Source organism: Letharia lupina (genome assembly GCF_014066315.1).
Source record: "Letharia lupina isolate WasteWater1 chromosome Unknown contig_19, whole genome shotgun sequence".
In the NCBI taxonomy this organism is placed as follows: Eukaryota; Fungi; Ascomycota; class Lecanoromycetes; order Lecanorales; family Parmeliaceae; genus Letharia; species Letharia lupina.
In genome coordinates this window covers 743,348-800,656 of record NW_023502988.1, presented here as the reverse complement: position 1 = coordinate 800,656, position 57,309 = coordinate 743,348, and the positions used below count along the sequence as shown (strand labels likewise).

The following is a 57,309-nucleotide window of genomic DNA, read 5'->3' as shown; positions in this document are numbered from 1 at the left end:
CAGCGTCAGCGACCCTTCAGAGTCAACTCAACCACTGTCATTGTTCTATCCAATTCTCGCCTCTGCGAACATCCATAGAATCTAAAATACACGAGATTCGCAATCCCAATGAAAGTCCTGTCTCTTCCCCTAAAACCTATCACTTGATACTCTACTAGCAACGACTCTAAGCCGACCCTCCGTTCCGAATTTTGGTCGCCGCAGCCGGTAACAATATCGGACAACAATTCACTCTCGCTCGCTTTGAAACAAACATCTCGTGTGGGAAGATTCAATACTTCATTTCACTCGTTCAACCTAGTCTGAAAGATGTTACGCTGAGATTGCGCTGGTGGGGTACATATCATCTTACCAGGTCCAAAAGCTACGGGGATTCCTGGATGATCACTATCAAGTGGACCCGGTCTTGTCGCTATGGCGATTCAGCCATACCAGGAAGATAGTAATGTCTCTAATCCTATCAAGCGAATTCGATGGGCGACACAGCGTGTGACCGGTGCTAATGAGCAGAAAAAAAGACATAGCATAATAGACAGGCTACATCACAGAAAGATGGGTTCCAGCGAGAAGAAAGGGGAGTCTGCGGAAGGTTCGCACTTAGATGGCATACAAGAGGAGACTGATACTTCAACGGAGAATGGCGACCAAGAAGACTCCAGGCGGAGAATCTTCTTCAACATTCCCTTGCCGGACGACGCAAAGGATGAGGATGGGCGCCCTCTGGCAAAGTACGCCAGAAACAAGATTCGTACAGCGAAGTACACCCCTTTAAGCTTCATCCCAAAGAACTTGTGGTTCCAATTCCACAACATCGCCAATATATACTTCCTGTTCGTCATCGTTCTTGCGGTAAGGAACGTGCTTCACTCCGTCACGGCTTACCATGCTGATGTGTCACGTCAAACAGTTCTTCAGCATATTTGGTGCTTCCAACCCTGGTTTAGGCTCCGTGCCTTTGATAGTCATTTTATTTGTCACTGCTGTCAAAGACGCTATAGAGGATTGGCGCAGAACCGTACTCGACAACGAGCTCAACAACTCCCCAGTTCATCGCCTGGTTGAATGGAACAACGTCAACAGCTCCGCTGACAACGTCTCATTATGGCGTAAAATCAAGAAAGCCACGACTCGCGGGATCGTGCAAATCTTCAGGTTCTTCAAGGGTAAAAGCCGAAGAAAGTCTCGCGACGAGAAAACAAACGCCGAAAGAGCCTTGAATGAAGCTCGACCTTCCGGCGAATCGACGCGGACTCGAAATTCAATGATGTCTTCTCGGACGTCATTCCACTCCATGCAAAGCCGAGGGGATGTAGACGAGATCCAGATGACACCAGTACCATCCCCGCAGCCGGGACAGCGAGGTGTGACAGAGAGTAGTAGATTGTCTCCGGGAGAGCGTCCCGGTACATCTTTTTCATACGAAGACGATAATCTCGTGCTTGAAACGGCTGAGAGCAAGCTGGCTGCTCCGAATGGAGCCAAACGCGAGAGTCGTCCTGCTCCAGCAAAATTTTATGGTAACCTTATAGACCCGCTGAAAAGTGTTCCGGGGAAGGCCAAATTCAAGAAGGATCATTGGAAAAATGTCCAAGTGGGAGATTTTCTGCGCATATACAACGACGACCAGATACCGGCAGACCTGGTCGTCTTGTCTACCTCTGATCCTGACGGTGCTTGCTACGTGGAGACCAAAGGTCTGGATGGGGAAACCAACCTGAAGGTGCGACAAGCTTTGCATAGTGGGCGCAAGATCAAGCATGCAAAGGACTGCGAGCAAACGGAATTCGTGATAGAAAGCGACGCGCCTCAAGCCAATCTATATCAATATAGTGGGGCGGCAAGATGGGTACAAAGGGATACCAGAAGTCCTGCGGCGCCCGGGACCCAAATGGCGGAACCGATTTCTATCAACAATCTTCTCCTCCGCGGATGCACCCTCCGCAATACCGAGTGGGTTCTTGGGGTGGTCGTTTTCACCGGACGGGAAACAAAGATCATGCTCAATTCTGGCATGACTCCTAGTAAACGGTCCCGCATTGCAAGGGAACTCAACTGGGACGTCATCTACAACTTTGTCATCCTCTTTTTCATGTGCCTTCTCTCGGGTATTATCAACGGAGTGATATGGTCGCAGGGCAACAATTCCTTGGACTACTTCGAATTCGGTTCCATTGGGGGCAAACCTTCGCTGGACGGATTCATCACCTTCTGGGCGTCTGTGATTCTCTTTCAGAACTTGGTCCCCATATCGCTATACATTTCCCTGGAAATCATCAGGACTGCTCAAGCCTTCTTCATCTATAGTGATACGTTTATGTATTACGAGAAGCTCGATTATCCCTGTACGCCCAAGTCATGGAACATTTCGGACGATGTTGGACAAATCGAATACATATTTTCGGACAAAACGGGAACATTGACTCAGAATGTTATGGAATTCAAGAAGTGCTCTATCAACGGGCTTCCTTATGGAGAGGCCTATACCGAGGCTCAGGCTGGCATGCAGAGGCGCCAAGGTGTCGACATCGAGGCAGAGGGGGCGAAAGCGCATAAACAGATTGCTCAGGATCGTATCAAGATGCTGAAGGACCTTCGGAAGATGCATAACAATCCCTATCTTCACGATGATGAGCTAACATTCGTTGCCCCTGATTTCGTCACCGACCTGGAAGGCCAGTCCGGGCAGGAACAGAAACTGGCGACCGAGAAATTTATGCTTGCTCTGGCCCTTTGCCATACCGTAATTACCGAAAGAACACCGGGGGATCCGCCAAGGATCGAGTACAAAGCCCAGTCGCCTGATGAAGCGGCTTTGGTGGCCACAGCCCGGGACTGTGGTTTCACGGTGATCGGCAGGTCCACCGACGGTATCATCTTGAACATCCTGGGCGAGGAAAGAGAGTACACGGTGCTTAACACTCTCGAGTTCAATTCGTCTCGAAAACGTATGAGCGCCATCATACGTATGCCTGACGGCAGGATTGTGCTATTCTGCAAAGGCGCCGACAGCGTCATCTATTCACGACTGAAGCGAGGAGAGCAACAGCAACTGAGGAAAGTCACCGCTGAACATCTCGAGATGTTTGCTCGTGAGGGTCTACGAACGCTATGCGTTGCACAAAAGGAAATAGATGAGAAAGAATATCAAGTCTGGAACAAGGAGCACGACCTTGCCGCAGCGGCCATCATCGACAGAGAGGACAAACTTGAGATTGTTTCCGACGCCATTGAAAGGGACCTCGACCTCATTGGAGGAACGGCAATTGAGGATCGATTGCAAGATGGTGTCCCGGACACCATCGCTCTGCTCGCGGATGCCGGTATCAAACTTTGGGTGCTCACGGGTGACAAAGTAGAGACGGCCATCAACATTGGTTTCTCCTGCAATCTTCTCAGCAACGAGATGGACCTGATCGTGTTCAAGGTGCAGGAGGACTCACCTGGAGCCGCCGAGGCGGAGCTGGACAAGCATCTGGCCTCGTTCAACATCACCGGCTCGGACGAAGAACTGAAGGCCGCTCGCAAAAATCACGAGCCGCCCGGACCTACACACGCTATTGTCATCGACGGCGATGCCTTGAAATTGGTCCTCGGGGAGGGGCTGCGCCAGAAGTTCCTGCTGCTTTGCAAGATGTGCAAATCTGTTCTGTGCTGCCGAGTGAGCCCTGCCCAGAAAGCGGCGGTTGTTCAGATGGTCAAAGTTGGATTGGACGTGATGACTTTGTCCATTGGCGATGGTGCGAATGATGTGGCAATGATACAAGAAGCCGATGTAGGCGTTGGGATCGCCGGTGAGGAGGGTAGACAGGCAGTCATGTCCTCCGACTATGCCATCGGTCAGTTCCGCTTCTTACAGCGACTGATTCTCGTGCACGGCCGTTGGTCCTACCGACGTTTGGCAGAGACCATTGCCAACTTCTTCTACAAGGTACGCATGAAGTAGCCGAACGGCTGATTGGTCAACGCGCTGACTGGTCTTTTAGAACATTGTCTGGACGTTTGCCCTTTTCTGGTATCAGATATACAACAATTTCGACTGCTCTTACCTTTTCGACTACACCTACATCCTGCTCGTCAATTTAGCGTTTACATCTCTTGCGGTGATCTTTATGGGTATACTCGATCAGGACGTAAACGACAAGGTTTCGTTAGCTGTTCCGCAACTCTACCGGAGAGGCATTGAGCGGAAAGAATGGTCCCAAAAGAAATTCTGGTATGTGAGAGGTATCCGTTGCTCTCACGTGTTTGCTGACCTTGTGTAGGCTTTACATGTTCGATGGAATTTACCAATCACTGGTTTGCTTCTTCATGCCATACCTGCTGTTCAGGCCCGCCACCTTCACTACCAGCAATGGTCTGGATCTCAACGACAACAAAAGGATAGGCGTGTACACCGCCACGGCGACCATCGTAGTCGTCAACCTTTACATCTTGTTGAACACCTACCGGTGGGATTGGCTGATGTTGTTGCTCGTTTCCTTCAGTATCCTCCTGATCTGGTTCTGGACTGGGGTGTACACTGCATTTTCTTCCTCTGATCAATTTTACAAGGCGGCGCCCGAAGTCTATGGCGAGCTTTCATTCTGGGTGCTTACGCTACTCACGGTCAGCATATGTCTGATGCCCCGATTCACGATCAAGTCCTTCCAGAAGATATATTTCCCCATGGACGTCGATATCATCCGAGAACAGATTCGGCAAGGGAGGTTTAAGTACCTGGACAAGTATGAGGCGTACGTGCCGCCGGGAAAAGTGCCATCAGCAGCTTCGTCCGATGTTTCTCAGCCTGCGAAAGCGGCCCCAGGTACGCGAACGCCGTTAGAAGATGATGAACGACCTATTTACCCACCCTCGGTAGCTGCGACAGGCACCACACACAACCCCCACAGCCAAACCGGCAGTGATGGGACCGAATACACTGGGCACAAGTCGTCTTTGGAGCAACCTCGCGTGTCCTTCGAACGACCGAGGCCATCATTCGACAGAATGCGGAGTTCGATGGACCAGATACGACCAAGCTACGAAGCAAGTAACGACTTTACCTCGGCAGCTCTTCTCACGAGGGTGGAGTCGAGCCATTCGGATGTGCACACCTCGAAAGCACGACATGGGCAGTCCTCTTTGCGATAGCATCACGACGCTCCGATATACGGCCTACTTTGCATGCGTCTCCCTGTACATACATCCGCCAACGACTTAGATACTCCTATCTGCGGCCATGTTTCCTGAGCGAGTTACTTTGATTGATGTTGCATGGGCGGCGTTTTGACCGGGAAGGCGTGGAAGCTGCTATCCTTGCAGAAGGTTTGGTCACTTGTGACCGCTTGATTGGAGGGCGAGGGGCTAGATCTTACGAAGAATGTCGCGGGCACTGGTGTCTATTTGTACTTGCGTACTCAGCCATCTGATGCGGTGGTTCTCGGCGCTTGACTTCTTTTTCTAGGGCGTAGAGAGAGAAATGCTGCTTTCAGTAGAAGTCTCACCCTGACAATGATAGCTGTGAAATAGACAGATACGTATCCAACATACACAGTGACATTTCCTTCAGATCTGATTCCTCGTACACCGTGAACGTTCATTCCACACGAGTACGGCGGACGAGGGCTGATACTACGAGAAAACTAAAACCAATTTTTTTTCTTCCCGTGACTTTAAAGAGATACTTAAAGAGGTTTTTTTAAGAAATATTTTAGAGAGATATTTTGGGAAATATTCTAGGGGATTCTTAGGGGGTACTCGAGGGAGATTTAAGAGATTATTCGATAGTATACTTTTAGAAGTACTCGAGGGGGTACTTTAGAGAGTACTTAATCGTGTCTACCCTCATTTGCGCCCTACCCCCATTTGCGCCCATTTTAAATCCGATAAACCCGACATAGATAGCTATCACTACCATGGTCTACCACTACCATAGCTACCACTGTTACTTTAATCAAATAGCCTACTATCATAGTCTATTATAATGGCTGATGCTACGGTACTATAGTCGCCGTCTACAGATCTAATATAGTAGACGTTGAAATTATCGGATTTAAAATGGGCGCAAATGTAAATTCGACATAGATAGCTACTACTATCATGGCTACACTATTATAGCTACCACTATTACTTATTCAAATAGTCTACTATTATAGTCTATCATAATAGCTAATACTACGATACTATACTTAGTTTCATAAGAAAACGCGAAATACTAGGAAATGCGAAATTTTTAAATCCGATAAATCCGACTTAGATGGCTACTACTATTATAGAGTATATAACTATTACTACTTAGTTTCATAAGGAAACGCATAATACTAGAAAATGCGGAATCTTAAATTCGATAAGTTCGATTTAATACTTATATGTCTACTTCTTATTAAAATTCTATAGTAACTCTATATAATAAGAATTAATAACTCTAGTTCTTTCTTACGATTAAGGCTTCTATATCGAAGAATTTAAATTATTATTTTTTAAGCCTTATTCGTATATATCCGAAAGTGCTCGATATCTGATAATGCCCGATTTAAAATCCGATAAGTCCGACGCAATATCAAAATATGGGCATTGTTTTTGATTTTACTATATATCTATCTGAATAAGACGTTATACTATATCGAGGCTCTATAGTGTAGTAAAATATCATAAAGAATAGCCTATTTATCACCTCGGACTAGCTCTTTTTAAAGATACGAAGAGAGATAAAAGTTCAGTTAAGAAAAAGGCTACTACACCTTCCACATTAGGCTTACTAATATTACTAACGCTCATCTTATTATAGCAATAACAGCAAGATAGAGGAAGACCTACTCCATAACAGTGGCGGGCCCACCATAGGCTTCCCCGCAGGCTCCATTACAGGCTTTACCAGAGGCTCCACCACAGCAACAACAGCGGGGTAAAAGAGGTAGAAGAGGTAAGAATATAGTGAAGGTAGTTAAAGAAGATGTAATAGAAGAAGAGGTAGTGGAAGAAGATGTGATAGAAGAAGACGTGGTAGAAGAAGACGTGGTAGAAGAAGAGGTAGCGACGGTTTTTTCACGAACCGATAGACCGATAAGGCCTAAAAAACGATAAATTAGATTCTCAGATACATTAATATTGCTAGCAATGGAAGTTTAGTATTATCCTTCATGATTATATCGAGTTATTATAGAATTTTAATAAAAGATAGACATTTTGATATTGCGTCGGACTTATCGAATTTTAAATCGGGTATTATTAGATATCGAATACTTTCGAATATATACGAATATCGATCTACTAACTCGTAAAAATCGTATTTCTTTTATCTTATTATATTACTACGATAGAGACTATAGTTAAGATTACGATAAAGTTCTTAATAAGTCTAGCGTAGAAGATATAATAGTCTTTTCTTTAACTAAACTTCTATCTCTCTTTATATCTTTAAAAATATCTATAGCGAGAATACTTACTATATTAGATTTATAGTCGACTATAATATCGTAGTATTAGTTCTTATAATAGAGTCTAGTAATAAGTTATTTAAATAAGTAATAGTAATAGCTATAATAGTAATAGCCAGCTATATCGAATTTATCGAATTTAAAAATTCCGCATTTCCTAGTATTATGTCTTTCCTTATGAAACTAAGTATTACTCATTTAAATGGCCTACTACTATAGTCTATTATAATAATTAATATTACGATACCATAGTCGCCGCCTATAGGTCTAGTATAGTAGGTGTCCCTATCTTAAACTCAGATATGGCCTGTTTTTATCTAACGACATATGTATCTAAGTAGTATTCGATACCTCGAAGGCTTCACCGCAGCAACAATAGTAAGGTAGAAGAGGTGAAAGAGGTAAGATAGTAGAAGAAGAGGTAATAGAAGAAGAGGTAGTAGAAGAAGAGGTGGAAGAGGTAAGGTAGTAGAAGAAGAGGTAATAGAAGAAGAGGTAGTAGAAGAAGAGGTAGTAGAGGTACGATTTTCGCAAAGTGGTAGACCGATAGAGCCTAAAAAACGGTGAATTGGATTCTCCGATATAGAAGCCTTGGTAGCAAGGAAGAACCATATTTTTTCATCCTTATTGTGCGAAGTTGCCATAGAATTTTGGTGAGAAGTAGATATTTGAGTGTTGGGCCGGACTTATCGGATTTAAATATTTCGCATTTCCTAGTATTTCGCGTTTCATGAGGAAAGGGCTTACAGCTCGGCAGGGGTGAAAAAAAGTTCGGCAGAGGTGAGTAGATGCTAAGTATATGCACCTCGTCCGAGGTGAAAGGAATACACTTAGCATATGCCAGCACCTTATCGGAGGTGAAGAAAATTAAATTTAGTCTAGCTGTTAGCAACTTAGCTAAAAAAGCCTGGTCTCGGGGTGTCTGCGCTTGATAGCCAGACACCCCTAATTGGACCTAAATACGGGCTTCCGTAGGGCCTTCGCAGGGCCTTCGCAGGCCCCCGTAGGGCCCCCATAGGGGCTATTACTAACGCCAGCGATCCTTTTATACGTATATGCGTTGCTGATATTGAGTATATATATATTTTTAGCGAAGAAGGCATAATATTAAAGCATCTATTACTATTTTATTATCTATTAACAATATTAATTATTTAGAAATTAAGAAGTCTCTGGTATATACTTAGCATATGCGTTATCCCGTCTAAAGTGTCGATATTATTTTAGACCCGGCCCGAGTTTATTCGGGGTGAAACGAATACGTTCAGTATATGCTATGAGTTTATCCGGGGTGAAGTGAGCATATACCGAAGCTTCACCTCTATCGAACTTTTTTTCACCTCTGCCGAGCTGTAACTCGCTTATGCATGAAACTAAGTAGTCGCCGTCTATAGGCCTAATATAGTAGATGTTGAAATTATCGGATTTAAATGGGCGTAAATGGAGGTAGGGCGTGAATGGGGGTAGACACGATTAGAGGGTTACTCGGGTATCTTAAAGAGTTACTCGAGAAATTACTCGAAGAAACACTCGAAGTGCGAAAAAGAAATTTTCTTAAAAGAATTCGCGGTAAGTTCCGTAGAAAATCCCGTAGAATTTTTTTTCTTTTCTTTTTCCAAGAACTTTATAAATACTCGATCGCAGTATTATTTATTATTCGTCGTAAGTACTCGAGAGAATACCCGGAAGAGCACTCGGAAGAGTACCCGGGAGAGTATCCGGGAGAGTACCCGGGAGAGTAGCCCGGAGAGTAGCCCGGAGAGTAGCCCGGAGAGTAGCCCGGAGAGTAGCCTTTAAAGTAGCCTTAGAAAGAGTGTCTTAAAAAGTACCTCTCGAAGAGTTAAGAACATTCTAAAAAGAGTTTTTTAAAAAGAGTTACTAGAAATCGCGAAGAAGAAAAATAGAATAAGAAAAAAAAAGTAGTTTTGTCGTAGTGCTCAGCCGTCGTCTGCCGTAAGGAGTACCCTGTAGTACCCGCTCTCATGGGATTTGGGATCCTAAATTCCGGCGCTAGTTGATGCCAGCATAAATGTTGTGTTCCACTTTACGCGTTTAATTCCGTACATACGAGTAGCAAAGCACAGGCGATTCTCGGTATACCTTCTCAACAGTAAAACTCCAAGACTCCTCCTCATTCTCATTGTCTTGCCTTTTAATAAGCTTCACCTGAGCTTGCTACCCTGACCTGCGACTCTCTTGTTCTGTTGAACCTCACTAAAAGCCGCCATGATCATGGACACCATAACAATTCCTGCTATCTCAGTGGCAAGCCTCTCGCGACCCCGAGAATGCCCACCGTGAAGCCAAAGCTTCAAGATCCACCATACTTCCTCAGAAGGAGGGCAAGGGCTCTCCAACCAGCGCTGCTCTTCAACGGCGCTTAAACAACCATGGCGGTGTATTTGAGTAAGCTCCAGTACGTATCCCAGTACCCGAAGGTGTCCAAACGACTCACTGTCACCTCACTGACGACTTGAACTTTGACTAGAGAGCTGAAGAATCTGCCTCCTGAATTGCACTGGTTTTGCAGCATATACACACCCACTGCCCCTGATCTGAACCGCGTGAAAATCGAGCACCCGATTGGTGAGAGTGCTGACCTCCGAAGAGAGCAAGCATGTGAGTGCTTAATGCTCTTCTCCTTCGACGGTGATGATGCGCGGCGCATTCAAGAAGAGCTTGGGGCCCGGATCGATGAACAATTGGGAAGATGCGATGCATGTGTCATAGCATACTACAAATCTCGACAGCGACTGGTTGAAAACTTGAGGCAGTAAGTGGTACACAGAAGACCTGGAACCTCGGAGGGACCATTGCAATGCTAATGCTGGTAGTCTCCACACCGAAGAGGACGTGGGCGCTTTAATCGATATATTCAATACCCGAGACATCGACCGCATCAGGCGCGGGCTGGACGGTGCGACTCTAAAATTGGAAGCGACTGATCCCTCAAGTCGGCACAAGGACGTCCTAGAGCTCCCCTCCCAGCTTGCCCTTTTCGAAGCTCTGTGTTGTGAAGCCTTCTTCGCCGATAGGTCTCTTCTAGAAGAGCATTTTCAGCAGCCTTTTACTTTAGTGCAGACGAACAGGAGACTGAGAATTACGCAATATGTACCAGGCGCAACGACTTTCCTGTTCGACACGAACCATGAAAGGTGGACCTGGGCTACCCATACTTGGTCGAAGTATAAGACCATACCCTCAGAGGAGGATTTCGACTTTGCCCTACGAGACCCGCTTCTGTTGAACATGCGGCTGTGTCTTGGACCTGATGTGGACATGACGATGCTCCAACGACTATGGTACGGCGTTGGCCTGATTATTAAAAAGCTCGACAACAATCTAGTAACCCATTCCCTTCGTGCCTTGGATATTGACGTTTTCCGGCTCGCTTTAGAAAACCTCAATCATGACATGGAAGGATTACGCTATCTAATCCAAACAATCAGGAGCTTGCTGGAGCTCGCACCAAAGGATTTCTGGGACTCAATGGGCACAATCTCGCCAACCGCATTCATCGAGCAGGTCTTCAACAACCCACAATTTGACAGATTCATAATGGAGGCCGACGAAGACGAAGACTATGAGTCATCTGCGCTCAAGGACATGCTCGCTTGGATCAGACCTTTCATGACCTCTTTAGAGACTGTGCATCAGGCTGGAGCATGTCGTTCCCTTGGCTTTCAGCTGTTGGACAGATTGCAAGCAAACATGTTTCCGGTACACGCGAGGGCAGAGTGCAAACGAACAGGATTTGCGACCTTGGGCTGGACGCTGATCAATTGCAACAAGGAAGGTGCTACACTGAGTCCAACGGGTCGAATTGTAGCCGCCGAGACGTTGGAAGTAACTAGCGCGTACGTCAAAGAGATCATCGAGATACCTTCCATGCCTACTGACAACAAGCTCCATGAACACTGCGCAGATACCTGTCTGAAGATTGTCAAGGTTGCTCTCGCGTTGGAATGCAAATCTTTGAAGACGGATCAAGAGGCTTTGAAGCAAAACAAAGAAGTCTCGGATGGATATGCGTCGTACTCCCCAGCCATTTGGGACGCTGTAGTTCAACATCTCGACCGTGGCAATGTGGCCGTGGCTAAGGCAGCTCTGGTCGGCATCAACGATCTCACGGGGCTCGAAAAATTCAAGGTGAACGTGGATGAAAACCCCAAGGTGAAAGCAGACGAGATTTACGCCAAAGCCAAAAGCGGATTCAACGTCAAATTCGGCCGCCTCACACATTTGGTATGTCAAATCTTGGAGCGTATCAATGACTTTGGCCCAAGCGATCTGGATAAGCTCTTCCGCCACTCTGACACGGCTACTGCATTGGTTGCATCGCTCTTCTCGCCGGATGCCAACCTATACGAAGCAGGAGTCAACCTCATCAAAAGCATCAGCTCCGAATCAGCTCGGAAGGAGGCCATTGGCCACTTACTCAAGACCTTCCTCGAGACGACACTGAATGCATTCTCTTGGTCTATCCGTCGCATTGCACGTAATCGGACATTTGCTTCTTGTCCCCGCATGTTGAAGACCTCCTCCGATGTGCTTGACATCCTCTGCGACTCTCAACACGGCTTACTCCGAACCCGTTCGCTCACCGGCACACCCGAAACCAAAGCGCTGGAGAACTTCTGGGAATGCCAGTGGGAAGGTCTGAGAGTGATATACGAGACGACGGAGGATTGGAGTCGGGCGAGAGTTGCTGATTCCAATCTACTCAAGGAGTTCTGCAGAGATACCATGCAATTCTCGGAACGATTTTTCGACCAGTACAGCGTCTTCGCAACTGCGATTGATTCTGCAAATCCCGTCAAGCAGGAGGACGCTACCACCGGAGCCCAGGAAAACAAAGCCGGCAAGGGCCTTCTGGAGCATCCCGCTCGGATCATGGAAGCAATGAGTAAATGGCTAAGACTACGTGATCTTTTCCTCGTGGAAATCTCGGTAAAGCTTACCCACAAAGTCTTGGATCGACTGACGGACTTGTCCATGACCCTTGCTGAAGGACCCTGCAATTTCCTGGAGCAAGTGATCAACAATGGACCTCAAGGGAGGACACACTTGAAACCACAGGAGAAAGCCGAGCTCGCAAGAGCGTTGGAGTCAAACCTGGGTCGTACGGTTGCCTTGGCAGATACTGATGGTGAACAGTCTGGACCCGTGTCGGATCGTAGCCAAGAGCAGTCCCTAGCTGTCAAGAAGAGAATCAAGGCGGGGGTTATTGACTTGGATGCTTGGAGGTCCAAAGCCAAGTCATCTCAGCCCGTCGTCGAGGTATCTGACGATGAATTTGGCGATTCCGACATCCTGGACCAGGACCTCTTATCCGTCAGTCGCTCTGCGGAGTTGATGAAGGGCATGGAGGCCTCGATCGCTGCGAGCAGGAAACCAACAGAGACTCGGGATCGCAAACCGTCTACCGTCCCAACGCGGGAGAAGAAAGCCCTCAAGGGAGCCAAGTCAGTCGTCGCATCTGACGCTGACCGCGCTCTCTTCCGCGAAAAGCGTGAAAGAGACCGAGAAGCAAAGAAGCAGCGAGATGCCGAGACACTGGCCATGGTCAAGAAGAAGGCCGCGGTTGGCAATTCCGGACAAACTTTCGGGGAAGGCTCGGGCTTGGGCAGCCTCGGCGTCAAAGGCAAGGATCACGCCCCCAAGGCGTCCAGTATGATGTTATCCTCGGGCTCAGAATCCGAATCAGACAACGATCTGGATCGAGAGCTCTTCGGCCCCAAACCGTCGAGACTCCCTGATGTGGTCCGAGAATATCAAGCTGCCAGAGCCATACAAGCCAAATACAAGGGACCGATCAAGAAGACAAGGCAGGTCAGGTCTGCCAAAGATATGCGTGCACGATTGGCACCCGACCTCACGGCTCTCCATAAGACTATCCTCGGCTGGGACTTTTTCCACAACGGCGACTTTCCCCCAGGCTCCGAGAGGCAGGACTACCGCTTAGTGACAAACAGCTTTCGAACCCCCACCGATTATCAGAATACCTTTGAGCCCCTGCTAGTCCTCGAAGCGTGGCAGGGATTCTTGAAGTCGAAAGAAGAAGGCAATTTCAAGACCTTCGAAATCAAGGTAGCAAATCGCATGACCGTCGATGCCTTTCTCGAAGTCAGCACAACTATATCGATGGCTGAAGGTAAGGAGCTTGGGATCGGTGAAGCCGACGTAGTATTGATGTCAAAACATCAGTCACCTACAGCTGAAGCCCGGCAAGCGCATTGTCTTGCCCGCGTCTTCAAGATCAGTCGGAAGAAGTCCACGATGGAAATAACGTACAGAGCGAACGTGGGCAACGGCCTAGTGGCGTCGATGGTACCTAATTCCACGTTATACGGTGTCAAGGTTTCGTCCATCATACCGTTGGAGAGGGAATACGGTGCTTTGCTGGGTCTCAAGTATTTTGACCTTTGCGATGAGGTGATTAGAGCGAGACCATCGCCACTGCTCGAGTACTCAGAAAAACACTTGGGACCCCTCGTAGCGAATTACAGTATCAATATTGCACAGGCCAAAGCTGTCAAATCAGCTGTTGACAATGATGCTTTCACTCTCATCCAAGGGTATGTTGATGTATGACACTTTGCCGCGCTAGCAGCCGCTAATACTGTGGCATAGTCCACCAGGCTCAGGCAAGACTAAGACAATAGTGGCCATTGTCGGTGCACTGTTGACCGGTAGTTTCGCTGATAAAGGCGTGCCTATTGCTCGTCCGCAGAGCAACAGTGGAAACGTGCAGCGCAGCGGCAACGGGGCTGCCTCAAAAAAGCTACTTGTCTGCGCTCCAAGCAATGCGGCAGTCGACGAGCTCGTCATGAGGTTCAAGCAAGGCATTAAGACAGCCGAGGGAAACTCACAGACTCTCTCAGTGATTCGTCTTGGCCGCAGCGATGCCATCAATACCAACGTTCTGGACGTGACGTTGGAAGAGCTCGTTAACGCAAAACTCAATGTCGCTAGTGGCAAGAAAACGGGGACCGGAGACGAGATCCACAAGATCATGATGGAACACAAGTCCACAAGCGACCAACTCCATAGTCTTCGGACAGTGGTGGACGGACTCAAAGCCAGCGGAATGCCGGTGTCCGCAGAGCAGGATCGCGAATTTGAAGTGTTGAAGAGAAAGAAGCAACAGCTCAGTAATCAGATCGACGTGGCTCGAGACAGCGGTGATACGGCCGCCAGAGATGCAGAGATGAGCAGGCGGCGTGTACAACAAGAAGTCCTCGACGGTGCTCATGTGATCTGTGCTACACTGAGTGGCAGCGGTCACGAGATGTTCCAGGGCCTGAATATTGAATTCGAGACTGTCGTCATCGATGAAGCCGCCCAATCAATCGAGCTCAGCGCGCTGATCCCTCTCAAGTACGGATGCTCCAAGTGCATCTTGGTGGGCGACCCCAAACAATTGCCGCCGACAGTGCTTTCGAGAGAAGCTGCACGATTCCAATACGAGCAGAGTCTGTTCGTCCGCATGCAAGCCAATAGTCCCAACGACGTCCATCTTCTGGATACTCAATACCGGATGCATCCGGAGATCAGTCTTTTCCCTAGCAACGCTTTCTACGATGCCAAACTACTGGATGGACCAGACATGGCCAAGCTGAGGACAAGACCCTGGCACCAGAGCAAGATCCTCGGACCATACCGCTTCTTTGATGTGCAAGGTACCCAGCAAAGTGTTCCCCGTGGTCACTCGTTGATCAATATCGCGGAAATCGAAGTGGCACTCAAGCTATTTGAGCGTCTGATTACCGACTGCAAGGGCTACGAATTCAAAGGAAAGATTGGGATAATCACCCCTTACAAAAGCCAGCTGCGGGAACTTCGCTCTCGGTTTGCCCAAATCTATGGTGACTCCGTGCTGACCACTGTGGATTTCAATACTACGGATGCGTTTCAAGGACGCGAGAGCGAGGTAATCATTTTCTCCTGTGTTCGGGCATCATTTAGCGGCGGCATCGGATTTCTGTCGGATATTCGGCGAATGAACGTGGGCATTACACGAGCCAAATCATCGCTATGGGTCTTGGGCAATTCCCAATCTCTGATACGGGGGGAGTTTTGGGGCCGCTTGATCCAAGATGCAAAGCGTCGAGACCGTTACACTAGCGGTGACCTGGTAAGCCTCTTGAAGAAACCGTTGTTACAATTGGACTCGGCCATGCCTACCGGAAAGAAAGATTCACCGGTGACGAGTGCTAGTCCTTCAGATGTCGATCACGATATCGAGGTGATTGACGCACCAGCCTCCAGCGCTTCCACCGCTGCAAGACGCCGCAGCTCAGTCGTTGCAGATTCACCAGTCCACAGCAGACTGTTCAATGATGCCGCGGCGATGCCGTCGAAGCCTGCCGGAGGAGCGAACGGCCTGAATCCACTTGAAAATTGCCAGAAGTGTGGCAGTTTTGCACATTTTACCAGTCGTTGCGACAACCCAGACGCCGCGAACATGAGCCCAAACAAATGCTATCGCTGCGCCGGCTCCGACCATGTAAAAGCCTCCTGCACAAGGGACCGCTGTCTGATTTGCGGTGTATTTGACCATACCCAGAAGACTTGCAGCAGTACGGCGCCTTTGTCGAAGAAAGAAAAGGAACGACTTACCAAGACCGAGGCGGACCACAAATACCTTTTACAGCGTTTGCCAGAGATCCGGCGGAAGAGGCAAATGGGGTCCCATGGCATGCAAGTACCTGTTGTACGGAGTACGGCTGAGACACCAGCACCCGATAATATTGGTCCGAATCGCCTAGGGCGAACTCAGCACATTGGCGAGAAAAGGAAAAGAGAACGCTCTCCGCCTTTAGACGCTCCCAAGGGACCTGAGTCAGCAAGTGGGCCCTTCGGACTGAGTCAACAAGATGCACCCAAACGACCATCGAACGGCGACCAACCGCTATCTAGGCTACCCAACGGAAGCCATAGCAGGAATCGAAATGGCACTTCATCACATTCCACTTTGCCTCCCAGGCCATCCAACGCGCCATCGAAGAGCCCCAATCTTCCTCCAAGGCCAGCGAACAATGCGCCAAGCTCGGCCACGCCGAACAGTATTGCGGCTGCGGCAGGACCAAGGCAAGTCGACAGAATCAACGACCGGTCCGGGAACCTCAACGTGGCATCAGGAGTGGTGCGATCTGGACAGTCAACGCGTCCGGGGAACGGCTCGAGTCAAGTGATCAAAGCGGAAGAGGTTCCTACAATTAGGCCGCCTCTCCCTCAACAACATATAGTTCGACCACCAAAGAAGAAAAGAGACGCGGATCCTTTTATTAGGCCCAAGAAGAGGCTGTGATTGCCTGCCTTTCGATTCGAAGAGACGCTGTCTTATTGCTTACTGTTTCGTTTCAGCGCTGCATCTTGCAAGGCGTCATGTAGATAAATGCCTCGCAAGGCGTCAGTATGCTGGTCACATACTACAGTATGAGCGGGCGTTTTCGGGGCGCAGTTGGTGCAAGCCGGCTAGCGGCTCCTTTACATGATGCAAACCATGGGGGTATTGTCCTGGCGCTACGGCTCGCAACCAAGAATTGTTTCAAACAGAGACCCCTTCTTGAGCCGCGTGGATCGGTTTGTGGTCATCCGATACTGTACCTCTATTCCCCTTCTTCCCATCTTGTGCCTTGCTAATCCTTTGCTGCCTTCTTGCCCCAATGAAATGTACTGAACTACCTCGCCCCTTGCATGAATGCATATGCAACCTACCCACTTCTTCTCTGGCAGACACTCGTGATATTTTTGAAAACCCGGCACTAGGACTGAACACCTTACTCCTATCCCGGCCCCTTGCTAATTTAAGGCCGAGGGTTAAAAGCCGTCTCACACACAACTTTCGAGCATTTAACAACTCGTCACATCTCCGACGATTAGGTTATGATGGATTCCAATCTGCACATTGATCCAGCGACTTTTCGATTTCCAGACCCGCCGCAAAGCAGCATTGACGGAGACTCGTCGCAGCTGCATCCAAAGCGCCATTTCCCCAAGGGATCCACGCGACTCCAGCCACGAAATGCTGGCTTCATTTACAACTTGGAGGCGAGGAGGTTGAACATTTACAACTCGGAGGCGAGGAGGTTGAACAAACAGATATGCGAGGAGCTTGTCAAGGGTCCTCCAAGCGCGATTGGGGACGATAAACCACCACCGGAGCATCGCAAGCATTCACTCAAGACAGTTTTCAGTTCGCGCTCTAAACGCAAGTCTTCGAAAGAGGATAAGATGCCAATTGCGATACACAGGACTTCAGATGGTCGCAAGTATGGACAGATCCTTTCAAGACAAATATACGATAGCAGTGGCAACGCATCAACCTACCAGGTTAATGAAAGCAGACGTCCTATGGGCTCTCCTGCGAGTGAAGGCCAACGAAGGCATCCCCCAGCTCCTTTCGATCTCGTTGGGGATGTCAATTCGATCGTTCATCAAGTCAATGCGACTCAGGAACCGGTACATGAGCGTTCAACCCACAGGAGCCTTGAAACTGAAGAAGCTAAACATCGAATGTCACCTTACCAGACCGTTGGATTTCCCGATCCTACCTCCGAAAGTCTCGGAAACAGAGTTCTCAGGGACAGACTGACGAACGGAAACACCGCACCTGGACGAAACGGACCCATCGAACCCAAGCCATTGACCGAAGCAGCAACCGTGCAATCGTCACCAAGAAAGAGCACCACTGATGACTCTCTCGGTTTATTGAGGGACCTTTCTCAGATACTGTCCCAAGGCGAGGCGACTACTTTGACTGTAGGTGCTTCTCAAGTCCCAATACCAGAAGCTGAGTACCAGCCAAGAGTCCGCGACTTTGCCGCCAATGGTCCGGCACCATTTTCGCGTGTTCACGCGGTCATTCGGCGCAGATCACGCAGTCCAGCCAAGAAAACGGGCAAACAGACAGAAGCTCCAGTCACGCCAGACGGATCTTGGGATGCCGTCACTTGTGAAGGTCAATCAGCAAAACCACTGAATCGGAGTCCCAGTCGCATCATCCTTCCCCCAATGGTTTTCAGGGGACCTGCCAGACCTCCTCTAACGCCACCGTTGCCCATGACCCAAGAGCAGGTTCCAGGGACCAAGACATCACCGGTCATCAACTACCATTCCAAGGCGCCTTCCGTTGTGTCCGCCGAATCCACTGCAGAAGACATCCAATCAGATGCCTCATCCGGCGTTGTATCTAATGCCCAAAGCGCCGTCTTCGTCAAGGTACCACCTCAGCCCGGGCCTGCACCTCTCACGCCGTTGCCGTCTTTGCCTGAAGGGCTCGACAGCTTCGGCCCAGCGACACCGAGAGCCAGTCATTCAAGCCGGAGGTTAGCAAGCCCAGAGACCTCGTCCCCGAAGGTACCACCGCAAAAGTCACCTACCAGATCCCAATACAAACTGTACCCTTCCGTGGACAGCAGCCCACCCAAAAGACCCGGTTCGCCGGTTAGGATGAATGCAGCGACTGAAACAGAGCAAGAGATGTCTCAGCCGTCGCCGCCACTCCGCTCGAAGAGACGCGGCATCTCGTTTCCGCGGTTGGATCACTTGCCCACAAGCATGAGCGTTGGCACACCAGACGAGCTAGAACAGCTGAAGAAAGAAGGAGCAGAGAATACCCGAAAAAGGAAACATCGAGACTTGGCTCGCATGAGGTCTCACGAGGCAACGATTGAAGCGGTCGAACCGGTCACTCGGAACACAGTGAACGATCAGAGATGCCATGAAGGGGTCGCGGAGCTACCAAGTCCACGAGATTCCTACAACTATGCGCTCTTCGAACTTAAGCACAGAACACAGCACTCTCAAGTCAGCAATCTGAGCGCGACGACAACACTCCAATATCGCGACAGCAGCACGCTTTCTCAAAGGCTCTCTCCGATCATCATAGTCGCTGAGCAGGAACCCGTTTCCCCAGTCCAGCGAGCACCATCCCAAAAGTCACACTTCGGCAGAAATAGCATGGACGAGCATCCGCGGGGTTTCAAAACAAATGGCTTCTATCCTGTGCCGCCTCATCTAGCGTCTCCGACTCTGCAGGGACCGGAGGACGAGAGCAAAGTACGCCCAGTGTCGTCCCATTCGCTGCCGGTTCCGCGCCCTGTTGCTTCCCGGGTACCGACGCCCCACCTGTCTCCTCTCTTGCGAAGACGCTCTCATCGCTCATCAGATCACTCCTTGATGCATGAAATGAGCGGTCTCGAAGAGCGACTCTCCGCTATGGAACGGAAGAACGCCATGCTCGAGAGTGCATTTCTGGCTGTGATTAACACGTCTGCGGCTTGCGGTGGTAGTCGAGGACTGAATGGAATGGAAGGCACGAATGGGGATAGCTCCATTGGTTTGTCGGGTAAGGACTGTGATCGGTCAAGTGGGACGAGTGGGACGGGGAGCTTGTATGCAGGGCTGGAGAATCTTTTGGCACTACATAGTGGCAATGCGGGTGCCAGGTGGAGCACTTCCAGCGGACCATAGGGAGTAGTACAGCTTGGAAAAGTCGATTTCGGCTTGGGATCAGGCAGGTCAAAGTTGGCCGGAGAAGACGCATGTCCTGATAGAACTGGTAACTCGAAGAAATCAAAGCTGTCTTCGTTACCCTTCCCTCGTGTCATCTGCTTCGACCACTTTACTATTGGCCCCATCAAGGCGGTATCTCCTTTCCCTCCCAGTCCCAGCATTTGCCCCTCCCGTCCAACCCGGCATCGTTCACAACTTGTATCAACTTCTCGGCGGCAAACTCAGGCGTAAACAACTTCTCCTTTGGCGTGCTTCCCCAAAACTCCTCACTCAACCCTGTCTGCACAGTGCCCGGATGCAAACTCACACACATCGCGTTCTCCCCACATCTTTGCCTTAGATAGATATCTATGCTTTTAGCAATGGAATTGACAGCAGCTTTGCTTGCACGGTAGCTGTACCATCCACCAAGGCTATTATCACTTATGCTACCCACTCTCGCAGACATCAGGGCAAGGACAGCGGAAGCAGGGACGTGCGGGATGGGTTCGAGGGTCGTGGAACGGCGGGGTAGAAGAGGCGAAAAGTGCTTTGAGAGGAGAAGTGGACCAAGCGTATTGATTTGGAAAGTGGAGAGGGCTTGGGCATGGTCGATTTGGGAGGGGGACTTCTCGGGATGAAGGATGCCAGGGATGCAAAAAGCGAGGCGGAGGTAGCTGGATGAAAAACGGGATTTGCAGTGGGATGCCGCTCTAGAGATGGTGCTTTCATCTGACGAAAATGGTCAACGGGAATTTCGAGATCGGTAGGAACATTGGCGAAATTGTACCAGTCACATCGAGCTTCAGCACCTCAAGCCTCTGCTTGTCCACGTCGAGGCCATTCAGTATCTGCTCGTTGGTCATTTTCACATCTTTTCGTGCTGTTGCAATGACGGGCAGATCTGTGGTCTTGAGCAGGCGTCTGGCGAGCTGGAGACCAATGCCACGAGAGGCAGGAGATACCAGGAGCCAGGGTTTTGACATAGCAACTGGCGAGCGATTCAAAAAGGGACCTGGTGCTCAGGATTCAAGCGACTGACAGACCAACGGATTCGTTCCATGACCAGCACGAAGTGACTTCGAGTACTCCCTCGCACTCCTCCTTGAGAAGGTAGTGGCGTCCAGGATGGTGAGGACGGATCGCCAAGGCTGGACTTAAGTGTCTACCCCCATTTGCGCCCATTTTAAATCCGATAATTCCGACGTAACACCCAAATTTATATAGCAAACTAGCATAATAATAATGATCTATATCGAAGAACCTATATTATCGTTTTTTAGGCCTTATCGGTCTATTATGTCTTAAAAAATCGGTTACTATCTCTTCTACTACCTCTTCCTCTACTATCAGTCTATTTCTTCTTCTATTATCTCTTCTTCTACTATTTTCTTACCTTCTTCATCTCTTTCATCTCTTTCACCTCTTTCGCCTCGCTATTATTATTAAAATAAAGTCTACAATAAAGCCTTCGATAAAGTCTATTACTGTGATGAAGGTGATAAAGCGAGGTTTAGTGATATTATTAGACCTGGTGTGGGAGGTGTAGTAGCCTTTTTCTTGACTAGACTTCTATCTCTCTTCGTGTCTTTAAAAATAGCCCGAATAAAAATAGGCTACATCTGAGTCCAGGGCAGAGATATCTGCTATATCAGGCCTACAGACGGCGACTATAGTACCGTAGTATTAGCCATTATGATAGACTATGATAGTAGGCTATTTAAATAGGTAGTAGTGGTAGCCATGGTAGTGGTAGCTACCTATGTCGGATTTAAAATGGGCGTAAATGAGGGTAGACACGATTAGCCTTAGCTTGTATCGCCGAATAGATGTTGACAAGAGACGATTGATAGCAACAAGGTGATGATTATACCAATGATGTGCGTGGCTCGACGCAATGGATTTCCGAACCGTACAGATTGAGTTGCGTAAGGCCTATCGGTACAAGATACAGATGCCACGGAACGCTCCCATCGCTGTGCAGGACAAATCAACCAGACTGGCCGTGCCTGGACAACCCACGAAATGTCTCACTTCTCCTTTAAAGGTTTCTCCTCATTTACCGTTGGATACATCTCCACGGCTTCTGAGCCTTCTCTTACTCCTGCGCCGTCTTCTCCACTTTCATTCCTCGCCAGCTCCAGCCTCCTTTGTCGCTCCACCCTCGACTCTCCTGGTAAGGCCGGTAGAGGGCTGTTGACGTCTGTCCATGGTCCACGGCTCCTGCTCCCTTGCTCGCCCCACATACTGACCCTTTGTACCCTTCGAAGCCTCTTGAGGCCATACGCCCATACCACCGCTGCCAAGACCGTCGACGTGGCTGTCACTCCCAAAAAACCAAGATCCGATTCCTCGATGAAGTTCTTCAGATTCATACCGTAGAGACTGGCAGCGAAGGCCGCAGTGCCAATGCCCAGAGTGCCAATGCTAAACTTGAGATCGAGAAGCATAAGAGAGTTGCGATTGGCGTCAAGAATGGCTTTCACGCTGTTGACGTTAGTATGGAACTACGTTGTTGGCGAAACTTGGGACACTTACACCTCCTCAGTGTTTCGAATATTGCTGACCTGATTCCCAGCGATTTGGACTATCTCATCGCAGACTTTGTGGTACGATTCTAGCAGCATCTCAACCTCTGTGTGGTCGTCTTCTTCCCTGACTTTTCCTTGCGCCCTTTCAGTCAAGTACATGGTCACGAGGTCATCGTCCGCCTCAAGTAGATCATCTATTGCATCTCTCACGAGCCTAGCTTTTCGCTCAAATGTGCCCAGTCTTTTTGAATATATGAGTAAATGGCGTAGCTTGTCACGGTCTATGTCCTCCTCAAGCTCTTTTAAAACCTTCTGCACCGGCTCAGAGACGACCTCGAATTCTCCCTCGAGGCCACTCGTGACGCTGATAAGCACCGCTTCCAAAGCTCGGAACTCGTACGGTAAGCCTCCAGCTTGCCGTGACGCTTCGTGCTGACCCAGCTTCCCTTGAAGATCGTGGATAAATTGGGACTGAGTGTATGAGTCCGTAGTACCATATGCATCAAGTACGAGTACACGGTTGTGCTTGATGAGAACGCGTAGGTGGAGAAGATTGATCAAGATTGCGGAGGGACGGACGAGGATATGGGGCAATAGAGAGGAATCAATTTTTCTCAGGTCACGAGGGAGTAGACCATACTACACAATCTATCAGCATCGATCTCTCCTTTCGGACACTAGATTTGTTGGACATACCTTGGCAATTAGCTCGGACTTCTTGAACTCACCATCCATGAACGTGACATTCCCGTTCTCATCGAACTCTGTGCACCGTAGTTTCAACTCGTTCGGCCCTTTCAGTGTTTTCCTACGACCAAAATGCGTGCTGCCAGTATCATCCAGGAAACTGGGTAGCGCGGGTGAATCACTCGACTTCAAGGCTGAATTTTCTTTGCGCATTTTGTCCTTCCATGGCTTTTTCCACAGCGGTCGAGTATCGGTAGACCGATACTGAGAGGAGCTCGCCTTTCTTGGGGGAAAGCCAAAAGGCGCCGGCAAACTCCTGCTTGCAAGGGCAGGAAATCTTGAGGACCCTCGCTCGGAATATGGTCTAAGGAAATCTAGATTGAGGAGAGACGATTCGACGTAAGCTTGGCGGCGCGAACTCGTGACCAGATGTCTCCTTGTTGAAGGTAGAGCGTGCGCTACGTTCCCTGGAGCTCCTTTTGCGCCTCGACATACAGAAATTGGGCAGGCCGTTGCTCTTGTGCTAGGAGTGAAGAAGCAGGCATGCTCAGACTGGGACCGGAGAAAGCGGAGAACAGACAAAGAAGGTGTGGACGTAGTCGGCCTAGGAGCAGGCCTCATATCCTCAAGAAAGCATGGGGTAAAGTTCGTTTGTATGGTTGCTCATAAATAAGGCCTCGTGGAACGGGAAATATTGGAGTTGAAATTTAGCGTATGCACGAAGCTTTGCGTCTTGGCATTGAAAAACTCGCAACCCCAGAAAGCAGAATGGGGAGTGTTTTTGATATATAGAAAAGCAATGCATGAAAATTAGTCTTCCCATTATCGCAATTTTGACGCCGCCAGATAGATTGTATCTTCATCTACATATACGGAGGTCTGCACCAAAGTCCTGTACATGCCAAGACGCCAAAGCTTACTAGCCCTAACCCTACTTTCGGAAGGCGGCTCTATAGCAACGGACTGCCTAGGACTATCTTCCAGGAGTGCAAGACATATATTGAACTCTAGGGACCTCTTTTGGGCATGACAGGGGTAAAGGGACCCAGAATGGACTCAGGTCAGGCGTTATCCCGAAGCTCCTTGGATTCGACCTGTGTCAAATGGTCTACTTCTACCGATCTCATCTTTTTCACTCACGGCATTGAATTCTAGCTACCATCTCTGCTGAAGTCTTGAAATCAGTCAAAAGCTATACGCTAATTGATCGTTTGTTCAAACTGAAACGGGCACAGTCCATCACGCGTTGGCAAGTCGTCCCAATTGTCATCGTTACCAGTCGTCCTCCTGGTCCTCTTCATCATCTGTGCAGATTAAAGTCAAGTCAGAAATAGCAATGTTTGTTATGGAGGGAAATATAGAACTTACCGCTTGCGCTGACCTTTTTGTTTCTTTTACTCAATGCCGCAGCAAGCGCATCCCCCAATCCACCTCCTCCCGAAGGAGGTGGCGGCGCTGCTCCGCCTGAAGTGCCTCCGGATGCTGCACCTGGGACCGTAGCAGCGCTACGATCACGCTTTTCCTGGTCGCTGACTTTCTTCAATCGGCCTCCACCAACGCCGCCGCTCGCTCGAATAGAAGCCAGCACATCTTCCTTTCCTCCTGCCGGTTTCGTTAGGGCTGGAGCGCTGACGGAGTCTCGACCAGCCGGCAAAGATGGAGGAGGAGGACCTCCGCCAGATGGCATTGGCATTGGCGGTGGCGGTGGCGGCGGCGGTGGAGCACCAGACGAGGGCAGTGGCGGAGGAAGTGGTGCAGCGGATGAAGGCAATGGTGGGGGAGGAGGCGGAGGGGGGCCTCCCGAAGAAGTTGGAGCACTTGGTACCGGTCTTGGTATCGTGGGCAATGGAGGTGGCGGGGGATTGGCGGATGGATGGCGTTGTCCAGGCAAAGGAGGTGGGGGAGGCGGACCCGCGGATGGAGGTGGTGCAGCTGGACCTTTGGGAGGAAGCGGAGGCGCGGCGGCAACGCTAGGCGGTACGGCATGTCCGTGACCGGCCTCTCGAGAAGTGCGCGGAGAAGACTGTAGGGGAGCTCGACTTGGCGGTGGTGGAGGGGCCACCGAAGACTTTCTTTCTCCTTGAAAAGGTGGGGGGACGCCGAACTTTGGTCTTGCATCCGCTTCGTCCTCTATAGGCGTCTTTGGAGGTCTGGGAGGTGGAGGTGGACCAGGGTTTGCGACGTTCGAGACAGCTCGATTACGCTTCGGAAGGCTCGGAGCTGGCGCTTGCGCGAACTTGCCAGCGTCTGCGAGTGGCGGTGGTGCCCGGAATTGGTAAGCCGGGCGTGGTGATGGCGTCCTCTCAGGAGACCTTGACCGTGACCTTTCCTGATGGGAGGGAATGACAGTCTGACTTTCTTGGCGAGTCTTTCGAGATGGCGGTGGGGCAGGGGGTGGACCTCGTTTCGAAGAAACGGTACTGCCAGTATCCTGTGGGCTGATGGATTCCAATCGTCCAGGTGGAGCTCCTGGCAGCGGAGAGGGAGGTGCATTGACTCGCCGATCATCGCCGAAGCCATTGGCGACACCATCGTTGCCCCCAATCGGAATTCCGCTTGCCTTTCGCTGTTCTATATAGTCCTTAATAAAATCGGAATTCTGCTCGATCTGATCCTCGGTGATGCCCATCTCCAGTAGCTCGCCCAATAACCCTCTCCATGACGGATCAACCGTATCCAGCGATGACGCCCTATCACGGCTTGGACTGATCTGTGCATGGTTGAGTTGCGCAGGCTCCCGGAGAGGGACAATAGACTGCGGTTGTGGTTGCGGTACGTGTGGAGCGGAGGAGGACCTCTGACCGTGCAATAGGCTACCAATGGCTCCGAACCGATGGTGCGATTTTCCGTTGGTTACTACCCCGCCTGCTGGCTGCGGTCCCGAGCCTTGGAACGGCGTTGCTTTGGTGGCCTTGCTCGCATTCTTCTCCCGGTCGTCCATCTTCTTCTTGAATTGTTTGGCCTCTTTCTCGTCCACGAAGGATAGACCAGCCAGACAATTTTCAAGTTCAAACGAGTGAAAGAAGGTCCTATCCTGATTGTAGTAGAAGGGGTCGTAAATCTCTTGATCCCATACCACGCCGCGACTGGATCCCTAGCTGTTGTTCAATACCGTAGTCAAACCGAGCAGAGAGGCGGGCACCATACTGAAATATCTACCAATTTGATCCAGAAGGTGTTCCCAACCAGATCGTCTGCCAGCACAGCTGCACCTTGAAGTCCAGTGTAGACCCATTGTTGCTTATTTGGATAAGCTACGTAAAGCCTAGCCACCGCAGCAGCCTGTATCTTGTTGACCGCCTTGGGCACCACTCTCTTGATTATTTGCTTATCCGCGTCGGACAAAGCGGATGGCATCGTTGAAGAAGGTGTATCCGTGACAGGCGGTCATCAAGTCCAAAGCGCTGGCCAACAAGGGCTTTCTGGACGACGGAGAAGCTATGCGGAAAACGCTGACTGAGGATATGTCTTAAGCTTCCGGTTGTCGTTCTTTTCGGCTGTTGAAGAGACAGTCGGCTTGAAAAAATAATGAGTGACGATGGTGAATAAATATGTAGCATTGAAGTACGATATGGGTATAAAACTCACAGCCTGGTGGCCTCATGAGCGCGATGCCAAGACTCCGCCTTCCGCTCCGCACCACCAGCAGGGCCCAATCCAAATCCAACCAGTTGCTTGCCTTGCGCCTTTCTCCTTACCTGAAAATTACCGTCGACAAGCACAACAGGGTCCATGAAGTAACTACAGTGGCATGCCTAGATATCATTCCAACTCAAATAATTAGATCCGTCCTAGAGCGTGGCCGGGGAGGGGGAAAAAAGGAGCACTGAGCAGCGTATCCAGACGGTTTGACCTTGTTAATGCCTGGGAGCAGCAAAAGAGATAGAAGGATGGGTGGAGTCCCAAATCTGGCCAATATCGTTGTATCTGGGAACGAGGACCCCCATGTGCAAAGCTTTGAGACGTTTTGCCTCGGTGCCAACACCTTGAAGAAGAGGAACCTTGTGGTCATCTGTGATATCCTTGGCCGAGGATCCGCATGGAGCTCGAGAAGTCTCCCTGGAGATGTTGATAGCTGTGCTAGCTGTGAGCTGCTCAAACATCTTTCAAAGTATCAGGAATCTGCTGGACATCGATAAAGAAGTACAGAATCTGGTCAAGATCTCGCAACGCTGGGGGTTGATCGCAGCATTATTGACAGACTGTTCGCTGGAGACTTCTGACTTAGGGGCCGGATATCGAAATACTTGAAATGCTCCATTACGCATTCCGCTTGCCGTTGGAGGACTTTGTTTCGAAGGGTGGATGACCACAAGCGAATAAGTTGTTCATATCTCTTCAATATCTCATCCTAATTGTTCAACAGACAAACCAACCTAAAAGATAGCTGCATGTCAGAAACAACAGCACCGATGTTCTTCGCTCGCATCCAAAACTTCCTGTTGATCTATGTGCATCTTTTTTTTACTTCTCTACATCTGCCTTCTTCGCTATTTGTGTCGCTTTCTTCTGACGCCTAGAGGCCCGCTGCTACCGAGACATCTACGAAAAGGGGTCTTGCGTATGAATGACTGTTCTTATGCAGATTGGCATAGAAATCTCATGAATGGAGATGAAACAGGCCCTCCGTGGTGTTGATGGTGATGTCAATAATCTGCTGTGCTGTGTTCTGTCTGGATTGCCGCAGTTGTTGGCGTATGTCACGGGGGAAGAAGCCAGGAATGTCATGGCTGTTCAAATCAAACCCCTTGGAGTACGCTTGAATATATGTGACGTTTCTGTCGCCCGGACTCGCCGATGCTGTTGCATTGTCCCATTGTTCTTCAGTTTCCTGGACCGCCCTCCCAACTTGGCACTTTCTCTGATCGCTTGTTGCTACCTTTCTTTGCCATCGCTAAGAGTAATGCCCTACGTTGTGCTTCGACCTTCGGCATTGGGTCAGTCCGAGTAGCGCTCCCAAAGCGTAGCTGCGGACTCGGCTCTGATCGACCTTTGTCCACTACGGAGCTTTAGTCCTTCCCAGATGATATTCAGCAAGTCTGAGAAAGCCACCACAACTTTTCATCGCAAAGCTATATGGTCTTGCAAGTGTTAGTGGAGCTTCTTCTCAGGATCCTCTAAAAAGCGTGAGCTTTCTCAATTGACCTGCAACTAATATCTAATCCAACTTTTTGGTTCAAGCGAAGTCCTCGCTCCAGCCTCCGTCCGCAGATTATTTCCAACATCAAGATTCCTTGTGGCTGCTAGTCTTGGACACTTCTACTTTTGCCTAATGACCCGAGCTCATTTCGTGTCGCATCCTTGCAGGCAGAAGACTGCATTTGTAGGGTGTTCGGCGCCCCTTAGCGTCCTATTCTAGGCTCTTTTCAAAGATTATCTACCTAGTCCGACTAATAGTCCAACGCTTCGTCCATGTCCTCCAAAGCCTCCAAAGCCCCCTCTTGCTTCGGGCCTCCAATAGCTCCGATTCGTTATCACTATGTGACATAATAACGTATTTGTTGAATAGTAGTTTTAACATTTAAGTGGCGCTCCATGGTGAAAAAACTGTTCTCCGCTTGCTACTACTCGTGTGGCCGAGAAGTCTACCTGTTATCACTAGGAAACGCAGTTTACTAGGAAATGCAGTTTTTTTAAATCCGATAAATCCGGCGCAACACCAAAATGTCTACTTCTCACCAAAATTCTATGGTAACTGGGCACAATAATGATATATATCTTACGGTCTACACAGGCACACAGCTACTTCTACGAGTCAAATCCATCATAGCAAGTAGGCCTGGCCACTATGGAGTAGGCATCAGTGCCAAATGTAATATTTACTCGCTAGCAGCTAAGCGAGCTTTTTCGTCCCTAGCTGATCTATTACCCCCCATTCAAGACCGCTTGGTCTTAAACTCGAATGACAGATAGTAATACATATCAACCACGATGCCTATGAGTATGAAGCTCCTGTGATTACTGTGGAGTTATTGCTATTGGTTGGGGAGTGGGCTGCAGTCAAGGTAGATGGTTCCAAATCCTTCCATTGATCATTGCTCAGCCAGTAATGGGCCAATTCAAGTTATTTAAATTCTGAACTACACTATAGAATACACTCTACAGTTTGTACTCTTCAGAATATAGATTTCAATGCGTTAGGGTAGGCCATGCTATATTATCGTGGGAAGTAGGCATTTTGGTGTTGCGCCGGATTTACCGCATTTAAAAAAACTGCATTTCCTAGTAAACTGCGTTTCCTAGTGATAACAGGTATCATCTTGGCAGTCCGGCGCGGGAGTACCCACCAATCAGACTATCTCGTTCCTCCGCAGTTTGACACTGAATTATGCCTATGATCTATAGCGCTAACCTATCTAAGCTAGACTGCCAAGATGATAGACTTCTCGGCCACACGAGTAGAATTGCGTCCACCATGATGAAATATCCACATTGCTAATTGGAAAGCTTGCTTTCTCAATGCTCAAGACTTGAAAACGAGAATGGGTGCTACGCTAAGAGGCTAGTGACCAATCAGATCATCGGATTTCACCATTTTCAGTCTAAAACTCACCTTATTTCTTCATTTTCGATCTAAACGCGGGTGCACACGGGTACGTCCAAAAGAGGGAGCTGGAAAAGAACTTCAAAATCCTCAAATCTACCTTTTTTGATTCCTTTTCTTTTATCAAAAATATGATAATAAAGTAAGTTTATAAAATTATAGAGTCAATTATACGCTTTCAAATAATGTAGCGTAGACGAAATTTGATAAAGTATTTGTAAAGATATACTAAACTAGTGAATTATCGAGCTTGCGAGAAGAGCCTCTCCGGCAGGAGCCCTCGGAGAGCCCTCGGAGAGCCCCCGGAGGGTTAGGGGGGTTTCAGGGGGTCTCCCCCTGAGTATATCAAATGAAATAGGTATAACGTCTCTCGATTCTCAGGGTTAGACCCCTTAAATTCCCTGAAGCCCTTCGGAGCTCTTTAAGGGCTCTCCGAGAGCTTGTATCGGAGGGGCTGTCAAAGCAAGCTCGAAATCAATCAAATATCACTAAAAAATCAAATTTCGAGCTTGCTTTGACAGCCCCTCCGATACAAGCTCTCGGAGAGCCCTTAAAGAGCCCCCGAAGGGTCCGAGGGGTTTTACGGGGTCTCCCTGAGAATCAAATATAGTCAAAAACCAGTACTCGGCAAGCTTTTCACTACTGGGAAGCCCGCGCCCCAGCACATATTACAAGTAAAGATACGCCTAATCTGACGTTTTGTGCATACCGAGGTACGCTAGAAGTTCTCTACCGTAAGAGCGCGCTCAGCCATATCAACTCCGTCTACACTTCGTCTTGCAGACATATTTTTGATCTTCCACTCTCAACATTCTTGAACTCCCGCAGGACTCGGTGAGAGATTCAGATGCCCTCCGAAACTGCGAAGCCCCCCGTGAAATTGTCATTACCGCTTGAGTACCAGCAGGACTGCTTCTCAGAGCTTCGCAACGAGGATGAACTCGTCATACTTGCCCGCGGCCTGGGCTTGTTGCGGGTAGTCACCAATCTACTCCACTCCTACGATGCCATCGGAAGCAATCTGGTTGTTGTTGTGGGGGCGGATGAGAGAGAAAATGGTTGGATTGGTGAAGCGCTAGCGGAACATGCTGCTATCAGCAAGACCCCAGCGGCGAGGGGGCTGAGCCAGGTCAATACGGATATGATGAGTGTAGGGATGAGGTATTTTGCCCTCAGGCATCGCCCGAGAGGGGAAAGGGGCTGATGGGCGGTAGGGAAAGAATGTATTCGCATGGGGGAATATTCAGCATTACCTCTCGAATATTGGTGGTTGACCTACTGTCGAGTACGGCTCTTGGACAGAAGGAGTAGGGACGGGGCTGACTATCTAGAGTTGCTGAGTCCTGAGACCGTTACGGGGCTCGTGGTGCTTCACTCTGAGAGGTATGGGAGCCCATCGAAGTGCTGCTCCAGATCTGACAGTAGCCAAGGATCATTGCCACGTCCATCGAAGCCTTCATCATCCGTATCTACCGCCAAATGAACAAGGCCGGCTTTCTCAAAGCATTCTCCGACAATCCTGAACCGTTCACCACTGGCTTTGCGCCTCTGGCATCGATGATGCGCAACCTCTTCCTCAGAAAACCTTCTCTCTGGCCACGTTTCCATGTCACTGTAGCTAAGTCGCTTGAGGGTCGCAAGAAAGCGGAAGTTATCGAGCTTGAGGTGCCCATGACAGATGGGATGCGAGATATCCAACATGCTATACTCGAATGTGTTGAAGTCAGCATTGGCGAGCTCCGAAAGGCGGACACAGGGTTGGAATTGGATGACTGGACGCTAGACAGTGCGCTGCACAAGAATTTTGATGTTATCGTGCGGAGACAGTTGGACCCGATATGGCATCGAGTGAGCTACAGAACAAGACAGATCGTGAACGATCTCAGTGTTTTACGGGGTATACTACATGCGCTCCTCACTTATGATGCAGTCTCATTCAATAAGTACCTGGACACGATCTTGGCTGCCCATCAGCCGCCACCGGGCTCAAATCGTCAAAATCAATCGCCGTGGTTGTTTCTCGACGCGGCTAATACGATGTTTGAAACCGCAAAGCGCAGAGTATATACTGGTAAGCCCATCGATGGAGAGGTTCCTGAAGCCTCGGGTGCTTTGCCAGACTCACTTCGTCCCGTACTTGAGGAGCAGCCAAAATGGGCACTGCTGGCCGACATACTCGAGGAGATTGAGCGTGATGCATACTTCAATCCTGGCATACGAGATGACTCAAGCGGGACCATTCTCATTATGTGTTCGGATCAAGGGACGTGCCGTCAACTTCGAGAGTTCTTGCAGAACATGCACGTTCGTCCGCAGCAAACGAACGAAGATGACGCGGCAGACGGTGATGCCGAGGTAAAAGCCTCTGCGACGTTCATGATGAGAAGGAAACTGAGGAATTATCTCAATTGGAAGAAAGATTTCGCTCGAGTCAGCGCCTCGCTCTTTACAGAGAATCAGAAGGTCCTCGAGGGTTTCACTGACCAGAGAGGTGCCGACGGATATCGAGGCAAGGGCCCACCGAACAAGCGGAGAAGAGTCAGAGGTGGCTCGTCCGCAGCTTTTGGTGGCGGCAGACCTGGCAATAGCAGTCTGCAAATGGCGGAGGACAGAGAGTCCCAAGTAGCAATGCTTTTGGCAGACATACAACCAACCGACGCGGATGGCGCACAGAAGGATGAAGTCGCGATAGACTCTTTGGACGACATGGAAGACTACTTCGAGCTTTACGAGATGAGCGATCTAGTAGTTGTTCATCCCTATGATGGTGACATGGACGAGCATGTTCTCGAAGAAGTGCGACCAAGATACGTGGTCATGTACGAGCCTGATGCTGCATTCATCCGGAGAGTGGAGGTCTACAGGAGCTCGCATGATGATCGTAACGTCCGAGTGTACTTCATGTATTACGGAGGCTCTGTGGAAGAGCAGCGGTACCTCAGCGCGGTTAGAAAAGAGAAGGACGCTTTCACAAGACTCATCAAAGAAAAAGGAGTATGGAGGTTTCAGTGTCACGGTCTCGTTGACTTCAATCGCTAATCGGCTCGCAGAACATGGCCGTAACCATTACGCTGGACGGCACTGCGCCGTCGGACCCCCAAGAACAATTCCTTCGTACTGTAAACACACGCATCGCAGGCGGTGGTCGCCTGGCTGCCACTGCTGAACCTCCCCGCATTGTCGTCGATGTCCGCGAATTCCGCTCCTCTCTCCCCTCCCTTCTGCACGGTCGCTCCAATGTCGTCGTCCCTTGTATGCTCACAGTTGCCGACTATGTGCTCACTCCCTACATATGCATTGAGCGGAAAAGCGTGCGAGACCTCATTTCCTCATTCAAGAACGGACGCCTCTTTAACCAAGCAGAGACGATGCTCCAACACTATAAGTATCCGATGCTTCTTATTGAATTTGACCAGAACAAGTCTTTTACACTCGACACATTCGGTACCGATCACACCACGACGCTCAGTACAGCCAACAATCCGCAAGATTTGCAGTCTAAACTTGCACTTCTTACACTTGCCTTTCCCCGCCTGAAGATCATCTGGTCATCCTCACCATACCAAACCGCGGAGATCTTCGACGAGCTGAAGAAGCAGCAGGAAGAGCCAGATCCTATCAAAGCGGTGCAGATCGGCCTCATTGCTGGCGAGGATCCAAGCGATCAGAGCTTCAACCAGACGCCGCAGGATATGCTGAGAGCGGTGCCCGGCATGACCGAGAAGAACCTCTCGCGAATCTCCCTCGAAGTTGGAGACTTAGCAGATGTCAGTAACCTGACGGAAGAAGAGCTTGACGTAATGGTTGGAAAAGAGGCAGGACGGCAAGTTTACAGATTCTTCAATAGGAGTGTGCTGGAAGATTGAGTGCAGAATAGCATGGCTAGGATGGAATGACTGGCGTTCTGCATTGTGGGCGCTCATGAGCTGAATACAGCAGAGGAACCCCAGGTCAAAGGGAATACGATTCAGAAATCTTTGAGCATTTGTATCCAGCATAGCGTCGTGAGGTGGACAGCGAAATGAAAAAGGCCATGTATTTTTGAGAAGCCGAAGATCATGCCTGTCCCTGTGCGATACGCAACTTTCTCTTCAAACCACGCCTCGCTTGTCGTCATGACGAGTACAGGCCGTGTTGCATATGCCTTGAGGGTGTGGCACCACCAAAGGAACGCAACCGTACGAACACCAGCATGCATGCACCATCTAGCCCGCTCATATCTCATCAACATCAATATCCTTTTCATCACTGCTGTTGTCCCGATCTTCGTCGAACTCAACATTGTCATCCACACCCTCATGACCATACCTAAAATACGATATGTCAGCATCTCTTTGCCCAAAGCGAAGAAGGCTGGCACGTACGTATCCGTTTCGTTAATCTTGGCCGTCTCCGGCAGCTCCCCATATGCCTTCAGACTTCTCGCCTCATCCGCACTGTACTTGAGTATGACATCCCCCTTCTCGTCTTGGTAGTCTCGGAGGGATAGAAGTATTATGTCGCCCTGGTTGATCCAGACCTTTTTTCGGAGCTTGCCGCGGATATGTGCGAGGCGCTTTTCGCCGTCGAAGCAGAGGGCTTCGAGACGGCCGTTGCCGAGCATTTTTATAACTTGGGCGTATTCTGGAAGAGGTGAGGATGTGGTTAGAAAACTGAAGCGGTAGAATAGCAATGGCAAGGCAACGCGGAGAAGTACCTTGGCCTTCTTCTTTGAAGGTCAGTTCGCGCTTCTCATTGTCATTCTCGTTCTTTCCACGACGTCGATTTTTACCACCCTGAGGTACAAGTCAGTCAAACCATCCTGCCCTTCATGTTGAGTCTGAGCGGGCATATGGGGCCTCAGGTGGCTGTGAGAAGGAGCGTCTTACTTTTCCCTTGTTCTTGGGCATATTGACTTCGTCTGGTTGTGTTTGGAGTGGTCACAAGTGCTTTGGGGCCAGAAGTTGCGGTGGTTGCAAATTTATAGATGTTTGGTGGGGTCACTGGGGTGGCGGTTGACTCAGTAGCGGCGGCGACCCGCCCACCCCCTAGCGCGTATGGCGAAAGGCAGAGTGTTGTGACTGTCTTCTCGCATTCAGAACCTGTTGTTCTTATACAATGAGGGATCTGATTCCAAGTCATGCTTCGACCCGGTCGTGCAACCCTAGCAAGCGCGTATTTGCTCAATCATGGGACTCGGAGGACTCTAAAGACGAAGACTATTGACGCGCGCGGTCATCCCCCTTTCCTCTCCATACGATCCCTAACTGTGTGCCGTGTCTCTATATCTCCAAAGCACAAGATCTCACATAACGCCCACAGGATTTTAAACGACCGGTCGCATGTTCTCTACTTGCCCACGCGAAAGCGATGCCAGGCCATTCTAGACGGCCGATACGATGAGCGCCAGGAGGGCTTATGGATGGTTTTCACAAGCAATCCGATGCAGAAGAAGAGGGTTGTTAGAAGCTGGGCAACAAGGAGAGTTGACCAAGCCGTGACAGGGGCTCTGAGAATGAGAGGATTCGACAGGAATGGGAGAAGACTGGTGGATCCAGATGCCGGTACAATGAAAGGATCAGAATCGAACAGTAGGCCAAGTAATGTGACAATGGAGTATGTACCGGAGGCTCTGATAGGCACGGTCGATGTTCAGATCCTGCATGATAGTATTGCAAGGAGCTTCACGGAGGTGCAGAGGCAGGCAGGGCTGGTGGTGGACAAAATCTTGAAGACTTGCGGTCGCTACCCTCGTCATCCATAGTACGATCAACAGCAGGAACCGGCAATAACACCGTACAGCATGATCAAAATCGAATAGTCATCTTTGAGAAGGCTTGAACACAGAGAATGGAGGAAGATGATCCATTTACGGACATGCTAGGTTACCCTTTCCGGCGCCATCGAGACTTCCATGCTATGAACATCCACCTGGTTGCTTTTCTGAAAGCCTCAGGCCTAAGGGGATACACCGCTTCATATCTTCTCTTGGGGTATCTGTCGCCTGCCTAAGCGTCAGCATCGCCTTCGACAAAACCAGAAACCGAACCAACATACGAGAAGGAAGTGTCACCTTACGGGTTGAGCTCCTCGGAACGAGCCTTCAACTCCTCCTTGCTAGCCTTTGGTGGCATGTCTGGAATGTCATGAGCAATTAGCCACCGTATTCGCTCGCAATGCCGGGTTGGCGACATACCGCTCATGTTCATGGGGATCGCAGGACCTTTGGATTGATGATCTTCAGCGGACGCTTTGCCTGGAGTGTGCTCGTTCTCATGATGCTCTACCAGAGTCCGAGTCAGTAATCCATCTTGGAAGTCGGATAGGACACGTCGAGGGTGACATGGGACAAGAGCCCGTGCTCTCTAGCACGCCTTGCGAATTGAGTTGGAATAGCAGACAGAAAAGGAGTAAGCCGAAAAGCTACCTACCGTGATCGCTGGCTGTTGACTCCGATGCCGAGGACGGATCCTTCGCGATTTTCTCGAATATGCCCGAAGGCGCTTCTTCTTCAGATGGGTGGACAGGCATTTTGGATGAGAGGTTGAAGACTGATCGAAGTAGTAGGATTTGGATAGGTTCAGCGAAATGAAAGTGAAAGTGAAAGAGAAGGTGTGAGGGTCAAAAGACATTTTTGTATGAGCGATAATCCAAGCCTACGTCACAAAGATGGAGGGGTCTGTTTATTTACGGCCACAGCCGCCTCGCCGCCACCCCCCTACTGCAAATCATCTTACCACGGCTGCGCGACATTGACATTGACATCGCCGCCAAGATGTGAATGCTTTCTAGGAACTACGGTATGGACGTATATCGCTGTTCGTTATAAGGTACCTCAAATTCAATGCCTAGATCACCGTTTGTGTCCATTCAGCGGGAATCGATATACCTGAGAAACCCAAGTACGTTGCTTCATCGCGGTCTCTGAGACGCGCCTTCCTCAAGTCGACATCTCACTCCAAGAACCCTAGGCTCGTGCCCGCTCTTTTCAGGTCTTCAGCGAAACTTTACCTCTCGCCACTGCAGAATCATGCCTGTGATCCGTCATCTGAGCTCAATCTTCACTTCAACTGTTTAGTCTTGAGGACAGTTGCCTTTTCCTATATGCATGAAGACACCAAAGCCTGTTCCGTTTTTTGAGACCTGCAGGACTTAATTACATAGACCCTGCCATTCTTTCTGCACAATAACTCTCTTTCCCGCAGCCTCATCGCCCAACAAATCGCCGTCCCTACGCGTCCAAGGGCAATCACCCACAAGCCCGCTCTCTTTGCTGCTGTCGTTAGCAGTTCCCGTCTGATATCCTTCACTAATACCACAAACTCCGCACCTTCATTGACCCGAGGAAACGTTCCCTTTGGTTGCTGACGCCGCAAGAACTCACACAATGGTCCCCACCCATCCTGCACCTTCCATTTCAATAATTCCTCCTTCGGTATCAGCTACCTCACCCTATCCATCGACCTCGGATGTACAGAAATCGCATTCTCGCGTTTGTGAGAGCCCCCAAAAGCCGCATAGTGAAGCTGATAGCTTACGGGCCACCACTGGGCCATACTGTTGTGGAGAACGCATAGGTAATTTATGACTGAATCGTGCAAGAATGCGAAGATGGTGGCGCGGAAGGAGGTGTACCACGAGTCAAGATCGGGGGTTTGCAGGATCACTTTTGCTTCTGGGTAGGCGGCGATGAGTTCGGGGGCGAAGTAGACGCAGGGGTTATCTGTTATGGCCCGATGAAGAAGGACACATCAAGATCTGCCACTCTAGGACAACGAGTGGCGATCTTGAGAGTACTAGATCTCACCTGGAAATCTCCTAGGATTTCATCCCAATCTGCTCGGGTAAAAGTCCCTTTACTGAGGAACTTGGCCTCGTATGCCCGTTTCCATAAAGCGCTGTGTTGAGGGTTCTGGATCCAGGCGAAGTAGTGATAGCAATCCGTGTAACCGAGTTGGAGTGAGAATTCTTATTTCTTCAAAATTGGAAATGGATACTAGGGAAATCAAGCACAGCTGGTTGTTCCTTCTGTGTCGGAAACATGTCGTATGAAGCAAAAAGAAGAGCTGAAATGGACAGCGCAAAGTCTGGTTGGAGTGTTATGAGAGACTGCATACATAACGTCCCACAGCGAGGAAAGCCAAAGCAAGAGAACACGCATTGGCACTCTACGCCTAGACACGTCCATTGTCGAGGACGACGTTGCTATTGCGATGCTGCTGGTCGGTATGGCAGAACCGAATGAGAAATAGAGATGGTTTTAATTGACCACAAAAATTGTGCAACGTAAATGAGCTCAGGAAGTTGGTAGACTCTCGGATATGGAGGTTCGCGGATTCTCGAGTAGGTAACACAAAAGCCAAAGGATTGTTCAGCCTTAAACACTAACGGCGCAGGAATCCAGACCCAGCAAGCCTTTGGTTTGACAAGCCGATTATAGTCGGCAGTCGTCCGGGTTGAGTAGGTACGTGTAATGCGATCGGCTCTTTCTGAACAACCTATCCATTCTTTACAATCCTCCATAGCCCTCCAGCCCTCCTCAACATCTCGATCCCATATCCTAGCTCAACAACGCCTCTGCACACCTCCCAAGCCCTTCGCGCCCCTTCGATTGGATAGTCCAACGCTGGCGGAATTGAAGTGCTGATCAATCCCGGAAATCTATCTCGACAGACAGCTTTTGTATTGCTGATTGATCTCAATCCTTCCTCTCCACCAAATCTTCCGTAGCCACTACCTCTGACGCCGCCAAAAGGCAGGGAGACTGCGTAGTAGACCGCGAAATCGTTGATGCTGATCATGCCCGCATTGATCTCCTTTGCCGCTCTCTCCAAATCCTTGGTAGCTGTTCCAAAAACACTAGCGCCGAGGGCGTAAGGAGTGGAGTTTGCCATGCCGATCGCCTCATCCAGTGAAGCAGCCCGCATGATAACGCAGATAGGTGCGAAAAGTTCTTCGGTCGCTATACGCATAGAAGTTGTGACATCGACAAGCAATGTAGGCTGGAAGTAGTGGCCTTTCGGATATCGATGATGCACGAATCTTTTGCCACCAACGAGACATCTTGCTCCTTGGTTGACGGCGTCAGTCACAAGCTTCTCCAAGTGCCCGAAGCGAGAATCCGAAACCATGGCTCCAACATCCACATCATTGGGGTCGTCGAGGGCAGAGCCTACCCGCAAAGCCCTGATCCGAGATTCGAGGATCGTCACAATTCGGGGCCAGATTCTGTGGAGGCAGATAATACGCTCAATGCCAATGCAGTTCTGCCCAGCTGATTGAAAAGTACCTCGCATGAGTATGCTAGCCACCTTTTCAAGATTCTTCACATCATCGAGGAGTATGGCAGGATCTTTGCCGCCAAGTTCAAGGCAGAGAGGAGTAAGGGAGCGGGCGGCGGAGAGGGCAACATGGTGGGCGATAGGGCGAGAGCCGATGAAAGTTACATGACTAATGCCCGGATGAGACGTGAGATGGGACGCCGTCTGCGGCCAGCAAAGCACGGGCTGGACTAAATTGGCAGAATGACCGCAAGAGACCAGGGCTGCACGGGCAATAGTCCCGAAATACTGAGTCGACCACGCAGTAGACTCGGAGGCTTTGACGACGAGGGCAGAGCCTGTGAAAAGAGTGGATATCAAGGGACCCATGAAGTTGTGGAACTAGGGCATGGATTAGCTGACCCGGATGGGAGCATGATAGAGCGCGTATTTACAGGATAGCTGCGCCAGGTCAGCGGTCCGAAAATATGGTGACAGTGCTTCCACCAAGACGCAAGACCTACTTCCAGCTAACACAGGCAGCGATGACTCCTAAGGGCTCCCATTTGACCTCATTATACTTGTACATCATGAGGAAGTTCGTAGGTCTCCTCTCCGGCCTCAATGACTTCTCTCCATGCTGTATAGTCCACTTCAGCTTTTCCACGGTGACCAAAATCTCCCCAAGAGATGCATCGACCTTGGTCTTCCCGGAGTCTAGACAAGCTGCCGTAGCTATGGTATCTTGATTGTCGAGGATGTATCTGCGTAGATCGAGAGCTGTCAGCTCAATTTTTGCAGGAACCATCCCGTTGTAGATCTGGGCTTAACGCACTTCAGCATCGTCTTGAGTACCCTCCGTCGTTGCTTGAACGTTGTTCTCGCCCATTCTGTTTGAGCTTCCTTGGCTTTGGCTATCGCTCTGTCAATTCCATCAGGCGTGGAAGGGTTCACAAGCCCGAGTAGTCGGCCGTTGGCTGGACAATAGCATCGTATGGCGCTCGATCCCGATATCTGTGACTCTTGTTGGCTTACGTACAACGGTGTTGAAGAGGGTGGTACCTTGATCGTAGGCTCTTCTAGAACTTCGCCTTTCCACTCCGGAGAACATTGCTCAGGCACGGGGACTACCAATTTAACGAGTCTTTCCTCGTCATCGTCGAGGACTATAATCTTGATGGCAGCGAAGACAAAAACGACCGACAAAACAAATATCGAAATCTCAAGCCATGGCCATTGGGTAGGAGGGTCGTTGAGAGTGTCCATAGCCGGGATCGGCGAAGCTTGCGATTTCAATGTCACACCTGAGTTAGAACCCGCCACGGCAGCACAGTCACTAGCTCACAGTAAATTTTTGAACGATCAATGATAGCAGACGTCTGTTACGACCGTATATTTGAGAGAGGATTCACGAATAACTACATGGTGAGGCGCTGTGAGAGTGGTTGAAGAATTGGTGTACGCTTTTCTGCACGGGTACAAGCCAATGCTCAAGAAGCTTCCCATTATTAATGCCGCATCGCTCCTCCGATACACGAGATGAATAAAGCAGTGGTATCATGCGCTCTCCTAACAATGCCTCCCTTGCAACGGTCACTACTGATATCCTCCATCACGCACGAGTTTCCTTGTCCCGGTCCATGCAGTGACCTCGACCTTGACGACCCCTGGGATTAGACTGCACTTCTCCCACCGCGCCTACGCCCTCCTCCACGGCCACAAGTCAAGCAGGAGATGATGATGTCGAAGCAGGAGACGATGCCGGCGATGATAGCTTGCAGGACAGATCCGATGCCGTTAACGATTGCCATGAGGCAGGATCCGAGGGTCTGGAAGAGCGATTCGATCTGTGATTGATGACATGTAAGCGGCGAAAAGTCAGGAATTTGAGGGCGATGATTTAGGTTTAGAAGTGACGTCTCAGCCTGTAGGAGCAGGCCAGTAGTCATTTGCAGATAGCTACCAGGGATAAAAAGGAATAGATTGGCAAACGTACGCATGATACGACGGCGCCCATTTTGACTGGTAGAGCGCGTGTAGCACCTTATTTTCAAACAGGGGACGAGGGTTTGAAAGCTGTGCGATGGGCTGTAGGGGCTCGAAGTTGATGGGCGGTTGCAGTGCTTGTATGGTGTCTCGAGGAGTACTGTTGGTGATAATGATGGAAGAAAGAAGAGGGAACAAGTCAGAAGACTGAAGTTCTGTCGGCTAGTTGCAGGGCTTGGCTGGGTGGTCGCTTCCCGGAAATAATGAAGAAGTTGATGGGGAAAACGTGAATGCAATTTCGCAAAACTTGGAAAAGCTCATCTCTTTATATGAGTTGAATTAAAACCCATGCTTACTTGCCAGGCCGATCTCAGGCATGATTGAAATCTACGAGAGCGCTTCTTTGTTTTAATGACGCACAAGGTTTATCATCTGCCAAAATTGGGAGGGCACGAGACGCATCTTACTCTTTGAAGCTTGGGTTTGCTCGATAGTCTTGGAAATGAAGCATTATGGTATGTTTATTTGCCAACTCTAGACTGGAATTTCAGCCACCGCTACTGCGAGAATTATTCCATCAAGGGGAAGGACGTGGATGATAGCCACCGCTAGCAAAACACGCCAGTGTTCATTGGGGAATTAACATGAAGATCCCTTGTTGATCCTGTGGCTTATCGGGCCCTGATCCGAACTCGTAGACGCACCAACAACTTGCCATTCTGCTCACAAAGTCTCAGGCTTCGAGGAGGGCACGGAGGGCAAGACATCAACATACCGTAGAGAATCCTCTGGGCCACCCATGTCCATGACGCCGATCAAGGTTCGCGGCAAGAGAGCCCCGGTTCAGACGGAAAGCTCAAATCACTCCATCAACTCTGTCCTGAACCCATATCCGAAGGGCAAACGGCCTGTCTCTCCTGCTTCCCACTTCTCAACTTCCCTAGCCAAGTTGCCTCGTCATATCAACAATGTTGGTGAGAACTCGGGCCGGCATGCGAGGTTCGCAGCTCCTTTCGAGCAACTGCCAACCGAACTGTTGGAGACCATCTTCTTGCATGATCTGAACATAAGCCTGCCGCAAGCTTCACCGATCATTGGTAACAAGCTCGCGTCTAAACATGTGAAAACCCAGCTCGTGCTCAGAGTATGCAGTGCGGGAGGACTCAGTACCTATCCCTGCGAACAGGCCGCCTTATTTCCATCTATGACGGACCATGCAGAAGCTCAGTCTGCTATTCTGCGAATGAGGTGGATGACATGGACATTCATTAGGCAGCTCATACCCGACTATATAACAAAGACCTTAGTGCGAGAACTCAGTGAGCGCGGGCTACAATGGATGGGGAAGGGCCCTTTGGTGACAAAGGAAACCGAGTCTACAATCCGACAGTATCTGGAGGATAATACCGTTCGTTTTACAAAAAGAAATCAAGATGATCCACCGGTGTTCTGGAGTATCAGTTGGCGTATTGAAAACCCTCCTAGGTTCATACGCCTTTCATTTGGACTTCATGATGGCCTGGTCACGATCGAAGACCGCCGCGTACACGGATTGGACAGGTCCGCACAACACGTCAGGTCATTGTCTGCCGAGCGTGACCAGTGGAGGATCTTTTGTGGTATCAATGGTTGCAAAATACCAGAAAAATTGCTGCACGGGCCTTGGACCACGGAAAAGTGTGACTTCCTCGAGATGGTCATCAGGGGAAATGCTACCGTCGACTGGGTCGGCACTACCAGTGGCGAAGTCGCCGAAAAAGGCTTGATGCAAGCTTTGCGAGAAGGTAATGCCCGTGCAACGAGATTACTAGTGACGAGAGCTGGATCCCTTGTCCCTCAGGGGCTCTGGGGCCTTCCCTACTTACGTAGTAGTAGTACCGACATCGAGAAACTAGATTCCGGGCCTTGGCCGAGGGAAGATTTGGTCCAGGCTAATGGTTTTGACCTGAGAGGCGTCGGTGTTATTCCTCGAACGAAACACTTGAGAACAGCAGTCCTCGAAGCAGGTTGTCAGCAGGACATTGTCGAAACTCTGTTCATGGCCGAAGATACGAACATCGACGTTGAGGACCGATTTATTCTTCATTGGGCCATTGAGAAAAGAGTTCTAGGTGATGAGCGTGGCCCGTGGCTGCTCTCGATGCTCTCCTTACGTGCTGCCGGTGGCACGAAGGAGCTGTTTGCACCATCTGCATCACAGGGCCGTGCCTTTGCCGCAGATTAGGCCTGCGAAAAGGAATTGATGGTTCGAGGCAAGACTGTTGATTGGCATAAACGATATGACCCGAGACGAAGCATGCCAGTATGTTTGTGGTATCTTCCTTGATCGTTCCAGATCCCTTTATAGAATCAAAATGGAACTCAATGGTAGAATGAGAAGTAAGGGCCGCGCCCTCGCAGTCTAGTCAAGTATGCTTGAGGACCACTGAATTCTCTTTCGCAGCAACTCGTCTCCGTCCATGTATGTCCCAACACAGCCTCCGCGGCTTTGTCATTAAGATCTTGCCTCTTTCACAAGTTGGCCATCGTTTCCCAACTATCAATCTGTCCGAATTCAAGAGTATCACGTCACTGACGCATCGGCTACAAAATGTCATCATATTCTGACCCCAATCCAGTAAGACACATAGCGACGTAGCCGCTCGATTGTCTCGGTGCACCTTACAAAATGTCGGATAAGCAATGTATGGATACGGTATGGTGCGGGCATATGTCCCAATAGCTTCTGGTTAAGTCAATCACTGTTGTTGAGGAAGGCTCGAGCTATGGCGATTGTTTGATCTTGCGGTTGGAAGTACGTATGAGTGATTGAATATTGCACGCTATGCTATGCTAGGGTATCTATGCTAGACAATGCGAAATCGTAAGCCTTCTACCTGGGTCTTAGGTATCGAGAGCTGGTGGTTCGTAGATTCCATGATTTGAGAGGAAGATTGGGGGAAATAGCCGGAACGCATGCCGTAGGTTGTTGGGCGGCTGGTGGTGTGAATATGTGGTAGCACATGTGCCGGTCGGTTTTCGAAGAGATCTGATGTAGTTGAGAAAGAAGTGAAGTGTGATGTTGGCGTGGTCTGCTTAAACAGCTCAACTGCCGTCGTCCACCTCGGCATCTGTCGCAGTCTTCCTGTCCTCATCACTCTCCACCGCCTTTCTTCGCTTTGCCCCTTTCTTCCCAGAGTTGCCCTTGCTCGCTTTCGCCGCCTTCGTGACCCCGGCTGGTTTCACCACCTTTCCAGCTTTAGCTTCACCAGCTTTTCCTGCCTTGATTGCTTCAGTGGCTTTCACTTTCACAAGCTTCGCGGAATTTGTCGCGGGGTCAGCCTTCGTTTTCTTTTGGCCTTTCGTAGGGCTGTAGTCATCCTCATCTTTGCCAAGCTCCATTTCCTCGTTCCCAACATCTTCCATGTCCTCGTCATCGTCATCGCTGTCCAACTTGTTCCTCCCCTTTCCTTTCGTCGCCTTTCCGCCTTTCTTCACAGGGCTAGCCAGGCCTCCCTTTTTCTCGCCGTACCTCTTAACCAAATGCTCGATCGGACAGTTGGCATCAGCCCATCCTTCACTGGTCTCACCGGTGATAGCTCTGCACCTTCCACAGTGGTTTCCATGATCCCAAAAGAGCTGATGTAGGCCATACTTGAGATTCTCTGGAATTCGAACCTCGCAGTGCTTGAACGTGTTCACTTCGTTCACCTCGGGTCTCTTCCTCTCTCCTGGACCGACCTCTTCATCTTTAGGCGGTACCCACCCGAGATACCTGCACAGACGGAAGACGTGAGTGTCGACGGCAAAGCATGGCTTCTGCATACAAAATAAGGCAACGCAGGCGGCAGTCTTCACACCAATACCGGGGTACTTTTGCATGGCCATGAGCGCATCATCTTTGGAAAGGAGATGATAGTAATCGAGCGTTAGGATGTGTCTTTCGAAAAGATCAATCTCGCCTTTCATCTGTGCAAGGTTCATTGGATCTGCGCCTTCCGGTGCAGCAGAGGGGTCATCGTTTTCGATGACTTTGGTATGAGCTTCGCACCGTCCTTCGTTCTCCGAGTAGACCATATCGAGTATAGCCTTCATGTTTTTGCTCTTATTTTTTGCCAGACCGCCGGTCTTGATGGCTTGAAAGACGTCGTCTATGGTGGCATGACGTATGGCAGTCCAATCGACACTGCCATTGCAGGGACCCGACTCTTGAAGGCCGAATCGCTTCACAAGACCCTGGAAGGCGCTGCTGGAATTGCGCTTAGACGTAGCCGCACTGAGCAGGGTACGGAGCATGGCGTCGAGAATTGTAGGCACTTCGCCGCACCCAGCAACAAATTCCGAGGGGGGTGGAACGGTGTCCGGCTGGATGAACCTGGAGTGCTGATCCTTGGGGAACGCATTCATAAGGAGATCATGGACGACTTGGCACTCCTCTGGTGTTGGATGCGCCCAGTCAGGATAGGGATCACTGCACGGGAAGTGATCGACTTTTTTGGCTTTCTTTTTCGGCGACTCTTCAGATGCGTCGATGGTACTAGCGGCTTCGACCATGGATATAGCATCCTCAGGCTTGCTTTTCTTCACTGCGGATTTTATCGGGGTTCCAGTCTTTGCGGACGCTGCATTTTCTTGCGCAGCCTCATCCTTTAGTTGGTGACTCTTTGCTGAGGGTCGCTTCCCCATGTTGTGCGGTAGCTCATCGGGATGGTCCTCAACCTTGGGCGCCGCAGCAGCTCTCTTACGCTTCCTTGATATGCTTGCCGGGAGCGCTGGCCCTTCGTGTTCTGACTTTGTCTCGAGAGTCTGTTCCTTCTTGGCTGCTTCCCTCTTTGGTGGTTGAGAATTAGTGGCTGAGACGGGCATTCCTGTAGCTTCGTTGGCTTCTACTTTCACTTCTGGCGTCGTTTTCTTCACTGTCGCTTTGCTCCCAGTGCTAGCCTGCGCGTTGACCTTTGATGGCGCAGGCGTTGCAGGCGGACTTGAAAGCTGGTGCTCATGATTTTCCTTATCCGAAGCCAACAAACTTGGTTCCCTTCCTGCTGACCTGCGGGTCACACGAGTAGACATGGCTGAGATTCTTGGCCACGCGAGAGGTGTAGAAGATGTGAAGAGTTGACTGGAAGGGTGAGTCTTCCGGTAGAATGTGTGGAATTCAATGCACTTGAGCTGCAACTTTTGCCAATGCCAAGAACAAGCGTGAGTTGGGATTTTCCACAATGTAGAAGGCAGCTCGAAACGAAACACTGTGGCATACTAGAGGGAAAGTAGAGGGAAAGTAGAGGAAAAGTAGAGGGAGAGAGACAGTTGTATGGAATACTGTACAGTGGAAAGATAAAGTAAAGTACGGTAAAGTAGTCGGAGGCAGAACTCAAGCTGTGACCACTGATGATGATGATGATGAAAATGCACCGTCTTAGCGCCGACACCACCGACACCTGCAGAAGTGACGTACATGTAGAGTAATGTACCTAAAGTTGAGACTACCTTAAGGTACTGTACTGTCTACTTCACTGATGATATTTATGAGGAAGAGTACGAGTTCTACTATTCACGCAAAAGGCGTTATTGCACACAAGAGAGATTTTGACTCCACAAGGGCTAATATTTACGGCCTTCTTAGGTACGTACTTTCCAACTCCAATTACCCACAAATACATATTTCATAAGGTTAACACCACCAAAAAAATAATTTATCAAATTCTCGAACCCAGTCATTCTCTTACAGTTACTTTTAGAAATTCAGGATTGGGGCTAATGCAGGTACACTTCTTGATCGTTGGTGGCGTCAATTTGTTGGCACTTCGAATAGTAGGTACGATAGTACTGTGATGGTACCGGAGCAGAGCATTAAATGCTCGACTCAATACCAGATGGCCTCCCAAATGCACGGAGAAGCAATTATACACTTTCTCTCCAATGCCCACCGTGGCTCCATACATTCTTCTTCAAATAGCTGCGCTCCCTAGGGTAATCACGGCACGTCAGCCCGGCCCAAAGTCCTTGTTTGGTGCCGTCAATTACAATCAGATTTCCAAAATATCAGGAACCAACTCTCTCCGCAAAGTCATGCTCAGAAGTCTAACATCTAAAAGTGATTGATCATTCATCCCAATGGAAGGATTTGGTTTAAACATGCATAGCGTAGATTGACACGTACCAAAATTTCACGTTTTCACGTAATCGAAGTTACCTTGGTTGTGTAGTCCGTTATCCATCTGGTGCCTCGGCGGTGCCTCTTCATCTTTCTCATGCTTCCTCTTGCCATTAGGCGTATGCAGCACTCCATTCCCACTGATTGCCAGCGCTCCGTTGGTAGTACTCGCCGATGCAGGGACAACTTTGCCGTCATCCTTGACCTCAACGCCATTGGTAGCTATCTGGATCTCCTCTTTACCTGCCGATCCGTTGGCTACGGCTTCCCTGGCGTTTTCCATGACCTTCATCTTCCTCGTCTCCCCTCGTACCTTCTCTATGTGTTCGAAGTAGCCCCTGGGAACAGGAGTGACATTTTCTCCGTTGAAGACACCCACTTCGAACTCTTGGTTCTTTCGTGCTGTCATGCCGGCGAGCACAGCTGGCGCGCAGGCCTCCTGTAAATCATCCAACTTTTGAAAGATAACCTTCTTCGCACCAATATACAAAGCTATTGCATCGTCGTCCCGTTTGTGAGCTATAAGCTCGGATGGAGAAGCTAAGTCAATGCCATAAATATGGGGATGGCGTATTTCAGGGCTGCAGCTGGCAATGTATACACCTTTAGCGCCGCTTTCGGTGGCTATGTCCACAATTTACCTCGACGTGGTTCCGCGGACAATGCTGTCATCCACGAGAAGCACGGTCTTTCCGGCAAATTGCTCTTCCATTGCGCTGAGTTTCCTCCTGACGCCTTCCTCCCGGGCCTTTTGATTTGGCATGAGAATATTTCGGAGTCAGCATTACTCTTTCAGGAAAAGTTCTGAGTCGCGAGACATGTTTTGGGAGCAGAGGACTCTGAAGACATGTCTGATCATAAGAAGCATGATTGGGGAAGAATTGCCTCGGAAAGTATAACGTACGGAATACGTAGGGGTTCTCGATAAAGCCCTGACAATATGCCTTTTTCAGTCGTGCAGCGACAATTGGCGCACTGGTGTTTGAGGTTTCGAGGATGGGCATGACAACGTCGGTTTCCTCCGAATGATCGGCTGTCAGGACCTTGATAACGCGATCTCCGAGGAAACGACCCATATTCTCTCAGCTCTGGTGGACACTTATGCCATCGATAATCGCATCAGGTCTAGCGAAATAGCAGTACTCAAAAATATCCGGGCAGTAAGCTTTCTGCTCTTGGACTTGGGCAAACACTGGGGGTAAGCGTTTTGGAATGATCACTGCTTCTCCTGGTAGAACGTCGCGAATCTCCGTTCTTCTGTACCCAAGCTGGCGTAGGACCACTGATTCTGAAGCCATCATGTAATCCATTCTCTGTCCGCTAGCAGATGGCCGAGAACCTAGCACAAGAGGACGTATACCTCTAAAGGATTTCGGATTCAGCGTCTCTTTTCCAAGGCAATGACACTAGCCATGAGACAGCTCGAAGCGGTAGTGATACCGTTTTGCCTCCAATCATATCTTGTGAGGCGAAAAAAATTCCAGAACAGGAAGAGCTTGCTTCGAAAATATACACACCATGAGTCTCGAAAGCCGAATATGCCGAAACCTGCGAGAATTCCAGTACACGCCCATCCTCCTTCCAACCGGTCGTACATCCGGCTCAGAGCAGAGAAGATGTCGTCACTGTTCACACGTGCCTTGCCGGTGACTCCCAGCTCGTTTGTAAAAATATTTATCATCGTCGATGCCCTTCCTCGTTCAAAAAGTGCTTCAACTCCGGGGCATTGATGGGTTTGCCCCCATGGGCAAAGCAAATTCCGTAAAGGTAGTTGGCAAGAAATGGCTGTTCAAGTTTTCGGAGTCAGCATGTCTTCTCTAAGATAGATTCAGACTTCTGGGAATTTTAAGTATTTGGACAATCGAACCCCCCACTCCTCCAGCCCATGTTTTGTGAAGCAAAATTCGCTATCCATCAGAAGGAAATCACTACGAAAAGACGTACCTGAGCTTCTGCATTTGCGCTAGTATCTGCAGTAGGGTAGCGTACATGCCCAACGCCCTGCCGAGTTCAGCATGAGAAGACTTCGAAGCAGTCGAAATCAAAAGCCCACCATCTATCCGCGCAGGTCCGGTATTCGAGCGCCGTCTTGAAGACTGTTGCAGCGAGGACATTTCCTTTGCATTGGTAGATTTTGCCCCCTGAGCCACAGGTCGCTATTCCACATGCATCTGTCCGACTCTCAGTATTGGCCTGAGCGCAATATGCATCGGCATTACCTTGGCCACGGTGCTGTAAAAGGTACAAGGCCCCATGAATCTCCGCAGCGACAAAATTATCTACCGGCTGTGCGCATGTGATGGCATCGATTCCACACATCTTCAGTATACGTTAGATACGAGGTCAAATTGGGTTTCTTCAGAGTGTTTTACTCTGTAGAAGCTGTATCGGCAACATAGGGTCCAAGCGATTAAATTTCAGGCTTTCATTCCAGCTTGATTGGTACGTCAAGGTCGGCTAGCGGAGTTGTTGCAGAATAAGAGCTTCGGCTTCATTGGGCGAGTACTAGAAAAGGTAGCCTTTGGTCTGAAGAGATTGATGGTAGCCATTGTGTAAAAGTTCAAGCTTGCAAGGAGCGGGTATGGGGTTTGAGAGAAATTCTTCGAGGCTCATTGCGGGGGCTATCCTAGTGTGCCAAGCCGGCCCTTTTCCGCTCCGGCAGCATTCACAACATCTCCCGCTGGAGCGAGGGGAGCAGTTGATGAACAGACACCACGCAATGCAACGGTTTGTGCGCTCAGCTCATCTTCATAGCTGGGATTCAGCTCTCTGTAGGTCTAGGACTATCCAACAAGCTCTTGATTGGGGAGGAACATGAGAGAAAGTTTTCAACTCATCCTCTCACTGAAGTGCAGTGCGCTTCCTTCAAGTATGGGATTGCCCACACTTTCTTCGAACCTGTCTCGTTTCGTGAAACACACAGCCAATGTCGTGGGTTTTACTGCTAACCCAGATCTCTGTCAGCCAGAGATGGGTCTTTGTGCCCTATCTGCAGATGATCTGCGTTCCAGTCTTCCTCAAAATTTTCATGTTGTAGCGGGGGTATAATTGTCCAATTCTCCGGCATTGTTGCCATGCATACGCCAGTCTGCGTTTGATCTTCTTAATTGTATCAAAGGACCTTGGAACAATTTTGCAGTGACTGTCGCATTTGTAACAAAGACACTTGTTGGACAAACATGGCACTGAATATGGAAACATCCACTTTCATTGCTTGGCGTTAGCTTTTGGCAAGACTTATCCCAGTCAAGGAGAAGGAGACCTGAGTCTCAAACCTAGTGCTCTGACCTCATGTCCGACAGTTTGCTGAGCTGAAAGGTATCAAGAAAGTTGCAGTGCTATGCTTTGTTGCCTGCACAAGAAGTGGGGATGAGATGGCTTCACGCAAGGTCATAAATCCATCGTTGATCCCTTTCGCTGCAGCCTACTTGAATATTCTCGGCGTCGTTGGACTTCTCAAAATCCTTCAAGGCTTCTAATACTGGCCTAAACTATTCAGCATCCTGATCTCTCAGTGTCAATTTACCGTAGAGTGAAGCTGTCAATACAGGTATGTGGCCTCCTCAGACAAATCTCGTTGAGTCAAAGTAATCGCTTTCAAATGTTATTTCATTGGCTTCATATCAACCTTAGTCCGTCCGAAGAATCTTGTTGACCAGGTTCTAAAAACATAGTGCACCATCTCCAAACTTCTCCAACCTCTTCAAGTACCTTTCGTCCAAGCTGTCCTGTCAGAAGAGCGCCATTCCTTGCAGCCTGCTTTCTTCGATGCTTTTGCATAACATCGAAAACGACCTGATATCTAACTTTTCTTGGAAGTCATCGTGACACGCCTTGCTTGGTCCGACTACCTGTCTCAGTCCTATTCAAATTGTTTTACTTGGATCATGCCTGCCAAAGACCAAGGTGTGATCGTTCTCGACGACGAGGATAATGCAGGTACTCCTAATTCAACAGGCAATAATACCTCTCCATACTCTTGGTAGGGTGCTGATTGTCCTCATTAGCATCACTGAATGGATGCCTAGCAGTCGTCAATGACTCCAGAACAAAGACCGATCAAGTCCCACAACATTCACCTCACTCAGATCTCAAACACCACTCGGTCGCATCGGTACAGTCAGCATTCCAGAGCCCTACCGTGGGAACTCCAACGATAACATCACAGGCTAGCCACGCTCTTCCTCAGTCATCATCACAAGCACACTATTTACGAGGCTCCTCAGCTTCGGGCACCAAACGGTCGTCTCGGTGGTTACCTCAGAGTCCCAGCATGGAGATCTCAAAGACATGTTCACCAACGAGCAACCTTGATCCCGCATACTTTGCAACTTCTTCCTGGAGCTTCCCAAACCCCGCAGCCACCTGTGAGGAGTTCGCCACTCCATCGAGGCGTGCCTCAATTTCCCCTAAGACTCCTAGGCTTGGACGCCGAGAGTTAGCTAGCGCTACCATGATTCCTAGCAGATCTTCGTCGACGACCCAGGGTCCGCGTCCGCTCCCGCAGCCAATAACAACGGAGCTCACGGACGACGATGACTCTGCAGACGAGGAGAATCTGGCTCTATGGATGGCGCAAGATGCCGAGGACGAGATGAGACGGTCATCGTTAGCAAGCTCAAACTCTATGGCCGCAACCTCACGAAGATCCTCCCTAATCATCCCACGCAACCTCCCAATAACATTGCCTTTCGTCGGCTTAGACAGTTTCACACATAATGGCATTCTACTGGCTGAGAAGGTGTACGTAGAACTTCAAGACAAAGATTTCCTGAGGATCGTTCATATTATCCAAGACACGTCGACGTCAGCAGTTACTTTACGAGGCTGGAAATTTCGACGGACCAGGGAGATGAATGGTGTCGTTGAAAGAAAGCTGAACGAAGTCTGCTGGATCCTTCACATCGATGAGGACGACCCAAGAGATGCCAAGCTTCAAGGCATGGAGACTGTACCTGTTTGCGAAATCGTGAAACGAAGACGCATTCGACTTACCAATCAATCATTTCCGGCCTTGAGCTGGCGCGATGACGGGAAGAAGGACAACCCAGAGACCATTGAGAACGACCGCGTCCTTGTGTGTAGATTTAAATACCTCTGCCTCTACGCTAATGCAAAAGCTCGTGCCTTGTACAAATGGTGCGAGAAAGGAATCCACCGACTTCGGGAAGATGAGTGTGATCAGCGCTTCGACAATAGCATGAAGGATGACGAGCTTCGCCACATTTGGAGAGGCTCCACGGTGCCAGGCGGAGCGCAAGAGGGTTGGTTGCCGGGAGAAAGAGAGTTTTTACGCCAAGAAGTTGTTTCACACAAAGGCATTGCGAGTCGGTCTTCACTGAAAGTGCCATCAGGTCCGGAATTCCCTATTGGAGATCCCATGAAGCGTGGAAGTGTAGGATGCCTTCTGACAGAAGACGACCTCCAGCGAAGCTACGACCGAGCTACCCAAAGTATAAGTACTAGAAACGATGACCTCTTACACAGCGATGATACGATAATAAGCAATGAAAACGTCGGAGAAGTCCTGACCTCGCCAATCCTGCGTTCACGAGAGCAACGACGAACCCGACGAGAGTCACACTTCAATTTCGCAGGCTTCAATGGCCTTCCTATTGATTCCAGCGACTACGACACAGATGAAGAATGTGGTATGTCTGCATTGAGGCGAGGCCTGAGGCAAAGCTCCATTCAGCCCCGAAAATCCAGAAACAAGTCGCCCAGGATCATCGAGATTGACGCTCAAGTCAAGACGTCTTCGAGCTCCGGAACGTTCGAAAAGCGATACGAAGGGAAGATAACATCAAGATACTATCCCACGCCAGGCCTGGCACAGAGGAAGCGATCGGCTGATGTAGCAGGTGGTTCCCCTGCCAGACCGACAAAGAGAGTCGATCGAGGTTTTCGAGTGCAGTCAAGCAACGGAGATCTTCCCCAAAAGTATGACAGTCCGGGCAATCGAGCCTTACCTGGCAACAACAGATACGATCATGAGGAGCCAGCTTCTTCGGACAGCGAAAGAACAATGGGCAGATCTCAGTCACCACCAGATCATGTAGAAGAGATACACACTCCATCGAGGTCCAGGAGCTACAAGACGACCTTTTCTGGCCTTCTTACTCCGGTTTCGCGACGAAAGGACTCAGCACTTCGACGATCGAGGGACTCAATGCGATCTCCTGAAACGGGCGGTTTCACGGAAGGGTCAACGCCGTTATCCAAGACAGCACGGTCTTCAGTCGTCAGTCAGATTCAGACGTACGGTACAACAGAGGATGATAATAATATTGTCGATCTCACAAAGCCACAAGCCAATCCATATGGGAGTTCCCCCAAGTTACGTTCTTCTATATTCCGGCAACCCGGTCCGTCAACTCCGTTGTACGCACGCTCAGCCATACCTTCCAAGCATTACGCGACGTCGTCTTCTTCTAAGCAGAAGATGTCTCGGCCCAGCATTGCACATCCGCCCTTCAACGCGAAATCTCACTTGACGTCCACAAAATCGCGTCAAAATATCCACCGCATATCTCCAGATTGTCTATCAGTGGCTCCCGGATCATCTCAAGCCTACGGAATGCTCTCTCATCAGATCACTAAAGCCACTCCTGGCCCATCATCGCGGCCTATCGAGAACTCTCGTCAGCAAAATCAGTCTACAATCATCAACGCGCCCGCTTCAAAGGCAAATCAGCGGAGGTACACGTTTGGTGACTGTTTCTGCGGAGCTGGAGGCATGTCCAGAGGAGCAGTGAGTGCAGGGTTACGTCCTCATTGGGGATTCGACTTCAATCTGGCAGCTTGCCAAACCTATGCGATGAATTTTTTTCGCACCCCGATTTACAACGTTTGGGCCGATCAATTCTCAGATGCGAAAAGATATTACAAGGTTGATATTTGCCACATGTCGCCGCCCTGTCAATTCTTTTCCGATGCGCATACGGTCCAAGGCAAGGACGACGACATGAACACCGCGACTCTCTTTGCCATCTTCAACCTGCTCGAGAAGGCTAAGCCCAGAATAGTCACACTCGAGCAAACCTCTGGGCTCATTCGCCGTCATCCTATCTTCTTCAACGCTGTAATCAACATGTTCACCTCAAGAGGCTTTAGTGTTCGATGGAAGGTCATGAATTGTGCCGACTTGGGTCTCCCACAACGTCGAACGAGGCTGTTTATCATGGCATCGTGGTAAGCATCGACCTCTATAACTCCCTTTCGATCACGTACTCCGTGCTGTAGGGTGACCTACTTGCTAGCCGATCGTTATTATTAGATGCTGACAATCCCTTTCCGCAGCCCTGGCGAAGCTTTGCCCCCTTTCCCAAAACCGACCCACTCGTCGGATCCGGAAAAGACAGGCCTGAAACCATGGACCACGATCAATGAAGCCATTGCCACGATCCCCTACGGGTGGGCCAATCACGATATCCACTTGGCGAAAGAGCGAGACAATCTACCTCAGTCTGGGGACAAAATCGCTACTTGCGTTACTACCAGTGGTGGTGGCATCATCCATCCCAGTGGGAAGCGGGACTATACGCATCGCGAGTTCGCTTGCCTGCAAAGTTTCCCGCTGGGCCACAAATTTGGGGCGTCCGGCGTCAAGAAGCAGATCGGGAATGCGGTACCGCCTATTGTGGCAACGATCCTGTTGGAGACGGTCAGGAACGCTTTGCTGAAGGCGGATGGGCTACTCTAGTCGAAGAGCTGTTCTATGCGGCCAATGGCTATGGGGGTTTGACGAAAGTGGGTTCGGGAGTGAGCTTTTCCAAGTGCCCTGATTTTCAATATAGTGGAGGATCAAGGATCAACTTTTTTGTGGTTATGGGCAGCGGTACGGCCGTATTTTGTGGCTATGGACCGACGAATTTAGCCAAAACAACAAGAGCAAGCAAGCTACCGTGCTCAAGCATTAGAACGCAGGGAGCTCGGAAAGCTGAGCTTCGAGCATCATCTGTTGACAGTCAACGGCTCATTACCTCATATCATCATTTCAGTTCTCTGTCCCCTGCTGACACTGGTCGTACTCTAATTGATGACTTCTTTCCAGCCCCCCTTTTCGTTCTTACAGTCGTAAAGGGTTGGCAGCAACTTCACTCGAGGTTCGCACACGTCTCAGACAGCCTAATTGTTTGCGGGTCAATGTAGTCCTGATTCCTTTTGTCTGCTTGTCAGCACAGTTACCATGAAAACGTTGGTGAGAACTCTGCTGACCATCTGCGAGGAAGCAATGGTAAGGACACTTTGATGGATAAGAACTCGCACGCTGAAGGCTCTCACATGCGTAATGAAAGCCTTTTGTGAGCTGTGTAGAAATACAGATCAGAAATCAACGCTCTCTGCTGGAAAGGAGTTTCGTGAGATAGAGGCTTCCGCCAAAGGGCAATGGACAAGGAAACCTTCTCTACATACTTCTAGAATGGTTGAGCTAAATGGTATACGCAAGCGATGAGACTACGCTGTTGCATCCCTGCACGCCCTGAATCTCTTTGCAATCTACACACTGATGGTACTTGTGTCTTCGTTCCCTGCCAACATCTCTTTGTCAGAGCTGCACGTCACTGAACTTCGCAGACTCTGCGGGCGTTTTAAGATCCTCCACCCTCTCATCTCCAGAACCAGATTCACCTAGGCCGATGACCGGCTCTTGCGTAGGTGAGTCCATAGCGCTTCCAACCGGGTTCTCGGATGCGCTGCCGTCCTCCTCACTGGGTCGACCTTCTTGCTTTTGCGGTGCATCTTTCTCAGGCAGTGGTGGCGGGGCTCCCTTATCCGAGCCAGTGGATGACGGTCTCGGCGATGCCGAGGGGGGTGGCAGACCCTTGTTGGAAGGCTGTGAAGGCGTAGGCGGCGCTTGCTGCTGCTGCACGGGTACCGTTCTCTGACTCTGCGTCCTCTCCCGCTGCTGTGGTCTTGGTGACTGCTGTTGCTGTTGCTGCTGCATACTTACACCTTGTCCCACCTGCCTCAACCGTGGATCCGCGTTCAAGTAGTAACCCCGTACGCCCACTATTCTGCCTTCCCTTTCGCATCCTTCCACCCATTCAGGCCGCACGATTGGAATGTTCATTTCGCCGGCTTTCTCCCACTCGCGACCTCTGCCTTCGGTGCACACAAAATGCGTGGTATCTATCCTCACATTCTCTGCAATCTTGGCGCCAATGCGCTCGATAGCACCACTAAGACTCTCGCGTAGAGGTGCGGGGAGGACCCCAGGAGTAACGGTAATGCCGCTCAGATCTGTCATCTTATGCGTCTTGACGACTAGCTTTTCGCTGCTGTACTGGCCGGCCGATGTCCGGAGGACGAGGTGGAATGTGTAGGCAGTATCGACAGCCAATCCAGAAACCTTGGTAGCTTGTATGCCCTTGTCCTGGGGAATGACGCCCGCTTTTGCGCCATTGCGGTAAAGACTCAAACTCCGTAAGTCCGCAGTTGCAAGATCGATCTTGTCCCATTCGAGCACAACAGATGTCTGTGTAGCATTCCTGCAGCGGAGGACTGGTGTTTTCGGCGAGGAGAGACCATAGGTGCTGAGGATTGAGGACTGGAGAGAGGCGAAGGATTTTTGCGATGCTGATTCTGAGGACTGGTTCCGGGAGACGGTGATGTCGACTATGGAGCCTGAAGTTATGGAGGGTGGGAGAAGTATGGAGGGAAATTCTATCTGGGAATGGAGGCGGTAGTCAGTAGGAATTTAGGGGGCAAGATTGGACATTGCGTCCCACTGGGAACTCACGAGACGCTTATCCTCTGTAAGGAGGACGGCGACGCCAGCATCGACTTTTCCGACAGTCAGAGAGATCAGCATGTTCGCTTGCGAGGGAGGTTGATCGCTGTTTACTGCTGGCTGCTGCATGTTTGCTTGTCTTGTTGCAAGCAACAGGCCTTGGCAGCGGAGATACAGTGAGCTAGGCCTACTAGGAACGTAGGGCTAGAGCTAGGGCTAGAGCTAGGGCTAGGGCTAGGGCTATGAATGATTGAATAGCCACCAAGCTATGCAGGCAGAATGATCATATAATCATGGCCCTACTGCTCTCTACGCTTATACTTAATTTCACCCCCGGATGCATTTCCCTGGCAGATGCAAAAAAATGGATTATGAAGCGTAGAATAAGATTTCTAAAACTTCAAGAAATCTTCAAATCGAAGTGGTATCGATCGAGTTATATGATAGACTTATTGTACATTATTGGTAAGACGCAGATATTTTGGGGGTCGGACTTATCGGACACTGCATCTGTGGTACTCATGCGCAGAGACCGCTGAT

The 57,309-nt window shown here is 49.7% G+C and overlaps 16 protein-coding genes across 16 annotated transcripts; 5 read left to right on the top strand and 11 right to left on the bottom strand.

Annotated features, from left to right (window-relative positions):
* Window positions 1-414: 414 nt before the first annotated feature.
* HO133_004017 (uncharacterized protein) lies at window positions 415-5,130 on the top strand (the record flags this gene model as incomplete). Its single annotated transcript, XM_037294936.1, has 5 exons — window positions 415-849; window positions 908-3,928; window positions 3,984-4,213; window positions 4,263-4,804; window positions 4,859-5,130. 5 exons carry the CDS (start codon window positions 415-417, stop codon window positions 5,128-5,130), a joined length of 4,500 nt encoding a protein of 1,499 aa, XP_037148983.1.
* Window positions 5,131-17,309: 12,179 nt separating this feature from the next.
* HO133_004016 (uncharacterized protein) lies at window positions 17,310-19,895 on the top strand (the record flags this gene model as incomplete). Its single annotated transcript, XM_037294935.1, has 1 exon — window positions 17,310-19,895. One exon carries the CDS (start codon window positions 17,310-17,312, stop codon window positions 19,893-19,895), a length of 2,586 nt encoding a protein of 861 aa, XP_037148982.1.
* A 166-nt stretch (window positions 19,896-20,061) lies between these two features.
* On the bottom strand, window positions 20,062-21,101 carry HO133_004015 (uncharacterized protein; the record flags this gene model as incomplete). The annotated part of the gene is made up of 3 exons (XM_037294934.1): window positions 20,062-20,648; window positions 20,707-20,907; window positions 20,963-21,101. The coding sequence occupies 3 exons, from the start codon at window positions 21,099-21,101 to the stop codon at window positions 20,062-20,064; spliced, it is 927 nt and encodes a 308-aa protein (XP_037148981.1).
* An 845-nt stretch (window positions 21,102-21,946) lies between these two features.
* HO133_004014 (uncharacterized protein) lies at window positions 21,947-23,347 on the bottom strand (the record flags this gene model as incomplete). The annotated part of the gene is made up of 3 exons (XM_037294933.1): window positions 21,947-22,403; window positions 22,455-23,086; window positions 23,144-23,347. 3 exons carry the CDS (start codon window positions 23,345-23,347, stop codon window positions 21,947-21,949), a joined length of 1,293 nt encoding a protein of 430 aa, XP_037148980.1.
* Window positions 23,348-24,406: 1,059 nt separating this feature from the next.
* Window positions 24,407-26,491, bottom strand: HO133_004013 (uncharacterized protein; the record flags this gene model as incomplete). Its single annotated transcript, XM_037294932.1, has 3 exons — window positions 24,407-24,438; window positions 24,503-26,228; window positions 26,282-26,491. 3 exons carry the CDS (start codon window positions 26,489-26,491, stop codon window positions 24,407-24,409), a joined length of 1,968 nt encoding a protein of 655 aa, XP_037148979.1.
* Window positions 26,492-30,525: 4,034 nt separating this feature from the next.
* HO133_004012 (uncharacterized protein) lies at window positions 30,526-33,544 on the top strand (the record flags this gene model as incomplete). Its single annotated transcript, XM_037294931.1, has 5 exons — window positions 30,526-30,839; window positions 30,893-30,963; window positions 31,010-31,061; window positions 31,109-32,672; window positions 32,729-33,544. 5 exons carry the CDS (start codon window positions 30,526-30,528, stop codon window positions 33,542-33,544), a joined length of 2,817 nt encoding a protein of 938 aa, XP_037148978.1.
* Window positions 33,545-33,892: 348 nt separating this feature from the next.
* On the bottom strand, window positions 33,893-34,567 carry HO133_004011 (uncharacterized protein; the record flags this gene model as incomplete). The annotated part of the gene is made up of 4 exons (XM_037294930.1): window positions 33,893-33,986; window positions 34,043-34,301; window positions 34,375-34,453; window positions 34,547-34,567. 4 exons carry the CDS (start codon window positions 34,565-34,567, stop codon window positions 33,893-33,895), a joined length of 453 nt encoding a protein of 150 aa, XP_037148977.1.
* Window positions 34,568-35,731: 1,164 nt separating this feature from the next.
* Window positions 35,732-36,188, bottom strand: HO133_004010 (uncharacterized protein; the record flags this gene model as incomplete). The annotated part of the gene is made up of 2 exons (XM_037294929.1): window positions 35,732-35,940; window positions 36,089-36,188. The coding sequence occupies 2 exons, from the start codon at window positions 36,186-36,188 to the stop codon at window positions 35,732-35,734; spliced, it is 309 nt and encodes a 102-aa protein (XP_037148976.1).
* A 1,967-nt stretch (window positions 36,189-38,155) lies between these two features.
* HO133_004009 (uncharacterized protein) lies at window positions 38,156-40,183 on the bottom strand (the record flags this gene model as incomplete). Its single annotated transcript, XM_037294928.1, has 4 exons — window positions 38,156-39,319; window positions 39,373-39,379; window positions 39,442-39,681; window positions 39,753-40,183. The coding sequence occupies 4 exons, from the start codon at window positions 40,181-40,183 to the stop codon at window positions 38,156-38,158; spliced, it is 1,842 nt and encodes a 613-aa protein (XP_037148975.1).
* Window positions 40,184-40,590: 407 nt separating this feature from the next.
* On the bottom strand, window positions 40,591-40,934 carry HO133_004008 (uncharacterized protein; the record flags this gene model as incomplete). Its single annotated transcript, XM_037294927.1, has 2 exons — window positions 40,591-40,842; window positions 40,914-40,934. The coding sequence occupies 2 exons, from the start codon at window positions 40,932-40,934 to the stop codon at window positions 40,591-40,593; spliced, it is 273 nt and encodes a 90-aa protein (XP_037148974.1).
* Window positions 40,935-41,702: 768 nt separating this feature from the next.
* Window positions 41,703-43,127, top strand: HO133_004007 (uncharacterized protein; the record flags this gene model as incomplete). The annotated part of the gene is made up of 1 exon (XM_037294926.1): window positions 41,703-43,127. The coding sequence occupies one exon, from the start codon at window positions 41,703-41,705 to the stop codon at window positions 43,125-43,127; it is 1,425 nt and encodes a 474-aa protein (XP_037148973.1).
* Window positions 43,128-43,987: 860 nt separating this feature from the next.
* HO133_004006 (uncharacterized protein) lies at window positions 43,988-45,952 on the bottom strand (the record flags this gene model as incomplete). Its single annotated transcript, XM_037294925.1, has 1 exon — window positions 43,988-45,952. The coding sequence occupies one exon, from the start codon at window positions 45,950-45,952 to the stop codon at window positions 43,988-43,990; it is 1,965 nt and encodes a 654-aa protein (XP_037148972.1).
* A 1,097-nt stretch (window positions 45,953-47,049) lies between these two features.
* On the bottom strand, window positions 47,050-48,112 carry HO133_004005 (uncharacterized protein; the record flags this gene model as incomplete). The annotated part of the gene is made up of 3 exons (XM_037294924.1): window positions 47,050-47,617; window positions 47,678-47,784; window positions 47,948-48,112. 3 exons carry the CDS (start codon window positions 48,110-48,112, stop codon window positions 47,050-47,052), a joined length of 840 nt encoding a protein of 279 aa, XP_037148971.1.
* Window positions 48,113-48,118: 6 nt separating this feature from the next.
* On the bottom strand, window positions 48,119-49,150 carry HO133_004004 (uncharacterized protein; the record flags this gene model as incomplete). Its single annotated transcript, XM_037294923.1, has 2 exons — window positions 48,119-48,398; window positions 48,981-49,150. The coding sequence occupies 2 exons, from the start codon at window positions 49,148-49,150 to the stop codon at window positions 48,119-48,121; spliced, it is 450 nt and encodes a 149-aa protein (XP_037148970.1).
* A 1,773-nt stretch (window positions 49,151-50,923) lies between these two features.
* HO133_004003 (uncharacterized protein) lies at window positions 50,924-54,738 on the top strand (the record flags this gene model as incomplete). Its single annotated transcript, XM_037294922.1, has 3 exons — window positions 50,924-50,975; window positions 51,044-54,227; window positions 54,336-54,738. 3 exons carry the CDS (start codon window positions 50,924-50,926, stop codon window positions 54,736-54,738), a joined length of 3,639 nt encoding a protein of 1,212 aa, XP_037148969.1.
* Window positions 54,739-55,584: 846 nt separating this feature from the next.
* HO133_004002 (uncharacterized protein) lies at window positions 55,585-56,898 on the bottom strand (the record flags this gene model as incomplete). The annotated part of the gene is made up of 2 exons (XM_037294921.1): window positions 55,585-56,706; window positions 56,779-56,898. The coding sequence occupies 2 exons, from the start codon at window positions 56,896-56,898 to the stop codon at window positions 55,585-55,587; spliced, it is 1,242 nt and encodes a 413-aa protein (XP_037148968.1).
* Between the last annotated feature and the right edge of the window lie 411 nt (window positions 56,899-57,309).